We start from the raw sequence: 72,089 nt of genomic DNA on the forward strand, positions 1-72,089 counted from the left end.
CAGTTTCGCTTCTCACCCAAGAAGCTTGTTCAGAGCTGAAGAAGCTTCTTGGATGAGAAGTGAAACGTCTTCAAACAAAAACAAGAAAGTCCAGTTGCCTCTGGGAAAAAGCACCTTTGGGTTCCCCCTGAAATGGATCAAAAAGATAGAAGCAACCAAGGCTGGCAGCAGCTTGGAGGAAACCCTCAGTTCCATGTCCTCTGATTGGTGGGCGAGTTTATTTGGTGGCAGGAAGCAGGGTCATCTTTCCAGCTACAATCTGCTACTGGGTCTGCTAGGGCGCTCTGACAAAAGAACAATAAACATTATATTGTACAGAAAACTATTAACTATGAACATAACTATGCAATGGAAGGATTAAGCTAGTGTTAATATCAGTGAAAAAAGACAAGAAACATCTTTATGCTACTTTTGTTATTCTTATGTGGACACTAGACATGCAGACATATATTTCATTTGCATGAATAAGCAATGCCAAGTCTTTAAAAGTGCCCAATTCCAAGGAAATGAGATAGACTGACCAGTATATTTCTGACTGATCATAAAGTGCTTTCCTGTTCCTTGATGTGCTTTATAACCAAATAATCTACACATTTATTATAACTGAGGACCTGATAATTCATTGATTTATATTATCATATAATTATATAAATTATGTAACTTTATAATTCTGGGAAAGTGTGATATATCCTTTTGGGCATACAGCAGCTCTTATGAAATCTTGCTAGTAGGACCTTGAACTGTTTTTGGTATAGACACGGAACATAGTGACATACTTTTAAAAAATCAGTCTCCATATTAAATTTTATACAGCTCTTGTTCAATATTTATTGCCTTTTCTGCGTGTTGTACAATGCCATTTGAGAGAATTGTCTGGGGGGGGGACACCCAGAACACATTGAGAAAATGTAAATCTTAATTGTAGTATTCTGCAGTTGCATACTGCCCCTCCATTCTCCTCTTTTACATGATGAATAAAAGAGTGGTTTCTTCCAGAGATTACCAATCAATCATTTCCAGTCAAGTTTCCTTTTGATGTCAGTACAATATTGCTTGCGCCCCTTTTTAATTGCTTTCTTGTTCACATGCAGAGTAGCTTTTAAAACTTTATCAGTGTCAGTTGCCACATGGTTCCTTGATGGATATGAACCATAACGTTAACATTCATCTAGCTCCCTTCTTCCTCCTTCAATTTCTGCTTTAAAAGTTTGTTTGCTTGTTCAAAACAGCATTTTCCCAACTTTTGGCAGCAGCTTTGCGTTTCTATACATTTAAAGGACATTTGATCCTTCGTTCACTGATCAAACCTGCACCCCTTATGTGTACTCCTGGTGTAACTTGTGGTCTTGTGTTTAATCTGTCCCAGGGAAATTCCACTAATGATATGAACCTATAACATCTGGGCAGCTGTAGACCAAGTAGGCTAAAGGCTGATTTTCCATCTTGCTTTAGCTTTCCTTGTGAAAATCTGGCCCTCCTCGCAATATTCGAAGTGGTACCGGTCCAGGAGAAGAATTTCTATTACACTTAGAAATACACTACTCGAAAGCAACTTGAGAGACGTGTGTGTGTGTGTGTGTGTGTGTGTGTGTATGTGTGTGTGTGTGTGTGTGTGGTTCGTGTGTGTGTGTGTGTCGTTCACACGCTCTTTTCACAGCGCGGCGGGGTTTCGAAGAACGTCAGGCAGAAGTTTAAGACCGGGATCCGTTCCGGTCGCTGGGACTCACCCAGGTTTAAAGCCATTTCACATCCAAGGAACTGGATCCCAAACCGAACTGGATCCCAAAGGGGTCGACTGTGGCCGAGGCGGGAGTCCCTCCGAGCGCTGCTTCAAACTTCAGCCTTGCCCAGGGCAAGCCAGGCGCCCCGAATAACCCAGCAAACCTCTCCCTGCGCCTGGATGAGAGCGGACCGGCGGTTCCCGGAGCCTCGTCCCGGGGTTTCGCCGAGATCCGTGGGGCCTTCACGGCCAGCATCGCTCCGAGCCCTCGGCTCTGCGAAGGGCGAGCCGGCTGCGTCCGGGTCTGGGTCTCCAGCGTGGTTTCAAGGAGCCCCTGTCCCACTTGGTCGCCTGGAGAGGCGGCCGCGTGAGGCAACCTCGGCTCTTTTATGACTCATGGACTTCAACTCCCAGAATTCAACTCCCAGAATGCTGACTCAGGAATTCTGGGAGTTGAAGTCCATGAGTCATAAAAGAGCCGAGGTTGCCTACCCCTGAGCAAGATGGTCGGCGGTAAAAAAAAAAAAAAAAAGGCCAGGGGGCCTCCCCAGCCGGGCTACCGAAGCTCCGTCCCTTTTAAAAAAGCGGGAAGGGATTCGATGCACCCTCTTGGCCGCCATCTTGACTTTTTTTGATCCTCCTCCCCCAGCGGACATCCCGGGCAGGAAGGCCTTGCCGCTTTTTTGTTCGGTTTGGATCTGAAAAGCAGAGGGAGTCGTCCGGGAGACCGGCTCCTCTTGCCCGGCCTGGTCTGGACGGATGGAAGCCGCTGGGCGAGGCGTTTATAGTACACAAACGCCTGTTTTCCCTCGGGATAATCATTATTGAAAGTCAATCCGGGCCAGGGATCGCTGTCTTTTTTTTTTTTTTTACTGTGTTTGTTTTGTATTTATGGAACAACCCTCATTGTCGTCTATCGTCCGCTACGTCTGTCTTGCCGCTTCGTTTTGGGTTACACACAGATTTGCCCTCCGCCCCTCTGCCTCTCCTTCAATCATTTACAAAACGAGCGATGGAGGGAGGCGGGGGCTGGAGGAAGAGGCGGAAAGGATCGGGAAGGAGAGAGAGGGAGAGAAAGGGAGAGAGAGAGGGAGAGGGAGAGGGAGGGAGGGAGAGGGAGAGAGGGAGGAAGGGAGAGAGCGAGAGAGAGCGAGAGCGCCTGACCTTTTGCATCTTTCTCTACAGGTGCTTTAGCAACAGATAAGATAACCTTTATTGTCATTTTTTGTCTTTTTTTTTAACTGTGGGCACAACAGCATACATCCAAAATGAAATTTAGTTGCCCGCTCGCAGAGTGAAACACATACATGACACACACCTAAACATACTATATACAACGTATGTATAGACCCACACCCCGACATATACGTAACAAATAAAGATTAAATACTGTCCATCTTGAATATAGAACGGAAGGAGGAAGCTTGAGAGTTCACAAGCTTAATGCTGTATGGAATGAAACTATGGCTGAATCTGGATGTTCTGCAGAAGGGCAGACGCCAAGCAATGGGGGTGGGGGCGGGGTTGGCACCGATTTTAGTGGGTTGGTGCAACCTGAATCTGCGGAAGACACCGCCGGGACGCCCATTCTTGGATGGAAGCCCCGCTCAAATCGAAGATGCTGACCGTCGAAGCTCTTGATACCTAACGGAGGGTAAGGCTCCCTCCCTCTGGATTCCAGAGGCTGGAAGAATTTAACGGGAGAATTATGAGTTACAACAAGGAGGAGATAGTGATGGGGTTTTTCTCTGTGTCCAGGATTAGGCGCGCCCGGTCCAGCGAAAGTGATGCAAGGGCGAAAAGCTGGAGGCGACGATCTTTTTTCGAAGGAGAGGAGCGTTGTGACGTCATCGGCTTGCCTGCGCTGACGTCAGCGAAGGGTTACTGCGCGCTCTGGGTCTGTGGTTGGTGGAGACACCTGCCTCGATCCACAGCGGTCTTAGTTCCGCCTCTCTGTAGGAATTCCTCCAGGACCCTCCATACATAGTTGCTGTAACCATCCTGTGAACTTTCCCTTGCCAGCTTTTTTTCTAGGTAATTCTGGTTCGGTTCCTTTCAGCCTTCTCCGATCCTAGGCCCTCCACATGTTTTAATCCACAGTCCCAGTCATTGAGAATTGCAATCCAACATCTTGGAAGGTCCCAAATTGGGGGAAATTGATAAAGGAGGCAAGGAACCTCAGCACTATCAACTTTTTAATTAAACCGACCAGCGACCCGAAAGGAACGTTTGTGTGGTCCTTGCCCAGTTTTTTTTTTTTAAACGGGTTTTCACTAGCCCGAGTCTTGCAGTCGCCTAGGGCAGATTGTAGCTAAAACTATACACGCGTGGTTTATACCGGGAAAAACGAACCTCGCCTCCTGTTGACACTGTTAACAGAAAAAGGTATATTAAAAGATCTCAACGCACAAGCCTATCCAGCGGGTCAACTGCGCAGTTAACATACCGATCGGAAAATGTTTGTTCCATAAACTAGAAAGATTATATCGAGTAGCTGAGTTTAGGCGACGTTTTCCTGGCGTTTGTTTGCATGTATATATGACCCTAGAAAAATAGACATAAATGCATAAAGGAATATAAACAAATCATGTGTTGTGGGAATAAAACTGTCTGGAAAAAAAGACCATAATTTTGCTGATAGAAAACATAATTTTATTTTGTCGTAAGACTATTTTATGTATAATTTGTTCATACAACTCTTGGCAAGGTGGATTTCATCTAAATGACTCGATACCTCACCAAGCAGCCAGAATGAGGCGGTTTTCTTCCGAAGTCTCCTCTCTTCTATGAAGGCGAACTGATGGGCGGAAATTTAACACACTTGAAATCGGTCACTTGTTTGCTAAACGAAATATTAATTAAAAATCCTTAAAGTAACAAGAAAAGTGAAAAGGGACACAACAGGCCATTTTCTTTCATAAATTCTTACAGTCGTCACAGTAAATCTTGTGTGGCATTCAAAACGAGTGGATTCCCCTGGGGATTAAGTTTTGTTTAACATAGTCGTTTTTTCCGTGCCACTTGTATGAGCGAGTTTTAGCGGAAACACAATTTCTGTTATTTGCCCTTAAATTTCACCTAACTTGAAGGGTATTTCAGTTGCGGCTAATAATTTAAGGACGGTGGAAAGTAAGGATAATTTAATAAAGAATTAGGTTTAGTGAGATTTAAGTATATCTGAGAGCCTCTTTTTTTACCAAAGGAAAACAAATGGATTTGTTGCAATAAGATATTGAACGTAATCTTATTATTTCTGAATTTTATAATTGCAGAATAATCGGAAATGTTAAAGAATCCTCTTTAAGTCCTTCGGCGATATCAGAACCGATTTTCGGGGAATTTAGACCCGCTCTGGAGGATTTATGGTTAGGGAAGATGCATTTTTTTTGGGGGGGGGACTACCAAGGACCTGCACGCTTGCCTCCGCAACTGTATTTATACTCGCAGCTCTGCTTTCGTAGCTGTTGGCGACTTTCTTTTTCAGTCTTGGGTTACCAACAGAGACTTTTACGCATAATTCATTTTGCTGCTGAGGCTGGTAAATAAAAGGTGATCTCGCCAAGCGGAGGGGGAAAAAAAAGACCAAACAGCTGCCGAGAAGCTGGCAAGATCCTCCGAAGGGGCGGAGTGTCGAAGAGGCGGGGCAACTGGAATTCCCTCGCAGCCAATCAGCGCGCCTTGGGCCCGACCACTCACCAATTGTTGGGTCGAAAGGGCGGGTGTCCGCGTCCTGGGACCGATAATATAGGGAGGGACGTTCAGAGTCTAGAAACAGGCAGGCGGTGTGGCTGCTGTCGCAGGCGAGCTTTGCTTCGTTTACGCGCCTGCGGGGGTTAGAGCGCTTCGGTGGGTCCCCTCGAGAGGAATCGCCCCGATCCAGGGCTCAGGGGACGTGGCGGGAGACGTGGCGAGGCTTTGGGCGGGCTGAAGCGACTTCGCCTGTAGCCGTGTCTCGGCGCGCTCCGCCTTCGCCGGGACCGAATGCCATTATTGCGCGCCTCTGCAGCCCCCTCGGACGCTTGGTTGTGGTAAGTCTCCAGAGGTCGGGTAGGGCTGGGAGAGCCCGTGGGGGGGGGGGAGGTTGCGCGAAGCAGGGATGGAAAAGCAGGGCCCCCTTTCCCCCCCTCACTTGGGCTGTCTTGGGTGGCCACTTTGCAGGCGGGGGAGTCGTGGTGGTGGCCCTTAGCGGTCTCTTCTTCTGGGTCGCGCGTCTTAAGGTATCGCGAAGGCGGCGGAAGAAAGCCAGAGTCCGCTGAAAGAACGCCGATGAATTCCACTCGCTTTGGGACACCTTTGCATTTAGGGCCAGCATTAAAACGCCAAAGGAAAAGGTTGCCCAGAGTCGAACTTTTAACTTTACTTTTAGCATTGGGGCAGTACTTAATGCAGGGCGCTTACTCTCAGCTAAATGTAGCGGTTTTGCAAATGTGAAAGATCCTTACCGGCAGATTAGGCTGGGCAAGGATAAGCCATGCATTCAGCCAGCTTGACCGGTTGGATTATAACTCCTGTCAAGCCTGGTCCCAAACGGCAAGGCACAAAAGATGTTTTCTAGTTGCATGTGTCTATTTTCCATGCAAACAAGTTGTCTGTCAACATCCACAGAACTTCCCTAACACCCCCTGGTGCTGTATTCAGTGACCCAAGCAATCTCTTTTGAAGAGAGAAGCAGGGGGTGTGTATGTGTCAGTCGATCTTCAGGTTGGAAACATGGCACAAAAAAAACCTTTCAGTGGTTGAAAGAAAACAATGAAGGTCAGGCTCCTGACATAAACCTCTGGTTAAAGTAGTTTTGCTCTGAGGAAAGTATTGGGTATAGTTTACACTTATATGTAACCTAAGAAAGATGAATTATGTCTTTGGCTAAATCCATTCTCCTTTGTAATTCATGTTTCTATACTGATATACACTGGAATACATGAAGTTAGATGCCAAAGTTATTCACCAACCAACAAATCATAGATACGTTAGTTAGACTCAAATTTCCCAAAGCCATAATATAGCCTGTTTGCACCACTTTGTGTGTGGTGAGAACCAGTCATCAAACCAGAGTTATTGCGATATTTACTCATGTTCCTAATCAAATTTATTTTCATTTACTTCATTTGTACTTGTATGCAGGGAAACCTTCAACCATAAACAGCCATAAGGTTATACTTACAGAAAATTATATCTCTAGATAACCAAGATACATCTAGGATTGGAGCTATAAACAGACAATTTAGTATTTGCTATTTTTCTGAAGTGCATTTTTAGGGAAACGGAGACCTTCCTCTTGGTGTAGGGACTAAGAAAATTATATCCAAAGATGATTTTTTAATATGAGAGATATAATGGAAACAAGGAGGATATGTAATAGATGACCCTAGCATGTCAGAATGGTCTCTTTAAGTCGGAATAAAACAATGTTAAGTCTAGGTTCTAAATTTCTAGATGCAGATCATACACACACACACAAACACACATGCACACACACACAGCTTGCATGTTGGGTTTAGGACATTTCTTAATCTCTGGCAATTTATAGTATCATCCAATAAATATGCTAAAAAAACTGCAGTGAAGACCAGTTTTATATTGCTTTCATGTTGATATAGATTTCTCTCAATTGTTAAAAAGTGTTCTTCGATAGAGTAAGGAAACACCAATTCACATATCCTATTAAAGCGTTTTTTATTTGTTTGCTTTTACTTTCTGTTGAATGCCTTGCATGAAATTGGCCATTGTGTTTAATTCAATAATCCATGATTAAGTTATTTTATATGGCCTAGATTCCTGCATAACATTAAACCACAATAGATGCCTTCACATGTCAAGGAAAGCAAATACACACTGCAGAGGTGTATGGTGTGTGAATTAAGACCAATGCTGACCTTTTTCACAAGAGGGAGACAGTAAGGCTCTAAACTCTCCTGAATTCACAGAGAGACATGAATCTGACTGCAATCTTTTCTGGTTAATGGAGAGGGACTTTCTACTTTCCACTAAAGGCTGCTCTGATCTTATCTTAAAATTGTGCATCCTTTTCCTTCCATCTATTTGATAGCAGAGTAGAACATACCCTGGTGACCCACATTTTATGAAGCTTATTACCTCAGAGATGGAGAAAAAAATGCAATGAGGATGGTGGGTGGGTGCTGTGTATGGCATCTAAGCTATAATGAGGTTTCTAACTAGCTTTGTGGCCCCAGCGAGTTATGGTTGATTCACTAAACCCTATTTAATAAACATAATTCATTAATAAAACGAATTAGATGGCGGTAAAAATAAATAGGAACACCTTTTTTAAAAATGCCAGGTAAACCCAACTGTGACTCCCCCCCCACCTGCGTTTATCTGGCCTTACTCCTTGAAGGCGCACGAAACCTTCTTGGGCAATAAGGGTGGAGGTGAGCAGGACAGAAGCGTTGCGTTGGCGGGGAAGCCTTTCTAAAGACCTGCCAGCTTTACCCAATCCCGCTATATCTTCTGAACGTTATCTGTCTACAATTCCCATCGCTGCCCTAATTTGGGATGGTAGGTGTTGCAAATCCGAGGCACCACCCGCCTTTCTATCTGGGGCGAGAGCGAGTTGAGAAGGCGCGTCACATTTTTATTTGAAGCCTCCGAGGCATTCGGGCCTTGAGCGCTGCTGGGGCGCGGGGGGGGGGGACGACGGCCGGCGGCTGCGCGAAAAAAAATCGAAAACGCACCTTCGAGGTGTGGGGACAATTTGTGTACGCAGGGCAGGGAAGCCACGGAAGAACCTCCCGTCTCCCCCCTTCACGCCTTTCTCCCCCTCTCCCCGAAAGAGACCCTCCGGGTTAAGTCCCCGAGAACTGCCGTGGATTACCCCCAACTCTCCGCGGATACTTATTCAGCAGCGGCCCTTGCCGATTTCCACCCTCGACGGGTCTCGGAAAAGCAGCCTCGGCAATCTCTCGGTCGCCGAGGGTCTGGCGGGGGGAGAGGGGAAGGCAGGCAGCTGGAGATGGGCGGGAGGGGGGCAGCCAGGCCAGATCTCGGCTCTAATCCGAGGGCGCCGCGGCCCCTCTCTTCTCTCCCTCCACCCTTTCTCTCTCTCTCGTGCAGGAAGAAGCGAGCTGGAGGAGAAGGCGGGAGCCGCGCGGCGTGAGCCATGGCTGAGGGGCAGCAGGTGGGCCCCGTCGCCGCCGACGCCTGGGAGATCGACGTGGAGAGCCTGGAAGAGCCGGATCAGCTCGAGCGGCCGTCGCCGGCTGCGCCCCGCGCGCCCTCGCTACAGTCCGCCGGAGACGACGAGGAGGAAGACGACAACCAGGACGACGACGACGAGGAGGGCGAAGAAGACGAAGGCGACGCCGGGGCAGCGGGCGACCTTCTCCGGCTGCCTGGGCTGCCGCAGCCGCAGCTTGTCTCGCCGTCGCCGGCGGCGGAGGAGAGAGGCGTAGGCGGCGGGGAGCAGCCGGTCCGCAAGCTTAGCCGCACACCCAAGTGCGCGCGCTGCCGCAACCACGGCGTGGTGTCCTGCCTGAAAGGCCACAAGCGCTTCTGCCGCTGGCGGGACTGCCAGTGTGCCAACTGCCTGCTGGTGGTGGAGCGGCAGCGCGTCATGGCCGCCCAGGTGGCGCTTCGCAGGCAGCAGGCCACCGAGGTAAGTGCCCGCCTGGCCCGGCCTCCCGTCCCTGGGGGAGAGGCTCTTCTTGGGGGCCCCGGGCGGATTCCGCCCTCCGCCGTCCGGGTGAGGCTCCCCCGTCGTCCCCATCCTCTCCTGCTCTTGTTTTCCCTCCGCACAAAGGACCCGGCCCGGGAGGCGGAGCTTTTCCTTAAAGGGGAGCGCGCATGCTACGCTGGCCCTAAGGGCAGCAGCCTTTAAGGCTCGGAGGTTTTGCGCGTCGCTTGGTCCCGGGGATCCTCGGCCGCCCGGAGACGTTGGCCGGCCTTGAGGCCGGTGGAGCTGATCTTCCGAGGAAAAGGCGTCGGTGGGCCCTGTGGGGGCGGCGACCGCGGAGCAGGAGTCCCCCAATGACCCCCCTGGGGCGCCCCCCCCCGGAGGGTGCGGGGAGCTGCAGTCGGGACGGGGAATCCTCTGGGACCAGAGCGCTTTCAGTAACCGCTTTATGGAACTGGGACGCCTTTTTGCTTCCCAAAGGAAAAAATAATAATAGCTATTTATTTGGATGGACCCTTATCCTTTGCAGGCCTTGACAGACTGCTACAAGGTGCCGATGCTGTTAGCTGGCCTCCTCTTAACACTGATTTAGCTTCGACCCAAGTGCTTTAACTTGGATTTTTGTGGAAGTGTGGGTGGAAAAATGGAATTTGTTCTTAGCTTTAGTTGCAACCTCTCTTCCGATTTACCTGTTTTCAGAGCTTCCTGAAAGCATTTAATATAAGGTCTTCAATTCGCTATGGGAACAAATTGAATCCAGACTGTAACAAATATATCCCAATTGACGTTTCCCCAGTCTTTTCTTTCTATTATTTCCTCAGGATTAAGACTCCTAGGATATCAGAAGCTAAGTTTTAAAAAAGAAAACACATATAGATTTCAAGCGGATATAAAGTCAATTTTAATTTTAATCAAGAGTTTTTGTTAAAAGAATTCTTTTAAACAAGTAGTAGCAAATAAGTTAGAAAATGCATTTTTCTTTTTCAACAGCATGGTATGGCATGTATTTTGACAATTTCTTCTGTGATCATTCCTAATTAAAATGCATTTTGCATATTCTAGCTAAAGCTAAAGATATTTAATATATTTGATTTAATTGAAAGAATTAAGCATTTGCTTCCTGTTGGTATTGGCTACTGCCTACATTGGATAAAACTATACAACACATTTTGAGCCAATTGTTTAGAAGTAAAATTCCTAATGTATTTAGAGTCATAGGAAGATATCTGATGTAGAAGGAATTCCATTAAAATTAGAAGATGTTTAACCTAGTTAATTAACCCATTTTCTGAGTTTGCATAATACATTGAACTGTAGTCAAATGGACAAATACAAGGCACTAACTTATGAAGAGGTATAAATTAGTTTAAAAATGTTGTGAAAACCCAGTCTCTTTCTAATCTCTTAATACAGGGAATATGAAGAGTACTGCCTTTTTTTCCCCAAACTGCAATCTCAGAAATTGGTGCTGCTGGGAATAATTAGAATATACATAATTTATGATTTTTTCTCATTTCTTCCCCTCCCCCCCATTTCTCTAATAGGATAAGAAGGGACATACAGGGAAACAGGCTAATTTTGAGCGCAGAACAATGTACCAGAGACATGTTCGGACACCTAGTTTGCTGGCTAAAAGCATTTTAGAAGGTAACAATTTTTAGCACTTTGAAGTTGCCTGTCTTTATATATCTTAGGAATTATTTTTGTTTTGTTTGTTAATATATGAACATTTTACCCCTTTCAGTTTGTAATAAAAAACCTAAGAAAATTAGTCAAACAATTGTAAACATTCATGGACCCTGATCCACCACAAATCTCAGTGGCCTTTGAACAAAAACTTCTTAATTAGACTGTGATTTGTACACTTTAATTCTGTCAGAAAAAAAATAGAAGAGGCTTTCATAGAAACAAATTGATGACAGTGTTATAGCCAGTAACTGAATTACTGGCAACTATGATAAGGGCTAGCTTAGATTATGCAAAGAAGAAATACAAAGTCTACAAACTTGTTATTTGAAGATTTTAAAAAATAGCTAATATCATATGGAAATACCTTTCCATCTCTTAAAAGGAATAGTCAGATTAAATTAGGAAAATAAAGTATAGAGTCGTTGCAGTGAACAACTTCTCCTTAATTCCAAACAGATTTCGATAAAATAATTTCCTGCAAATTGAACTTTCTCTTCATTTTGCCTCAACTTGTATTCAAATAATTGTTGATGAAAAATGTGATATTTTGAGGAGTTAAATTAATATTTCTGTGACAAAAGCATATGTAAGCTTGTGTCTTAGGAAAATTATAGATTAAAATAGTTAATTTTTAATTGAATAGTATTACCTTTTTGAAAGCATTAATAGTGGAGTTCTTTTACTTCCTAAGTACAATAATCCTATTAGTTATTATCGTTAGCATTTGATATTATTTTAATAAATCTAAAGTCTCTGATTCAAGTCCTGTAGTGTTGACAATTAGTAATTTAGTAATTACTAATAGAAAATCCATTTCTATTCAAGTTAGTGACATCTTGCACTGTAGCTTTATACCATATAAAAATGTTTTATTTGGGTGAAAATCCCATTAAATTATTCATGTTTTTGAGCAATTATTCTTAATGGGCCTGTGGAAATCTGTGTATAACATGAAATTTTCCCCTGCAATGATCCTAAGTAATCTTATTTGGGATTATGTCTTACTGAACTCAATAAGGCATATACTATATCTGAGAAGTAATGTCCATTATAGAACTGTTCTGTTGTAGTAAACTGAACCTTACAAATTCCTTTATTAACATTTCCCATGAGTTGACTTTGATTCCTGGTGAGTTCATTTATCTGTCCTTATTTTTCTCAACAATAATATGGAACTTGTTTGCCCTTGCCTTCTTCCAAAATAGATATCTGATCTAGTCAAAATCTTTGAGATTTTATAGATTTGCTGTTGTGAAAATTTTTCATTCTTTGTAAGATGACAAGCAGTACTTATTTCTAAGCAAATAAATACTTGAGTTGCACATCTCATGATTAGTGGATATTAATCAAGAGTTGTAGGGTATACTATAGAAATATTCCCAGTTTTTCTTCACACTTTCCCCCCATTATTGGTAACATAGTACCACATAGGTATGAAATGATTTTTTTAAAAAAATTCTTTGCTTTTTTCTAATCACCAGAAAATACTAAAATGCAAACAGATTTGAAGGACAATTCAATTTTTAGGTTTATGAGTTGACACTGAAGATATCTTAAAGAGAATGATCATTAGTGATGTTATGGAAGAGCATTAGTGCTGTATTGACCACAAGCATATTGACCTCAAGGAATAAAATTCAGAATATGTAAGGAATGAGCTTCTTAAAGTCTTCAGACTAGATGCTTTTTTGAGTTTTCAAGATATCTTTGAAATTCAAAATATTGTTTTTAACTCGGCACCATTTACTCAAAATGATTTGAAAAACTGATCCCAACCTCTATTTTTATACTGTATGCCGTAAGAATCCTATGTTTTTTTTTAATTTGTGGCTGTGGTTGATACATTTATTTGGAATATGTGAAATATAAGTCAGAGCTGTAAATATCATAATTTTGGGGAGTAAGATCCTTTGCTTTTACTTATGCTTTTTTTTCCAGCTAAAAGAAATAGGACTGTCATCTAACTATACAGAGTGATTTCTTTATATTTCTTCTTTTTATTTTGGTTCAGTTTTTACATTCTTGAGAGGATACTTTCCTTGTAGGAGTAGAAACATTCTTATGCTTCATGCTGCCTTTTCTGATTTGTCTTAACTTTCTTTCTCTTTTCTTCTAGTACTCCTTGGATTTTTTTCTTTACCTCTGTCTACCTTTAGAGAATAGGAATGCACCAGTTGTAGGTATAGAGATCTTTCAAAATTATATTATAAGTGTCATAATAAAGAAATGTTAATGTAGTAAAATGGGGTGTGAACACTGATTTATGAGGTAATTATTACTATGGTGTTCAGTGTGACTTTGGATATAGTGAAAGTAATTAGTAGTTGGAGGTAAAAAGCACTATGTTTCTTGCACTTTTTCTGCATCTTCTCAAAAGGACAACTTGTACATCTATAAATAGATACCTAAACGTTTGATGCAAAGATTGATCATAAATCTTGGCAGGTGATTACAGGTTTTGCTTTAGGTGTCAACTGGGAGGTAGGAGAAAGAGAGAAAATCAATCAGACTCTTGTTTCTCACATTTACACAATCTCTGAAGTTAACCTGTTGAGGATAAGAAAGCAGAGTGTATGCACCAAAGTGCTATAGTATAAAACATTATCTTCAAGGTCATCGGTGATCATGCAGGGAGAGGCCATGTTATTTACAGTACATTTGCACTCTTTATCATTTTGCACTTTTTACACTTTTTAATTGTTAAAACAATTATTTTCTCCCCTCCAAGGTTATCGTCCCATTCCAGCAGAACCTTATCTTGGAGGGAATTCGTCCTTGCCACCTCCCGTTAGTGACAGAATGAGAAAAAGACGGGCTTTTGCTGACAAAGAACTTGAGAACATAATGCTTGAGCGGGAATACAAGGAACGAGAAATGATGGAAGCCACCCAGGCTGCTGCCTTCTTCCTACCAAACCGCATGGTCCATGGGCCCGAGTATAATTCATACAAGAGTTTTAACCCTCATCAACTTGAAGCTTCCAGTAAGGAGTTTTGCGGTTTTCTGCCTACTTGCTTAGATCTGACTATGCAATATTCAGGCTCGGGGAACATGGAACTGATCTCATCAAATCTGAGTGTGGCCACCACCTATAGGCAGTATCCTTTACCCTCCAGATTCTTGGTGTGGCCGAAGTGTGGCCCTCTCAGTGATGCCCTTCTCTATCAGCAATGCCTTCTAAACGCTACCACAGTCCAGTCTCTCAAACCTGGAGTAGTTTGGGACAATAAGGCTTCACATGGCCAGGATTTTCCCACCTCTGAACACGAGATCACAGTGTCAAAAAATGAGAACACGTTCCACCATCCTCATGTTCAAGAACGCGAGACACCTCAAAGTGAACTCCAAAACATCTCTCGGGAGGCTCCTGAGAGATCAGCGTTTTCATCTCCCAAGAGGACCTTTCCACAGATCCCTGGCAAGGATCCTATAGTTCATTGGGACCCGTCTCTCAGCAAGATGGGCAAAGGAAGCAACAAGCAGCATCTGCTACTGCCACCTTCATCTAAACATAGTCCTTTCCATTCATTATTCCAGCAGACGCTTCAGAGCAAAGCGGGATCAGAGTTAAAAACCACTTTTGATGAGACATCCAAGAAATACAGAGAAAACCCAAAATACAAATTCAGCATTGACAGATATGCAAAAGACATTCTGGAGACTAAACAAGTTGTAACAAAATTATCCACAAATGAACCGTTACCTTTTTCTGTTGAATCAATTCTTAAATGACCATCTTCAGTGGTCACCAGTCTTTCTCAATAGGCCGACAATGGGATCTTCAAAACAAATATATTGGCACTTAGAATTGAATTTAACCGTATGGGCCAAGAAGCAAGTCCCTATGAATTTATTGGAGATTTCTTCTAGGCGCTTTATCCAAAATACACTTGAAATAAGTTCTTCAGATTTTATTGAAACTGATTTCCAATAAACAGGTTTTGAACTACAACACAGCACTAGTATGAGTCGATTTCAGAGCAGCTGAGTTGGCCTTTTTTTGGGAATTGACTATTCCAAAACTTTAACAATTATTGATATGCTGTCTGACAAGCGCATGGCCACTGCCTTTTGCCATCGTATTTTTGGAAAAAAGAATTTCAGATGTAAAGGGGGATAATAAATGTACATAATATGCATGTTTTTATATAAAAATAAAATATTTAAATGTTTTGCAAATTAAAATAGTGCATTCTGTGAGGATTAATTTTCTTTTTTTCTTTACATGGCATAAATTTATGCCTTCTGATTCACTCTGGAAAGCATCTAAGTTGTTGGTCATATTCAGATACAATGGTATGCCTATGTATATTAATAAGATTAAGCTTTAATAATATTATTTTATATTCCATAAAAATATATCTCTTTTGCATGAATTCTGCCTGTGAACAACTTCCTCAAATTGACACTAAATCATGTGAATTGTAACTATTGTACACAGTTCATTAGTATTTAGTATTCTTAATTACAAGTAATTCTTACAGAGTTAAACATTGCTTAAACATATAATTATATATTCCACATGAATTAGTGTTAATGGTAGAACAGAACAGTTTTCTTTGCTGTGTGTTTGGATTTGTGCTGTACAGAATACAGATTTTGATCTAAAAATGAAATATTGCTATTAGATAAACGACAATGGGAAAATCCAGTGTGAAGATCACACTGAAGAAACACTTTGATTGTAATAATCTGTACTAGCTACAAAATGGATTTTGCAGGATTTCAATTCACGTCCCAAGAACAGAGAGCCAATAAGATACAGCTGAAAAAGCTTGGCCAGCTTTTATAAATAATGTGTATGCTGTATCTTCAGGATGCACTGGAAAAGACATTTTAAAAATGGAGTTTAGCCATTTCATAACGTGGTTGTGCTCACAGTATCAAGGTGAACACTGAGCCCATAGAAAAATACTTCTGAGATTTTAAAAGCTATGAATGCATATAAGCATATGCAAAAATCTGTTTCAGTTTGTTGGATCTCTTCATTTCATCTCTGTTGCAATGACATGAATGCAGAATAATACTTTTGATTCATAATCAGCAAATCGATTCCAGGAAAGAAATGGACTTAGGGTCATTCAGATTAATAGTGCAAGGCCCCAGATGATTCAAGACTTGGCTATTTGACTTGCTGGATTGATTGCTCCAGATTGCATGCATATTTCTTCCTGAAATGTGGTTTCCCATGAGTTTCTAATATTTATATGCAAAATGCGGTGCATACAAATGATACTTTCCTGGAATACTCAGCAATGCCTATGATGAGGAGAAATGTTGGAATTTGTCTGATGTATATAGCATTTCACCAAAACCCTCCATTTAACACGTGCCAAGGAGACCTGCCACAAAATTGTATACCTCTTTCTGCAGGTTCCCTCTGTTTCAAAATCTCTTTAAGAATATAGGGAACTGCTTAATCTGATATATACAAAGTAATATTTTCTTCATCGCTGATGTGATTCTGGCTGGCATAAGCCACACTAGGTTGGTTAGCTAGACTAGAGCATGCATCCTGATCAGAAATGGTCCTCCTTTTGGTTTGGGCTATCAACTTTCACTAGGCCAAGGACTGCATTAAGTCTCAGTTACACTCTGGAGTGGTACGTTCAAAAATTATGGAGTGGGTCCATGGTGGAGGCTGTGGGATTCTGGATTGGGTGCATCAGGCTTTAGTTCAGATCCAAGCCAGCCTGAGTGGCTTTGAATTTTGGATCTCCTGGTTCTTGGGACTTTCCTTCTATCTTTTGTTCTGGATGAGGAAATACTGCCCCAAACTGTTCGGATCTGAAATCTGGAGGTCACCCCAGACTCATGGCTCCTGCTGGAGGAAGATGGCATCCATGCTTACGATGACTTTTGCACACTTTTTGGTTGTGCATCAGCTGTGCCTGTTGCTGGATTGGGGACTTGTGACTCCAGACTGGAGTATTGCAGTGTGTATTGCATGAGGCTGCCCTTGAAGAGCATTTGGAAGCTTCAGCTGGTGCAGAATACAGCAATACAAGCAGTTAACGGCATTGGTGTGTGTGTGGCATTGCTGCTGCCCTAAGCTGCATTGGCTTCCTGTGTGCATCTGGGTGCAATTCGTTACTTTTAAAGCCCTTCATGGCTTAGGACAGGGTTATTTACAGGATTGTCTCTCCCCAGTTGCGTCTACTCATTCTCTCTGGCCCTAGCAAGAGGGGCATAAGTAGGACCTATCAGCTAAGGCAGGCGTGTCCAACCTTGACAACTTTAAGAGTTGTCAACTTCAACTCCCAGCATGGTTGGCTGGGGAATTCTGGGAGTTGAAGTCCACAAGTCTTAATATTGCTAGGGTTGAACATCCCTGGGCTAAAGACTATAAGCTGATGGGATCCAGAAGGAAATCCTTTTCTGCCATATGTCCCAGGCTTTGGAACATCATTCCCTCCCAAGATCGGACTATCCCTGACTGCTGGCCTTTTACAGGACCTTGAAAACTTGGGTTTGTGCTTGTTCTGGGCCCTGGGTATATGAAGGAGCTTTGGTTTTGCTGATAGTTGTTTATATGATGCATGCATGCAATTTCTTTTGGTATTATATTTTTATGTCTTATCTATTTTATTGTAAGCTGCCTAGAGCAGACATGTCAAACACAAGGCCCGGGGGCCAGATGCGGCCCGCGAAGTGGTTTCATGTGGCCCGAGAAGCCATCCTGGAAACAGTGAGGGAACGGCCTCCCCCAGGCTGGCCGGGAGCCAATGTACAATTTTGTGGTGGCCAACTATGCTGAAACGCATTCAGTCTTAGCTCCACAAAGCCGTCTAGGTGCATGCTGGGGAGGTGTCACCCTTTGTGAGGAATGAAGAAATGGACCATGCCTTGGTGCTTGCCCCGGTCCCACCCCTTCTGCCAGAGACCCTCAGATCTGTCCCACTCCTGCCCAGGCCCCCACAGGCACCCTTGACGCGAACGATGTAGAGCTGGCCATGCCCACCCAGTAGGCCACACCTACTCCATCCACTCCCACCCAGTAGGCCGTACCCACCCTGGCCACACCCATATGGCACCCCGAGGGCAACTGCAATGCTGAAGTGGCCCTCAATGAAATTGAGTTTGATACCCCTGGCTTAGAGCCTCTCTCACGCACACACTTAGTTAACATTTCCCAATTGTGTATTTAATAATTTCTTCTTTCTCTTCCAATCAAAAGAAGAGTTTGGTCACAGGTCACTTAGAATATCTCTGTCTCTGGTTTTGATGTGTGAATATAGCAAAGGACATCGGGAAAGGGGGAACAGTCACAGAGAGCATGTTCCATAGTGCTGGACTGCCATTGTCACCTACTTTTAGTTTTGTTTGTACAGTCACACAAATTAGCTTGGAATGATCAGCTTTAATGATAAAAGTTGCTTGGTTCAGTATATGCAAAGCACAAAAATCACATTTGAAGGCATTTTGTATATGGTTAGAAGCACTCTTTCCTTTTTGGTCTTGCTCATACCCTACCAAGATATCACATGGAAAAGAGAAGCAGAAGCTGAAGCAGCAGGCTCTGCAACAGATGCCACATCATTCATTTGAAATAGTTTGGGTTAGCTTCTGGGTAGAGTTCAATGCAGCACTTTAATCTGGAAGTTAGCAGAGCATGGATGACAAATTCCTCCTATCCCAAAGAGGCACTTGGAGCTTCCCCGTCTGAATTTCATTTCTTCACCAGGAAGTTACAGCATCTTTTAAAGTTATCCAATTAATATTGTGCCAAAAGACAGCAATATGGACATGTTTTATAGCAATTCAATGGTGGCATTGTAATGGCATGAAGGCACTGAAAATTATTATAAGTCACTGGTGGAGACAAGACCTTGACTACAATTGCTATTCAGGAATAGATCCAAGGTATAAATTCCATTTTCAGAGATTGCAGCTCCACTCCAAGCCATCACTGCTATCAGCTTATTTCTACAATATTTTTTTTCTGCTTCTCAGCTTTTTTTTCTGTTCCATTTCCATTGAGTTTGATACTTCCTCATTTCTACTGCATTTCTCAATATCCTCAGCTAAAATACAATAACTGTTAATGGGAACAAAATAATGGTGGAACAAACATTTGATCATTGGATTTATAATTTGCCCAAATTGACCTAGGTTGTATTCTCCTTCACTTATTGTGAAGCATCAAAGCAGATAAGAGATTTAATAGAAGGAGATAAATATATTTTATTCTTATAGGAACAACCCTAAATTAGTGCAGAAAAGAAGGCATGGCCAACTTTGGTTGCCATCTTGACTTTTTTTGACCCCCCAGTGGACATCCTTGCTTCAAGTAAAGCTCATGCTGAGATACAATACCTGGTCTTCCACCCAGCAAATCAGCATTTGTAGCTGAAATAACCCTAGGCTTTTGAAATTGCCATTGTTGTTGCAACGGTGATGTTTTTCTCACATACTGAAAGGGGATAAAGCGAAACCCCAGGACAAGGCAATCACACTGCCTGCCAAGATGACTTTCTGCTGACTCAAGGATGGGTGGATAACCCTTTAAGACAAGACCAGGGAACGGCCCAGGGATAGAAAGCTATTTGATTGGGAGGGGAAAGCATTTCCTTTTGTTCCTCGCAGGCTATTGCTGAATCATTGTAATTGCTTTTTTAGAAAATAGAAATTATAACTGAGTCATTGATGGCTTGTTTTGAAATTATGATATAAACAGGCTTAGTGTCAATGCTACCAAAGGGGTAAGCTTCCTCCAGGAGAAAAATCTTCAGGATCGGTTCGCTAAATATATTGTCTTTCAGAGAAATGTGTGCTAAAATGTGTGGTGAGTGATAGGACCCCAGTGTTTCATTGGTATTTAGTGGATGTATTGTTTTTATGTGTATGTTTTAAATTTTTGACATGGATATTGTATAGCAGTGGTGGCAAACCTATGGCATGGGTGCCAGAGGCATCACTCGGAGCCCTCTCTGTGGGCACACGTGACATTGCCCCAGCCTTACCTTCCCTCGTGACTCCCTCCTCTCCAGCAGCCCTCCTGAAAGAGAGTCAACCTCGAGCACGGCCCACACGGCGCAACACAGCCAAGGACATGGCAGCCAGGCAGCATAGACAAGACTCTGCCCTCACACCCCATCATGCAGTTGATGCTGCAGGGCGCGGGCAGAGGGTGTGGCCACCATAGCACTGCTGGGCTGCCTGGGCGATCTGCCGTCCTGTGGGCAGGCGGGGTGGGCTTGGGGGGGCAGAGCGGGGGCAGGGCAGGGGGGTGGAGCGAGGGCAGGGCCAGTTTTTGGGCACTCGATCTCTAAAAGGTTCACTATCACTGTTGTATAGGATGGCTTTTAGCTTCTGTTCTTAGCCACTGTAAGTATTCAAAAGTCTATGGTAGGTATAAATTTGAGAAATAAGTAATTAAATTCTACCCCACAAATTGTTTTGCCCTTTCAGAATGGTTTTATGTGTGTTTCCGCTGGGCATGGTTTTTACATTCTCCTATTAGCAGTCTTCCAATATCTATGGGGCTGCCACAAAGAAGAGGGCATCAACCTAGTCTCCAAAGCCCCTGAAAGCAGAACAAAAAGCAATGGGTGGAAACTAATTAAGGAGAGAACCAACCTAGAACTGAGGAGAAATTTCCTGACAGCTAGAACAATTAATCAGTGGAACAGCTTGCCACCAGAAGATGTGGATGCTCCAACGCTGGAGGTCTTAAAGAAGAGATTGGACCTTCATTTGTCTGAAAGGGTATAGGGCAGGGGTAGGCAACCTTGGCTCTTTTATGACTCGTGGACTTCAACTCCCAGAATTCCTGAGCCAGCCATGCTGGCTCAGGAATTCTGGAAGTTGAAGTCCACGAGTCATAAAAGAGCCAAGGTTGCCTACCCCTGGTATAGGGTCTCCGGCTTGAGCTAGGGTTGAGCTAGAAGACCTCCAACATTCCTTCCAACTCTATTATCCTGTTGTCTATTAAAATATCATGAAGAGAGAAGAGATTGTCAACCAAATAACTTTTGCTAGGCTCTCCGTGTCAGTAATTATGGATCAATTTTTGCAGCTTAGTGTGAATTAGATGTAGTCTTTTCTACCGCTTGACTTTGATTATCTTGGAGAGCAGAAGACTCTTTCTTTGTAAAAGAAAATGAAACAAACTGGCTTTTCAACTCTTTCTGGAGCATGGCTGTCAACTTTGGCCAATTTCTTTCAGAAGGTGCCACAGGTGAAAGAATCAGAAGCAAGAACAAGCAAGAGTCAGAGGCAGTCCAGTGCAAGGGAATCTTGCCTTTTTCTTTTAGCGACGGCATTATACCCAAACCTGACAGGTACAGCTGCAATCCAGATATTTGAAGATACCTCCCTGCACTTATTTTTTTTTCCCTTCCAATTTTACTCTCCATTTCTTTCACCAGTTTTATGCCTTCCTCTCTCAGGGAAAGGAATGAGGAGAAATTCCCTCATTCACTCTATTGGATATGTTCCAAGGTTTCATTCATGTCTACTTTCATCGCTTCTTTCTTTCAGCTCAAAAAACTTGTATCCTTTTAAGCTGCTTTGTAACCAGCCGCTCATGTCTTTTCCAGAGAGAGTGTCATGGTTCCGATAGATGAAACCCATCAAAAGAACTTCAAGGCAAAAATTCTTCCTTAAAGAACATTTTATTCAGGAAACAAAGTATCGGCACTACATAGTTGAACCCAAAAACCAAATTCCCTTCCCCTGGATACAAAGTAACAAAGTGCAATTCCCACCCCCAATAAGCTGTCATAAATCACATTCTCCAATTAGCCTAAAGCACGAGCTTTCTCCCCAGTTCCTCAGCCCGCCAAAACGTTATCAGTTCGTCCTTGGGTTCCCACAAAGCAGCGTTATTATTATGGCTAGCTGAGCTCGAGCATTTATCTCAACCCCTCCCTTCTGCACCTGTTAAAAGCAAAGAGAAAATGGCTGCAATTTTCATCAGTTGTCAGAGCAGGAACATCCAATGTTTACAACGTTGACAGAGAGTCCCTGAGCCATCATATTTTAAGTTCTGCTTGTAATTTCTCGTAAATACTATAAATGCGGCTCATCCAGAAAATATAGTTTTCGATGGATGTGATGCTTCTCCAGATTAGATGTATCCAGGGTGTAAATACTAGGTTCTGAATAGAGGAAGAGATCCATCTGTAGGCAAAACAATAAACAAACAAAAATCACAGGTATTAGTGCTGAATTCATATCAGTATAATTAATCTGAGTGCTTATTCCTTCTCTCCCTCTCTTCCTATTTTCTCCAAACAATTTATCATTAAAAGCATGTCATATTCACTGAGAAGGTGACAACTGATGAGGATACACACAGATGCATGACAGCATGTGATGCGCATGTGTGCGTGCACACGCGTGCGCACACACACACAGACTTGTCTAGATTCTCAGTCATCTGTCATGGTTGTGCCAAAGGTGCTTTTTCAAAAGGCATCCTTGAAAATGTTTCACTTTTCATCCAAAAAGTTTGGATGAACTGAAAAACAGAACTAAAGAAGCTTCTTGGATGAGAAGTGAAACATCTTCAAGGAAAAACAAAGTCCAGTTGCCTGTCAAGAAAGCACCTTTGGGACAGACACACAGAGAGAGTTTTAAAAATAAATTAATGTTTACTGAACTTTATCTTTTTACAGTTTCAGTTCAGTTCCATTCTGAGCTGCAGAAAACTGAAACTGTGGAATTTACTTCTCGAAGTGTGATTTCTCTCTGAAACATGCTGAAATTCATATGAAATAAGTAGCAGTTACACAGCTTAATGTAATGATTTCTGCCCCCAAATACTCATAAGTGCCAATCATAAGAGAGCTTTGCAGTTTACTGGGGAGGGGAAAATGCAGGCCTGCCTGCGTTTTTTTTCTACATCATAACACCACGGTGTGAAAATAATCTTCGCCCACTGAGTTCTGGAAACGGAGTTCTCTCCTTTATTTTTACATTACCGCCCGTGGCACTTGGCTCTAGCTCAGATCTAATCTATGGCTGATTGGATGGCATCCAGTTTTTAAAACAGTTTCCACTATTTTAAAGAGAAAGGGACTGTAGACTGAGCCTTGACACTTGTTTATTTCAATATACAAAACTGATCAGGAGAGAAATCTTTGCTGTTGAATTATACTACATGTTGCTTATACCAGCTTCTCTAAAGACAGGCAATTCCGGTGATCAGGGTGCATGTTTGGGCTTGACAGAAGCAGATCCTGGACTAGCTGCATGGTACATCTGTCCCGCCTGACTTTTTAACCAAGGAGTGTTAGTTTATTGCTAAGCTTGAGGATAAAAGAAGCAGAGATGGAAAGCTGGCGCTTGGCGGATACTGCTGTCCTTCTAAGTACATTCAGATGTCTGTTGATGAAGTCCCATGCTTTGTTTTCAGCTCATTTCATCTTCCTAATATGATGCAGGTTTTTATTATGTAAAACAATATCAGTGGTAGAATACTGTAACAGCAACAGCAACCAAATCCAAAGCGTTTACATGATAATTCACAGAACATCCCTCAGATGGATAGTTAGCATCATCTATACATGCTGTCAGAAGTAAGTCTTCATTCTGGTTCATCCAAGCCGGGAATAAATAAGCAACATGGTGACTGCTTTGGGAAGAAGGTTACAGTTTATTGAAGAAGCAGGAAGATGGTCCTTGCAAGAAAGAGCAGAGGAGAGGAAAGAGAAGTTGAGCACATAGGTAGTAGGTTTTTATATCCCCTCTAGCCTTGTTTGGAATAGTTTCCTGTGTCATGAACCTTGGGGCTGTTTCTGAGTGTTTGTCTAGGCCTTGATATCTGTGGTTTAATCCTATTATCATATCCTGCTTCCCAGGTGATGGGGCTAATGACTCCTAGAGTTTGGGTGGGGCATGCAGATTTTCTCTTTGTCTTCTTGAGTGCTCTGGCTTCAATTTTCTGATAGTTTTACATCTGCATTTGTATGGGGCTAGCTCTTGCTTGGGGCAGAGAGATAGATTTGGGGCCAGGTTTGGTTTCTGCTTTTCAAAAAATACTTTTAAAAATCCTTTTGGTGAAAAATATATTTTCCTTCCCTTTTAATATTTCCTTCTCTGGGCTAACTTCCCTCAATGCTTCTTATCTAACAATTGTTGCCTTGGATAATAATTGCTTTACAGAAGTTTTTGTCAGGTTCTTCAAATCCTTTGCTGATATCCTCAGCTGTCATGCTCATATTGCTGCCTGCAAGATGTTAGTCCAGTAAGATGCATCGCTTTTCCACTGATGATTGTCTGCCTCTTGTAGAAGAATTAGACCGAAGCAGCTGCATTTGAGTCCCAGTTTGGTAGAGTGGCTTCTCAAGACTGATGCTTCCAGGAGGTCTTTATGGAATGTCTCTGGACTGCCAGGCAGCTGTGGGCCTGGCTTCCATTCTCAAACACACTTTATTTATTGCAAGGGGGGGAGTGTTGTGCACATCTGGGGGTACAAACTCTCAATGAGCAGTGGGTTCCATAGACATCATCTGAGTTCCTGGCAGCCACTACTAGGGGGCGGCTGGGATTTTAAGCCCAGAGTTTATCATAGTTTATATATTGTGATGATTTTATGCATTAATTCATCAGGTTTCTATGCAACAGAGATTTTTTTTTCCTGGTCAGGGGACTGTAATGTGCATAAGCTGAGGTTGCTTTGTGTAATAGATACAATGTTGCTGAACAGAGGCCTATTGTATTTGGTAACAGAGACTAGAACATAGCTAGAACATAAATTTTATTTTTTGTTTTTGAAGACAAACCAATCGTTCCATTGTATTCCCTACAATTCATAGGATATTAAAGTATGAAACCACACAGATGCCAACAGGGATGTCCACAGTAGAGCTAAAAGAAGTCAAGATGGAAGGTATGTGCTTGATGTTCTGCTCATTCTTCATTGAGTTGTGTGACACATATTTTTTTTTTTAAAAGTAAGGCTAGAATTGCACGGTTGAAGCCCCCATCTTGACTTTTCTGATCTCATCTTGTACTAACTCCGGAAGGCAACAGGTGGAAGAATGCCCTTGATGCTTTTGAGAATAACACCATCCACGTAGCAATTCTGCTTTCAAATGGTCTTAATTCAAAAAAGCAGTTGTTTGCAGAAGGATATTAGAGCATTGAGAAAGATGTCAGGCACAGGTAGTCCTTGACTTATGATCACAATTGAGCCCAAAATTTCTGTTGCTAAGTGAGATAGTTGTTAAGTGAGTTTTGCTGCATTTCTTGCCACATTTGTTAAGTGAATCGCTGCAATTATTAAGTTAGTAACACGGTTGGTAATCTGGCTTCCCCATTGACTTTGCTTGTCAGGCGATCACATGACCTTAGGTCACTGCCACTGTCATAAATATGAGTCAGTTACCAAGCATCTGAATTTTTATGACGTGACCATGGGGATGCTACAATGGTCGTAAGTGTGAAAAACGGTCATAAGTCACTTTTCACAGTACCATATTGTAACTTTGAACAGTCACTAAACAAACAGTTATAACCAAGGACCACCTGCAATATCTTTTCAGTCTAAAACATGATATTCAAAGCTGTAAGTGAATTACAACTCACTTGATCGGATGTTGTTGTCAAAAAAATATACATTATTTATGACTCTGAATAAAATTAAATGGCAGCCCAAGGTCTGAAGGCTGCTTATCGTCTCCTAAAACTGTTGGGAGACATAATTCTTAATTGTAATTCAGAAACTGAAGCAGGCATTACAGTAAGGAAGCTTAGCATGGATTGTACCATGTTAATAACCTGTCTATAGGAAAGGTTTACTTATTTATTGTCACCTCAATCCTATCTTACTGCTTTCCATCCTGGCAAAAAGCCACAATTTCACTTACCTACATTTTTGGAATACTGAATTGATGCACACAAAGAAGTTATCCCCAGGTTTAAATAAACACAAGTAAAATGCTTGACAGGTCTCGATATTCTCCAGGTTGATGGTCGGACACAGAGGAAGTAGCTGTTGAATGCTACTCATCTTGAGTATATAAACCAACCAGTTATTGAGCAAAAATCCCTATGTCATTCGCAGGATAAAGAGCCGTAACAACTGTTGAACAGTAGAGCTGTGTGGGAAGTTTAATGTAACAAAGTAATAGAATACAAAACAAAAGAAAAAGCAACCTCCCCACCCTAGATATATTAAACAAAATTGTAGTTAGGGATTTGTATAATAAACATGAGCTGAAAATAGTTGTGCATGAGGGTATGATTGTGTACGAGTGTGTTCAACCCAGAGTGCTGCCTTTTAATAAATTGGTCCGTTTATTCATCTGCACTAGTTTTGCTCAATCTTAGAAACTTTAAGGTGTATGAACTTCAAGCTGGCTGAGGAATTCTGAGAGTGGAGGTCCACACATCAAAGTTGCCAAGGCTGAAAAATCACTGCTCTAGGTCAATACTGTTAAATTGGACCAATAACAATTCTTCAAATTTCAGAAGAGAACTCTGCATTGAGGTTTCAGGGATTGAACATGGCTTTGCTACAGTAGAGAAGATCTCAGATCCAATCTATGATATCTCCAGCTGGAAAGACTCTCTTTCATTCTGGGGGCTCCCCATCCGTGGATGTCCCATTTTGTAACCATTCTTCTTACACAATTTCATTTTGAAATACTAAGGATAATAGTCAAAATGTTCTACGACATGTCATCAGGTCACCATAAAATGGTAGAACCTCTCCCGCAAGCAGTCCAGATTTGTTTCACGCTAGAATTATATCATTTTATATTTTTTTATTGTTGATGTCACTGAATGTCAACTGTAGAAATTCAGCCTTAAGCCAGGCATGGTCCTGTATACTATATTATTGAATGATAGGATGGTTCTGAATAGTAAGCAATTTGCCTGATTTTTTTTTCTAGGAGAAAAGTTCAAAATGTTAATAATAATATTTTTGTTCTTTAAGCCTTGCAACAGATTTTCCCCCACATATTTACAACATTCAAAAATGTCTGTATGTTATATTTTCTATGTTTTATTCACCAGCATCTATTTCTTGCATTTCAAGATACATTTCAGTTGTGGAGTACTGGAAACAAAACAGGAAGTGCCTTTTAACTATCTTTTTCCCCCTGAAATCCAGGCTCACCTTTTCAATAACTACTGTATAATAAAGGTTAATTTGGATGTGTAAGGCCTTTTACTGGCAGCTTAATCACATTTTGGAGGAAAAAATGGCATGACTGGCTGGAGAATTCTGGGATTTGAAGTCCACATGTCTTAAAGTTGCCAAGGTTGGACACCCCTGATTCAGAGGATTTATGAATCCAGTTTATTTTGATAACATCTTAAGAGTCACACTGGTTCTCATTTTTTCCTCTATTTCATGGGTGTCAAACTCGCCATGTCACGTGACGTGTTGCGACGTATTGCGACTCTTTTTGCATTGCTGGCAATGGGGTGGGCTCGGCTTCGGTATGATGAAACCGGCCCATGGGCCAGCAGTTTGATACCCCTGCTCTATTTATTTAATTTATTTTTGTATCTCTTCTTACATCCAAGCCATTTTGAAACAGAATGCAGTCTAAAGGAATCACTGGAATATAAAACATTAGATAAAATTAAATATTCAAAGATTCTTGACTTCACCCTTTTGGCAGTTGCTCTTGTCTCTGAAGTTCTCTTTTCTAATTGAAATATAGTGGCCCTACCCAAAATTTTATAAGTTTAGATCGATTGTGTCATTAAAATAGTCTACCATTAGGAAGGTTTTTACCTCAAAAAAAAAAAAAAAAACAACCTCCCTCCAAAACCCTACCCCATTTCAAAATATTGTAAATTATGGTAAATATTTATAGTTCTTGTTTGATTCTTTTTCACAGAATTCATAGGTAGTGTGAATGGTCGAGTTTTAAAGCTATATATTCAAAATTCTCCTTTTGCTCTGATTTCTTTCTTTGAAAGAAAGTTGCTTTCAGATCATGTTGCGATCAGAACAGAAAACACTTGGAACAACTGTTTTGCATTATTTTTCTATTATTTTTGCAGCTGGTATGTTATTTCTCTCCTTAACGACACAGTAGGAGTAAGTAAATTTGACAACATCTTGCTCTAGCCGTTCTTATTGCCAAGTATTACAGTTTTCTACTATTGTTCTTTCAAGTTGTATGAGAAAAATTGGACAATATTTTTTGTCATGTCAGCATTGTCCTTCCACAAAACTCCACAAAAATAACATAAGGAGGGAGACTTAGTGCACACCTCTTCTTTCAAAAGCTCTCATTTAACAGAAAAATGTAGCAGAATACAGCCCAGATTCTATTCTTGCATTTGTATAAAATGCAACAGAAAACTACTTCTGCACATACTTACAGACCTTGATGACAAGCTCTGACAGCTATCTTTTCAAACCCCCCCTTTTTTGAAAAAAAACCCAACAAATCACTTTGAAAGAGAATCTCAATAAGCCTAAAAGTAAAATATGTATCATAAAGCCAGGTGATGGATTAATATAGTCCATGTAGGATTTAAATTGTCATCCATGCTAATAAACCATCAGTCAAGAAAGATTAGCCGAGCATTGTGAAAATTCTCATCCAAAAAAAGCATTGAGAAGCAGAAAAGTGTGCTGTCTAATTTCATATCAACACGCTGGCCCATAAAGTCAAGCCAACAGAGAGAAAAGTCCACATAGAAGCTGCTTAATTGTTGAGTTACAAGTTGAGAGGCAACAAAAGCAGGCTTTTAAGACGTCAATGCATTCAGCTAAAATCAACTTGTCTTTTGTCAACCGGCATTAAAAAAAGGAATGAAAAAAAGCTTGCAGTATAGTTACCCCCCCAAAATATTCACCTTCCCTGGCTAGGAGAAGAAATTTCACCTTTTCACCATCTTAATCCATATATGTTTAGAGATATTTGATACTTTTGCTCATGGGTTACATGCCGAGCCCTTCACAAATGTTTTGTCAGTTAAGTGGTCGGACCGCTAAAGGGACCAGCCTTTGGCAGCTTGTGAACTTCTTGACAGGAGCTGATTTCATTTAAATGAGCCTAGGCTGGGAAATGAGTGTGCGTTTTCCCCAAGTTTCAATTTGCACAACAGTCAGTCATTGTGGAAACATTGCATTGATCGATCGATCAATCAATCAATCAATCAATCAATCAATCTATCCATCAATCACACCCTTTCCCAAACTACTGATCTACAGGTAGTCCTTGACTTACAACTGTTTGCTTAATGATGGCTCCAATTAAAGGCAGCCTCAAGAAAAGGTGCCCCTTGATCATGTGATCGCCATTTGCACTCTTTCCCCAGAATGTTAATGCTTTCTGCTTGGATTTTGATAGGGAGAAGTCAGAAAATTGGAACAGACAATGGAGGCAGAATAGGAATCAGCAATTGGGTCGGCAAATTTAACAAATTTCTGTACCAAATTTCTCGCCCTAAGTGACCCCTGGGCAGTTTACAAATAAAATCCATAAAAAGAGACATAGTTAAAAAAATATTAAAAGCAGAGTTAAAAACTTAAGAATTATAAAGGATAAAAATGGGGAAGGGGCACACCTGAAGCTATCAACCAACTCTAGGGTTTCATGCCACTCTTCGATTCCCCATGCCAGTTGGCAGAGTTAGATCTTGACACATTTCCAGGAGACCAGAAGAAGCAGAGTCTGCCTCACCTCTAAAGGTAAGATGTTTCATTGGGTGGGGGCAGCAGCAGAGAGAGCTCCCTTCCCAGATCTCGCAAGCCAACATTCTTGGATGGGATCTGCAATATATTCTCCCTGCTTGACCAAATTGGACCAAGATAGGGACAAGATAATAAGGCCTTGCCATGAAGGGCTTTAAAGATAATAACAAACACCTTGAATTGGACCCAGAAGCAGACCTGCATCCAGTGCATCTCAGGTAGCAGAGATGTTACACGTACACTCTGGGGGCATCCCAAACTGCTCATACTGCCACATTCTACACTAGCTGGGGCTTCTGGATACTCTTCAAGGGTAGCTCCTTGTCGAGTGCATAGCAATAGGTCACATGGGTGATGACGGAAAGAATTGGAATTTTTGTTTTCTGCTGACTTAAGGATGGGTACTTCAACAATGGAGAAAGGCCCTTTGTGGGCTCCTTGGACCTAAGACTATTTTTTTCAGTTGGAGGAAGGAGAAGGGGAATCCTATAGAGAAAAAGCATATAAGTGAAGGTTGTTCTACTTACACAGAGAATGGGAAAGCAAAGAGAGAAGACTTTTCTGTTTCATAATACTTTAGTACAGAGTGTCCAACCTTGGCAATGTTAAGACTTGTGGACTTCAACTCCCAGGATTCTTCAGCCAGCCCGGGGTCTTAAAGTTGCCAAGGCTGGACACTGCTGCTTTTTGAAGCTACCCAGAAAGGGTGCTATTGTACTCATGCCTTGTCTATCAAGATAGAAGCAAGCTGGCTGGTGGAACAGAAAGTCCTGATTTATCAAGCACTTCTGTGCAATTCTAAATTAACCCTTTTATGCAAAAAAAGGAGAGGGAAAAATGCCTGGATGTAGGGGCCATCTAACATAGCCTGCCTCAATGGAGAGGCAGGGTTCCTGTCAACTTATGGTAGCTGACCCTGTGGAGTCCTGACCTTCTCTGAGCTTAGTTGTTTTCTTGCAGGCATTTCATTACGTGACTAGGTAACATGTTCAGTGCTAGTTACAAGGCTGATAGTGCTAATTATGACGTTAAGATGACCCTGGAAGGTGAGCATTGCACCATGCTGGAGAGGGCTGGCAAGGTGAGTATTTTAGGTGCATAAGCACCCATTCCTCTCTGTGTGAAGAACATCAACCTTGGAGGTTGTCATCCAGGTACATTGTTCACCTTTCACCAGCGCAGCATTCATCTTCCCCCCCCCAATGTGTATATTAAATAGAATAATGTCAAAAGCAGACCTGTTGTCACAATTCACATCTCTTATTTTTTCTTCTGCACAGCTGCTGACATTCTTTTCAAATCCCCTCCTCAACTCACCTGTGTAAACATCAAGGTACCTTTTTTCTTTGTTCGGTGTGTGTATGTGTGCATTAGGAAAGCAGAAACGGGCCACCCCTTAGGTCAGAATACTGTAAAGATTTTCCAGAAAGCAACAACGACAGAATTACAGGTTTCTCCCAGGATGCCCCTCCAATTTCAGAAGAATGCCTTGGGAAGACACAATGGGATCTAATTTACTCCACAAGCCAAGCCATAGTTTTCTTAAATTAACCTCAAACAAATCCCATTAGATCGTGGGCCAGCCTACTTGGACAACTGGAAAGCTTTGGTAGTGTGAGAGAGCTCATTCACGCAACCATCAAAAGATTACAAGTAATTATAACTAATAAGTAATACACCAATATGTTAATGTTATTATGATTAATTAGCAATATATTAGTAATATATTAAGTATGGTTATTTTATATTAATTATTATGATTGAATATGTATATCCGGACAGGTTTACTTGCTAAAGCGTTGACTTGTTGTGGGGATAACCCCACTATTATACCTATCCCTTCCCCTGGTCTAACCCTTTTTGTTTGTCACTCCTTGTTACACCACCATTGACCCCACTTCCCCTTTATCCTTATAAAATCTAATAAAATCTCTCTCTCTCTCTCTCTCTCTCTCTCTCTCTCTCTCTCTCTCTCTCTCTCTCTCTCTCTCTCTCTCTCTCTCTAAAAGATCACAGAGATCACAGAAGGAAGGAATAGTGATAGTGAAGCTTCCTGCTCACATTTCAATTGGTTTGTGTGACGCCGAGAAATTATCTGGGATGGAGAGAGAAAAGAGTGGATCTTACCACAATGGCAAAAATGCCTTTGGGAAGCCCACCATAAAAATCTTGTGTACTCTCTGAGCGTGGCCCCCACAACCTGGAAAGTACAATGCAACAATTTGTTGGCTTTGCCTGAAGCTCTCCTCTCCTCTCCTGAAGCCGTACAGATTTACATCTGAGCGGCATTTACATTAATGCCCCTATGACACACTGTTCCCGAGACACACAAAAAAAGAAGTAGAGTGGGCAGGTGGTGTCAGAGGAGATTCATTCATGTGGACAAAAATGCCAGCAAGAAGCAAACATTAAAAAAAAAAGAAACCAAGAGGGGCTGTCACAATGAAGAGGGCATCAAGCTATTCTCCAAAGCACCTGAAGACAGGAAAAAAAGAAGCAATGAATGGAAAGTTGTCAAGGAGAGATCCAATCTAGAACTAAGGAGAAATTTCCCGACAGAAAGGTGAAAGGTAATGCCAAAATGATTTGCAGAAGAGGGACGAAGAAGCTCTTTGTTGGAAACCCAGAAAAACTGATAGCTTTTCCTTGCTTGGGTGAAGAAGTTGCACAATCATGAAGTTAGCATATTTGAACCTTGTTTGTAACGCATAAAAATTAAAAAGAAAATCACCTGACTTCGCCTCTGACATAATGTGCAGTGAAGCGTAACAAGGTTTACACACACCTTGTAGCTGACACTGGAGGCTGTTGGCTTAAGAAAAGAACACTGTTCTAACACTGAAATGGCCAAGGAAGTCTTAAAGCTGCCTCATTCCTGGGATGGGGTCAAGAGGAAGGCAATGACGTAGGGACAAAGCCAAAAAATAGATACTGCCAGGGTATTGTTATGTTCATGTGGGGAAAGGTCCTACAGTTATAGAGCGAGTCAACTTCATTGGGACCTTCTCTCAATCATCTTCTTTCATGTTCTTTTTTAACAGTAAAACATATTTTAAAATGATGACTAGGTGCATCTTCATCTTCACCCATTTAAGAGGGGTTCAAAAGCATTTTGATGTGTTGTTTTTATGAAACACTTCCTTGAGTTGAGTAGGACTTCTAGTAACTTCATGGACGTGTATGTTTGCCATGGGCTTCTTTCAGGATCTTTCTTCTAACTTTCATGTCTAGGTAACAGATAGAAAAATGAAAAAAATCTGGTCTAGGTGATCTCTTATCCCTGAAAGGTATAATAGCATGTGCATGGAGACCCCTGCCAGTTAAAGAATATGAAAGGAAGACATCCTATAGATCAGGAGTCCCCAACCTGTGGGCTGTGGCCTGGTACCAGGCCGCGGCCTGTTGGCCACCGGGCCACAGGAATGGCTGGTGAGTGCGTACTCGTGTGCACGCATCCCGCCTCACGCTAGCGCTGCCACGTGGGCGCTAGCGGCCAGTTTGTGCATGTGTGTGTGCTCTAGTGGCCCATTTGTGCATGCGTGCGGGGACCAGTGCCACTGCCAGCCCTGCCACAGGTGTGTGCAGCCCACTTGCTTATGCGCACTGATCCTAGCGCTGTTGTTGTGTATGCACCCCTTGCGCATGTGCATGTGTGCACATGAGTGCACATATTTCCCTGTTTCTCCCTTTCCCTCTATGCTGCCAATGCGGGAAAAGTTGAGGAGCTCTGCTATAGGTAGGCCATGACTTGCCTTAAACTATTATTTTAAATTCCATTCTGGATTGTTGTCCTGCAACATAAGGGAGTGCCATCAACAAGTTCCCGGATCAACAGTGAAAAGCTGGCTGATTAACTATTATAATGTAAAAAAATCAAAGTTTCTAAAATTGTGCCCTAAACCTGCCTGAGAACATCCTAATCAGAGCACTTCAAAAATTTTAACTGAATCATGTTGTTGTTGTTTTTTAAAAAAAGCATAGTGCTACATGATTTTAGCTTGCCATGTAGTTCTATAAAAGAGAGTATGGCCTACAGGTTTTTGTTGAGAGATGAGTGCCAGTTTGGTATAGTGGTTAAGGCATCAGGCCAAAAACTCAGAGGCCTAGTAATGCCTTAGGCACGGAATCAGCTGGGTGATCTTGGGTCCATCACCTTCTCTCAGCCCTAGGAAGCAGGCAATGGTAAACCACTCCCAAAATCTTGTCAAAAAAAACTGCAGGAACTTGCCCAAGTAGTTGCCAAGAGTCAAGAATGACTTGGAGAGAGAGAGAGAAAGGGAGGGAGGGAGGGAGGGAGAGAGGGAGAATCTGAGTAGCAAACAATTTATTATATGTTATATGCCTTGGGTTTTGTTTTTTTTTAAAACAGTGTTCGTAAAAAGAAGAAAAGCATCCCTGGAAAATTGTAATTAGATGAATTATAGGGAAGGATTTGAATCCTTTTCCTTCTAAATTACTCTAAGGTGTTTTCATTATGCAGGATGATTACCCTTCTGAAGATATATATGTCAAATAAGAATGGCTGGTTAAAAAAAACCCCAACTCTCTACCATCTTTTTCACATTAAATTCATTCTAAATTCTTTGCTTCTGAAGTGTTTTATTAAAAATAAATGCATGGGAATCACTCTCATTGATCGAACTCTTGGATTAAGCTAATAATCCATATCTTTAAACAGTTTATAGACATGTAGCGGTAAAGAAAAAAAAATCAAGCTATGTCCACTAATCTCTTTTTAGAGTGCTGTAAACTGAAAATATAGGAAAAGAAAAGTCTTCAGTTGTATTTGAGATGCATTGTACTTGGTGTGTGTGTAAAGTACATCGTATTCCTCTGTCACTATCCATTTCTGGTTTATGATCAAATTGCTGTTTTGTTGAAAGTGTAAGAGTTATAAAAGCCGTGAGCAGAATTTGAGGTACGGGCTACAGTCACTGATTTACAGCTGAGGGTGAACACCACATGTAGGCCCAGATGAGGATAAATGTGAACAACTGCACCTGAATTTCTCCAAGCAGACAGTCACAAAACCTCCACTCAGCACAATCCTGCTCTGTTTGTAGCTGAAAAGAATAAATCATGTACTTATTTCAAGGAAGGAATTTTTATTGTTGGGAGAAATCCTTGTTTTGCTTATACTTTCCATCATTTAGAGATAAAATGGATTTAGCTCAATCTGTTTCAACTGGTGCCATGTCCTGAAAATATTCTTTTTAACCATTTGCCCACAGCTGGGTGGAAAAATTGGTTTATTTTTCTTTTTCCAGGTGAAGAATATAAAGGAGAAGTACAAGTTTCTAATTTTTACTGTAATCCCAATGGTGGTGGTCATTTCTCCTCTTCCTGCAATCTTTCTCTTTTCCATCCCAATTTTTAGGGCATTATGAGGAAGTACTAAAAACTCATGGAGTTTTCAAATCAGGAATGCTGACGACCAAACAGTTTTTGGAGTGATGGACATACAAGTAGTCCTCAATTTACAAACACAATTGGGACCAGAATTTCTGTTACTGATCAAGAAAGTTGTTAAGCAAATCATGACCATTTTATGATCTTTTTTTTGCCATGGTTAACTGAATCACTGCAGTTGTTAACTGAATCACACAGTTGTCAAGCATTTTTTTCAATGCTGTCATAACTTTGAATGGTCACTAAACGAATGGCTGTAAGTAGGAGAGTGACTCAAAGGGTTGGTTTTGGACAAAAGAGGTTTGAAATCAGGTCCATATTTGACTGTAGAGGTCCTTTCTCAGCCCAATCTACTATACTATGTTAACATGGTCTAGTGTTAGTTTGGTCTAGTGCAGAGGTCTCCAACCTTTCTGGACTCAAAAACCGGAGGGAAGGAGAGCAGCTTCAAAATTGATATGTGCGTGCACAGGGCCATTCACACTAGCACAGCACTAGCAGCTCCATTCCTGCATGTGGCATATGCTGGCACCATGCACATGTGCAAATGGCTGCACACCCATATGGCGGCTAGCGGCCCATTCACACATACACAAACAGGCCATGCAAACTGCCCAGGCTAGTGGTGCATGTGCAAACAGGTTGTGGACACCCATCCCGCGCTAGCATTCCCATTCGCGCAAACAGGGCCACGGATGCTAGCGTGAGTGGGGGGAAATGCATGCCCACACATGCACACACTGGCCAGCTGTTTCTGCAGCCTGCTGGCTAAGAGCCCACAGCCCGATCCTGGGTCGTGGACCATCGTTTGGGGACCCTGATCTAGTGATTAAGGGACCCGGCAAGAAAACTGGAGAGAGCAAGTTCAAGTTCCAGCTCAGCCATTAAAACCAGCTGGGTGACTTTGGGTCAGTTCCTTTCTCTCAGCCCAGCCCACCTCACAGGGTTGTTGTTGTGGAGAAAACAGGAAGAGGAAGTTGTATAGGATATTTTCTCTTGGGTTGTTTATAAAAATAATAAAAGTGGGATACAAATAAATAAATAAAAATGTTATGGGAATAACACTGGAAGCGACACCTTCAGTAAACTTGCCTTGAGTTCTCAGAGAAAAGAGATTAGTGTGGCACATTTGAAGGATGGTTAAGTACAAATGGGGAAAGACCCCATTACTGAAAAAGAGTAGATTGGGCAAATATCACTTTTTAACTTTTTGTCTCCCCTCACCCCAAATCTCAACAACCTCTGTGGAAAAGAAAACAACTTGAGAGATTTAATATTAGAACAACGGCATGGTGTGTAGTTTGTGAGGTTTATTTTTCCACCATTTTGTTTCCAACTTTGTAAGAGCGTCTTTCAAAAACCTCATACAGTCTTGCTTCCCCCCCCCCCAACTTTTTCTTAGATTTCAGTTTTTCTTCTCTGGACCTGAGTGGTTTAATGTTTGTTTTGATTGTTTTGTTTGATTGTCTTTTGCATATGGGCTATGTAAATGCCCCTCTCTGTGGACAGGCAGATTATAAATGGTTTTAAACAAATAACCAATAAACAAATAAAATTTCAATAAGCTCAGGGACCGTGCAGGACTGCTGATAGCATAATCCTTAGGCAAAGTCAGTTAATTTGTAGGGCAAATTATTCTGGCTGTGTTAGGGTCAGATTAAATGTATTGATTCGCTTTGCACTAGTTATGTACTAGCAAGATGCTGCCTTTTTTTTACTCAAGTGCTTAATATTAAAAATATATAAATTGTATTATAATTACATTATAAAGTATCATTAATATAGTATAATAAAGAAATTAAAATATACAATACACTTCAGTAGAAAGCCAAATCAACATGTATGCTTCTTTTTAAGCTTTGTACTATATCAGTCAGAGTATTTGTGTGACATTGCATGTTTTGTCAGTTGCCTCCCTCTTGTGACGGTTAAAAGGCATGAACAAGCAAAGCCAAGCAAGTGATCTCTCTCCTTAGAAAAAAAAATGTCCCTGCAGGAACTATACTTTATAGAATTCAGTCCCAGGGTGTGGAGTCTTCTACTCTGAAGAAGCCATTGTTTATTCTGGTCCTTTATTCTGGTCACAGTTCTGCACCATAATGGTAGATCCTCAGATTGGCATGCTTCCATTCACTAGAACCCAGAGTCATATATCATCTGTATGAATGTGTTAAGTGCATCCCAAAAACCTGATCTGCACACTATGAGACAGTCTGCAATTTCTCTTTAAGCCAAACCCTCCAGGGTCATTGCTTCTCACAAACTCTCTGTGAACTTTGTAAAATATTGGCTGTTTTACATGCACCAGTGGTTGGATGGGCCTCTATTTATCTTTGCTATGATAAATAATTCCAGTGACTTAAAGCACACGTTACTTCCTTTTGCTGTCATAGAAATGAAGGGCGGTAATTTTCAGTGGTGTTTTGCCAAACTGCGGTAACTATGCAGGGAAATCTCATTGTGTAAAATAAATCAAGGACTCTAATTTGAACGTCCCTTAAGAAGCCCTCTGCCTCAAGGTTTAATTGGTAGGGATTCAAGAAGAACAGTCTTGCAAATCTCCAATTCATTTTTAATTTGTCTGGATGTATGTTTGCATTCTTGCGTTCTATTGCTATGCTTGTATTTTTTGGAACAAATAATATTTTAGGATAAAATAATTCTGCTCTGTACTGTAATCCTTTGATTACAAAGAAATAGAACTTTGTGAGAAGAATGAAGCAAAAGCTGGTGAATGAAATGGGGTAGACTAAGAAAAGAAATGGTGTAATTTACACCTCAGGTTAATCATTTTCTGCTCTCTAGCCTCATCAGTTTGGTTTACTAAATTTAAAATAAGGTAAAGATATTCTCAAGTCTAGCTAAACTCCTGGTGATTTTATAGCGTTTTCTTGGCAGCAGTACAAAAGTGATTTATACTGTAATCACTTTTTCCTTGGAATTTTTTTTTAACTTAATCAGTTTAGCCAACAAAGTTCTGGGGTTCCTTGTAGTCTCCCATCTAAATATTAACCAGAACTAACCCAATGTATTTTTTTTAAGGTTAGTTAAAGTCAGCTGGGGTAGTATATAAAAATAAACACCTAATTTTGCAGCCATGACTTCTACCTATCTAGCCCTGCATTGACGCCTCCTGTATTTCTAGGCCCAGTGATTAAATGTTAGGCAGTGTATCACCATCATCATTTTAGTCATTGTCTATCCACTGCAAAATGAAGGCCTCTTCCACATGTTTCCAACTTATACGGTCCTGAGCTTTCTTTTGCCAATTGGGCCCGCTGATGTCATTGATCCAGCTTGTTTTAGGTCTCTTTCCTGGAGGCTTTTTATCAAGTGGGATCCATTCTATGTCCACCTGCCATCCATTTTTAATGTGTTACGTTCACATTCCTATTCAAAAAGCAGGAGTCCTTGTCGACGGGCTTTTTTGAAAGCAATAGCTGTTTGGGTGCCATGGGGTGCTCACAGGTACCAATGTACCTAGTGGATGTTATCCTTGATGTATGTCAGGCGTAGAAATCCTTGGGACTATTGGTGGGTACAAGTGATATCATACGTGTCATGACATCATAGAAGATGGCAGGAGTTACTTAATTTGCATTATGTATATGATGGCATGATGCGTATGGCTTGTTCTGGAGACTTATCAGTCTCCAACAACTCTCTCTCCCCTCCCCCTTTCTCTCTCTATATGTATATGTATATAAAATCTGTCTAACATCTATATCTGTCTGTCTATCCATCTATCCGTCTATCCGTCTATCCATCTATCCATCTATCCATCTATCTATCTATCTCTAGAATATACATACACAAATATACATTGTCTGTGTATATTCCTACTCATGAAGATTGCATCCTACCAAGCAAAACATCAAACCAAATACTCTGAAGAGGCTTTTCTACTCTGTCTATATCTTAGAGGCAATTTTAGAAAGTGTAATTGATCCAAGGTTGCAGTTCAGTGTTCCTTTGGAAAATCTTTCCAGGGAAATAATCAGCGATGTAGCCAAGAGGAGGTATTAAAGAGCACTTTGGATGTAATGGAGGCTGAAAGGGGGCAACCTGACTGAGTTTTTCCCTTGATCCATGGGTGGTTTGATTGGCCTCATGTCCCAATAATAATTTTTGAGAGTATCCAGAAGAGACTAAATCCCAAATGTATCCACTTGCTTCCAGAGTTCCAGCTTAGTTTTTATAGTTATTTGTAGCAACATACCACGAATATTAGAACATTTATGTTAGTTGTTTACTTTGACTGGCTTAAAGTAAATGACCCCTGTTTCAGGCTATACCTGCTACCCAGGACTCCAAGAACACAAGTTACTTAATGGGTTTGGAAGCATTATATTGATCTGTGCTGCTGTTGCATGAACTACAATAGCAGTTCATTTTGAATGCCACACGAGGAAGTGTAAATATTGATGGACTTTGAAAAGAACTTCCCTAATTTACAGTACACAGACCTTGTTTTCATAGAAATGCTTCCTGGTCACTATTGTAATGGGCACATTTCATTCCTGATATGTTATAAAAAGAAACATGCCAAAAAATACACGTATCTTTCATATATATATATATGAAATTAAGTGAAGATTATCATCAAAATATAAGAGGAGTAAGAGTTCTATATGCCTTTATATAAATAACAATGCATTCCATACACACGTAGTCCAATTCTTTGCCTACTAAGGGTTTCTTTGAGTGACTTCTTATTACTCCTAAGTAAATGAATCTAGGCAGCATTCTGGGCCTTCTCTTCTCAAAGAGTAACAGGGTAGAAAAGAAAGGAAAAGTGAAGTGTGGCCACACTTCACTTTACTCCAGCTCAGAAGGCAAAGATATTCCCAGCAGAATACACCTTTTAGCTTCCTTGTTGGAGAAATTATCTTCATCCTTGAGTTTTTTTCAGTGAGAATAAGTAGATATTAAATTAATTGATAATGATGGTGTTACCCTTTGGAACTACTTCAAAGGTAAAGCCCAACTCTAATGCTAGACTGTTGAAAGGAACAGTGACTTAATCACAATTACTGTCAAGATACATTCTGTTCATTTAAACCAGGGGTAGTCAACCTTGGCTCTTTTATGACTCATGGACTTCAATTCCCAGCTGGCTCAGGAATTCTGGGAATTGAAGTCCACGAGTCATAAAAGAGCCAAGGTTGACTACCCCTGATTTCAACATTTATCAAACATTCAACTAAATATGAGCAAAGGACGGACTTGAATCAGGAGAATGACTGCTGGGGCTGCCTGCCTAACAATTTGTAGGAGGTTCAAAAGAGCCAAACCTCATACATAGATTTTGCATGAATACAGCAGTCCTTGACTTATGACCACAATGGGGAGTAGAATTTCCATCACAAGCCATTGCAGTTGTAAGTTGAGTCAGACCCACTTTTTTGGCATTTGTTAGGGAAATTATTAAGCAAATCATGTGGCCCTTAAGCAAACCTAGCTTCCCCAATGGGAATTTGCAAAGCTTGCAAATCCTGATTACATGACTGCTGGATGCTGCAACCTGTTGAAATGTGAGTGCTTGAATTGTGATCAGGTGATTAAAGTCCATCTGGGAAGAAATGCACATGTGGAGATGAAGAAAACTGATCTCATCCCAAGCATCAACCATCTCCCTCTCTCTAAAATACATAGAAGTAAACATATCCAGTGGCATGTATTTTTCATAGAGAACATGTTTGTGCCTGATGTGCGTATAAAAGTTATTAAGAACACTTCATCTTTATGTACATAATACTCCAATGTTGCTATGGAAACCTTTGGATTTCCTCTAGCAAACGAGTGTCAAACTTGATCATGTCACATGACGTATTGTGACATATCGTGACTTTTTTGCCTTTGCAGAGCCGGGATGGGCGTGACCTGCATGCAATGCATCCACCAGTTGACACCCCTGCTCTAGCAGAAGTTCTCATTTTGCAATGTAAGAATCAAGCTGCAGTTAAACTGTCTTGATTTTAGCTGAGGAGACTGCTGTTCTGTTTCACTGTACTCATTAGTAAGTCCCATTGAATTAAATGAAACATACTTATGCAAAGGTTTCACTGTTAAACATTTGTTTGGATGTACCCTTTTACCTTAAGCTGAGGCAGAAAAAGATTCTGAAATGCAAAAGGAAGTCTGTACTGTATAGCATAATTAGGACTCTCAGATTCTTTTTTTTTTCCTTCTCCAGGGTTTCCCACAAGTCCATGGTCTACTTTTTTTCCTGGGTCAACTCAATATTGATCCAATGTTTGCAACAGGAATTAACCAACTGTCATGCTGCTCGGGCATGTAATTGTGGTTGAGAGAAAATGATTGGCCCAGAATCACTCAGTTGGCTTTTATGATTAAGGTGGGACTAGAACTCACAGTCTCCTGATTTCTATCTTGGGTGCCTTTACCACCAGACCAAATGGCTCTCATAATTAGGGCTCTCAGAGATAGATTGCAAAAATTCAAATGACCATTCAGTGGCAGCAAAGATGGGATTCTGGGTTTCTTTGTTGCCATCTAGTGGTCTCCTGGATTTTTTCAGACCAGTTATGGTAGCCCTAATCTTGACGGTGATCACCTTTCACTCCCTATCTGTGAGTTTCTTAAAGGCTGACTATTGTGTCCTATACACAGAATACTGAAACACGTGGCTCTTGGCCTGATCTAAGATATGTTGTGTGGTAATTCCCATCCTCCTACTCAGCATTACAGTCCAAATATAATTGCGACAAAAAGCAAATATAATCATGAAGGAATGCCATCCATTCATCCATCACTGAGCAACAGAACATTAATAAAGAGAAGTTTTATGGCATCTCAGCAAAGCCTTAAGATGCTATAAGTAAATAGTGAAGGAACAGTCTCAGCTAAATTGACCAATGATTAGACTTTACCTTACCCATATTTCTAGTTATTCCTCCTATTTTAATAAATAGCACATGATCAATAATTGGCAAGAATGGCTCCAACAGCAAATGCTGGGAGGCTGCATAAAGCTGTTGGAGAAGAAGGCTGCCTATCCTGACCTCTGATTTTCAGGCTAGCTGCCTTCAGGAGCATCAGAGAGATGTTCTTCTCTCATGACTTTTGAAGGAAGCTCCAACTCAGGCAACTTAGCTTAGAGCAGTGTTTCTCAACCTTGACCATTTTAAGGCATGTGGACTTCAATTCCCAGAATTCCACAGCCAGCAACGCTGGCTGTGGAATTCTGGGAGTTGAAGTCCACATGTCTTAAAATGGCCAAGGTTGAGAAACACTGGCTTAGAGTTAGATTTTCCTGTATGTTTTTGCTGTCAGCTTGTGGCCGTCTAGAATTTTGCATCCCGGACACAATAGCCCCCATTCAACTCTCAATCTAGTTGACTTTTGTGCAGGTACAATCATGGGTGGGACCAGAATTTTCATTGCTAAACAAGATAGTTGCTATGCCCAATTTGATGACCTGGCTACAGTTGGTAAGTGAATCATGTGGTTGTTAAGCAAATCTGGCTCACCCCGTTGACTTTGCTTGTCAAAAGAGAACTAGGAAGGTCGCCAGTGGCGAACACAGGACCCTGGGATGGTGCAACAATTGTAAATACAGGCTGGCTGTCAAGTGCCCAAATTCTGATCATGTGACTTTAGGGATGCTGCGACAGACCTAAGTGTGAGGACCAGTGGTAAGTTACTTTTTTTCAGTGGTGTTGTAACTTTGAATGGTGGCTAAATGAATGGTTGTAAATTGAGGACTACCTGTATTTGAAACTGAAGGAGGAGGACATTTTGTTCTTTTCCTCAAGCAGGAAATGACTTGAGCAAACTAACAAATTCAGTTTAGATACGAATAAAATGCTAATTCTTGGGCCTGTTTATACTTGTGACTTATCTTTGAGCAAACAGCACCAGAAGGTAGGCGCAAACGCAGCTGCTTTAAGACAATTGATCAAACATTGTTTACTCTTGATCAGTTTTGATGGCAACCACCATCCATCACAGGAATGACCATCAGCCAAAGGAGATCTTAGACTATTTTATCAGCTGACAATACGATAACATTGCTAGCGAGGCTGCCATATGTAGCAATGAATTCTGCAATTCGTGACAGAATTGATTCATATTATCTAACCAAAACTATCCATTCTGCATTAACAATGTTGATAGCAAGATTGCCTTTAGAAGTGCTAAGCAGCTGGTGATATCCACCGATGCAAAGTCTTTCTTTTCTCCTTCCAGCATTCTTAAGGAAAGCCAATGGATTTTATGTTGGGAAAAGAAATAAGCAAAGGACATGCAATAAGCAGAAATCAAGTGGATACCTCCAGAGAAACTTGCATTAGTGAACACGTTTTCATTCATAGACAGAATAATCTTATTGAAACTAATGGTAACATATAATAAGATGGCGCAAGTCTTTCTTCTTTTCAGGAAGAAAAAGGGTAGGAGAGGACATAACAATCAGCCAGTGAGCTTGGTTGAGATAGAAATACAGGGTAAGAGAGAGAGAGATAAGGGAAGGGAATATTCCAGAATAGAGCAATGACATTTATCTGAAATCTTGCATAGGTGCTCTCCACACTTATACATGCTGATGCAGTTTTTAATTGTGCAATCGAGGTCATATGCATCTTGAATAAACTGCTAGAATATTGGTGTAAGATTTCCTAGAGTTGTTAATGGTATCTAAAAAAAAAAGACACTAGACAACGTTTTAAGGCTCTTCCAGATAACCAATTTACTGGTATTGATAGTTATAGAACTGGAAACTTTTCAAAGAAAGGACACTGGCTAGTTGGTAAGATGTCTTTGATGCTAATACCACTAATTTAGAGCCATTAACATTATTTTTCTACTCTGTTTTAAATATTATTGTGATTGTTCCCAGCTGGATTGAAAAATGAGTACCTCTGGTATAGTATAAGCACAAGGGATTAAGAGGCAGCTTTACTATTCACGTGTTAGTGGCAGGACTAAGCTGCCTGTGTTACATTCTGGAGCTTTAAAGGACATTCGCTGTTCGGAGGTTATACTTACACTACTGACATATTGATATAATAACTTGCTGTGGCATATGCACGTAGAAAGAGAAGCAGAGGCAACAAGACCAAACAGAGTGATATGTAATGATTTACTACCTCCTGGAATACCAATATAATTAAACCTTAAGTGTGCCAAATTATCTGTGTACCTTTGTGTGTATGTCAGCATCCATGCAAGCCATTTAATAAGTGCCTGATATCTTCTTTGTATTGCCTATGAACAAAGCATTGGTTACTATCGTGGCAACTTACAGGATAACGAAAAAGGTAAAAATGATATTACCTTTAAATGTATTGTTAGGTTAATACATATATCTTTCAAAAATGCAAATAGTAGCACTGGAAAGAAGCTGATCATTATCAGGATCATAAAGGGCTGGTGGGGTGAATATGTAACTTTTTCCTTCCATCTTTCAGTTGCAGTGAAAATATCTTCGGAGCTGCTATTTATACTGGAAGAATTCCTTCACTGAGATTTCCATCAGAAAACTCCTTCTCTGCCTTCCGCTTCAATAGGTTTGCTAGCCCTTTTTTTTTTTTAAAAAAAATGCACATTTAAGTTCAAAGGGCCTTTGACTTCAAATCTCCTACTTTGGTCCAGGAGAGGGAGGTAAACCATCAAGTAAGGTGGAATAGAAAGGCAAAGTTTGGCTGGTTTCTTGGTTTCACCAATTCCATTCCTGTTGTCAAGAGGTTTTGTGACAGAACTAAAGTCATGGTTAACATGAGGTTCCAAAAGGTTTCATGTGAACGTTGAACACTCTGGAGCCATTAGACTTTGCCTGATTTCAAAAAAAGTCTTTCTAAAAGTTTTTCTTCTGAAAGGAAATGCAACTCTCAGGCTTAAGATCGAACCACTTGAAGATAGGGAATGGGAAAAGAAAATATAGCTATGGTTATTTTTGTCTATGTCAGGGATATCCAGCCTTGGCAACTTTAAGTCTTGTGGACTTCACCTCCCAGGATACCTCAGCCAAAATGGGTTAGCTGGGGAATTCTGGGAATTTAAATCCACAGATCTTAAAGTTTGCCAAGGTTTGACACCCCTGATCTATGTCTCCTCTTCATTTTCACGTTCCTGCCATTCTTCGTGCTAGTCTCTTTTTGTCAATTGTTTTATTGTTATGCTATTTAAAGGCCTTCTCGTTGTCCAGTGCTATGAGAACATGTAATGTCATTTTTAGTCATGAAGAGTTTTCATCCTTAAATTTTGTGTTCACATTTTCAACACTCCCACTTCACATGTAAGTGGTGATTTTAAATGGCATGTATGCCCACATTTTGGAGGAGGCAGAGAAGATGGAGGCATGAGTATGGGGAGGTCAAAGGAAAGTGACTGAGGGAAGAGAAAGCTGTGGGAGCGATACCTCAACTGACTTATATTCTTCCTTACTTTCTTGTCTTTGTTAGTTCTTGAGATCAGGGGAAACACCTGCCTGAGCAAGTCCAGATGTGGTAGCTAGTCATGCAGATAAACTAAATTACAAAGATTGTGCATGTACTGCTTGCAGTTATGACTTAGTTGTTTCATATAATAGGTATAGTTACCAGCAATATTGGAATACTGATAACTAAAAAACAGTGTATAGTGGTACCTTGATACTCAGCTGCTTTCAGACTCATCAAATTTGGTACTCAACACATTTTGATGTGAAAATTTTGTCCCAGTACTCATCGTTTGTTTGGTACTCAATGCACAAACTAGAACTTGCTGATGTTGGCTGCCTTGTGACTCACTATATTTTTCCATAGGGGAAAAATTTGTTCGGTACTCATCATTTTTGATAGTCATTGCGTCTCCTGGAACCAATTAACAGTGCGTATTGGGGTGCCACTGTTTCTGGAAAAGCAGAGTGGACAATTGAGCAAACTCATAGAAGGACAGAATGCTTCCTGGTGGGATTAATGTGCACTTTCACCACAAGAGAGGGTGTTGAGGCAGGTCAGAGATCACCTTTATGAGCCCAGGTTCTGTTTTATATTTGCATCCAACTTTTAATCTCTATAGATTTTTCTTCACTTTATTAAAAAGGAAACCAAATCCTAATGCTCAATTGTAGACTTTGAATGCCAGCTGATTCTCAACCAGAAAAGTATAGAGGTTGTGTGCATAGTAGTTAACATGGCTTTTTTTTTCCTACCATGACTTGGCTTCCATTGTTTAACAAGACACTGTTGCCATCTGTAAGAGATAAGTAGCTCTCTTAAAAACAACTTTCATTTCAATCCCCCCTTTTTTTGGCACCAACATCCCTCTTGATACTTTATGCGGAAGCACCATCATCATTACTGAGAAGATAAACAGCCTGATAGTTTTTAAGTGAAGACAGACAAATTTACTTCCCCCAAATGCTTTACTGCCTCTGGACAAGCCTACCTTCCTAAGCAGATCTTAAAACATAAGCTGTGGGCTCATGTTACAACTGAAAGGAAAAATAAACGTGAAGAAATTTAAGAGAACACACTTGTTGCTAATGAAATCTGTTTCATCACAGTCAAGACAGTTCAAACAGGTTAACAAAAATGTTTTGTTTAACTTAAACTTCTGACGATGGCTAGAAGAAACTGAATAAGCAGACTTGTCTTGTCCTCTTGTCTTCTCATGAAGACCACACCCTGGATGGACACATTAGCTGTTGGGGAGGAATAAAAGGAGTTTTCTTTTTCCTGGGACTCACAACTTAGCCAATAAGGATGGGATCCTCAGAACAAGCAGGGTCTTCAGTATTTACTTCCATAGAGTGTTCAGGGAGCTGCTGCATTTTACAGATAGGCTAAAAAAAAAAAGGGTATTTGCCCCATCCCAAACAGGAACCATTATAGTTCCTGTTTGAATGGAGAATTCTATCTATTTTTAGATGTTAATGATCTGGCTGGGATTGAGACAAGTCTTATTTGGGGATGAAATCCCTCAACAGGAGCAGTAAATATCTGCATAAGAATACAAGTAATGGGCAGATATGCATGTAATTCACAGCATGCATTACCGTCTAGGTTTAAAACATGGACACAAGGCAGACTTCAATTCAGATGAAACATAGCTATGGCATATCTGTACATTTTCAACCAGCATTGCAATTGTAGGCTATAATTGCTACTGTGTGTTATCTATCTATCTATCTATCTATCTATCTATCTATCTATCTATCTATCTATCTATCTATCTATCTATCGTGACTTTGGACCAAAAGTTTCAAAAGCCGCATTAACTGTGACTAGGTAGGTCTTCACAGGCCAAGTATGACAATTAATTCTTTGGTTATTCGCCGTCTCATATCCCTCCCCGAGCATGGAATAAATTGCTTAATAAAACTGATCTCTTACCTTCAAATTCCTTGTCATCAGAAGAGGGTGTCATGTACAAATCACCTCTAATATTGAGTGAAGTGGCATAGATTTGGCTTTCCTAATTCATTCTCCCCATTCTTAATACTTAAGGTTGCCCCATTGCCATCCCCAGGCAGACAATCATGCCAGTTTCACCACTAAGAGTTAGAAGCCATAATTACGTCAGTCAACCAGCATAGAAGTTGAGGGAATGGGAAGATCAAGTAAAGAAAAACAATTGAAGAAGGATCAATTGAGAAATATGTCATGAACTTCACCAGATGACTAAGGAAATGTTTGGATAGATGGGATCTTGTCTTTTGATTAAGGAAACGGAGTGCAAGATGTTTGTTTTTGAATTTTTCCATGCATTTTGTTTTTATAAATAAAAATTACATATAGACACACTAAATGAGGATTCCTTGGGGTTTTGTGGCAGAGGAATTCTGGCATAAGCAACCGTTTGAGATGTATCTAAATTATCTCTTATTTCCATCTGACACATCTCACTAGATTCTTTGTTAAATGGAGGGATTAAATTTCATGTGGATTCGCAGCCTACCATGACCGTTTTAAACAGAGCAGAATAAAAAGCACTGACAAATCTGATACCATAAAGCAACTTATGTGGGGCCAGCAGGTGACCTTACTTGATGATGGCCTTGACCAAGAATCTACCTTTGTTCTGAAATGAAACAGCATTACCACAGTTTGGCGGTCTGGCATGAGTTTAGCACCACAGAATAAAGATAAATGGGCATGCTTGCTTATCCATCTATCTATCTATCTATCTATCTATCTATCTATCTATCTATCTATCTATCTATCTATGTATAATACGTACATACATACATACATACAGACAAACAGACAGACAGAGAGACGTACAATTTATACAGCTGCCTATCTCAAACCTATGACTCTAGGCAACTCAGAAGACAAAAACATAAAGCATGATACAGCTAGTCTTCAACGTACAACTATTTGTTTAGTGACCGTTTGAAGTTACAGTGGCACTGAAAAAAGTGACTTCTGACCATTTTTCTTACTTATAACTGTTGCATGTGGTCAAAATTCAAATGCTTGGCAACTGGTTCCTATTTATGACAGTTGCCATGTCCTGGGAATCATTTGATCCCCCTTTGAGATCTTCCAACTAGCCAAGTCGACGGGGAAACCAGATTAATTTAAAAACCATGTTACTAAATTAACAACTGCAGCGATTCACTTAACAATTGTGGCAAGTAAGGTCATAAAATGGGGCAAAACTCACTTGGGGCAACTGTCTCACTTAGGAAAAGAAATTTTGGGCTCAGTTGTGGTTATAAGTCAAGAACTATCTCTATTTCAATAATAACATCCACAGGATGTAGGCAACCTCGGCTCTTTTATGACTCATGGACTTCAACTCCCAGAATTCAGCTATGCTGTTTCAGGAATTCTGGGAGTTGAAGTCCATGAGTCATAAAAGAGCCAAGGTTGCCTACACCTGTTAACTAGAACTTCCTTTCACCCAATAGGCAAATGGTGGATCTGTATACCTTATTGCATAGTTTGGTCCATTACAATGCTTGTGATTGTAGAATTTGTGGTGTGTGGAATTTGTGTTCTTTGGTCTCTGCCTTATGTGTGCAAAGTATGTGCTCTCATCATATCACAATAGCTGTCAGTCTCTTTCCTAATCAAATCACATAACCCAATGATAAGACTTAAGAGGCTGTGTGGAGCCTGACTTAAGATTCTACTTAAAAAAAGATAGCTTTTGAATTCTCAATGTATTTTTATCATAACTGCATTTCCCCTCAATCTTCTCTCTGATAAGTCCAGTTCTGCCTGCTTCTAGTTTGAAAGCTGTCTTGTGAGAGAAGACCAAGCTCTACTCACTGCTATATGATACCACATTCATCACTGTGATCTACATTTGAAATATAGCAATATGTATCTTGAAAAAACAATGTGTGTCGTCCATCATCCTCTGTGGATGATCCATTGCATTGGCATGTTGTTTCATAGGCAACTTGAATTTCCTGACACAAGGACAAAGTGAAATCAAATGCTCTGAAAAACCCACAATGGACTCACAGTGGACCCCAATGTGATATTCCAGTTCAAAGAAGATTGACTGAACTAAAGACTACAGTTACCGACAAACACATTATTAACGGTTGGACATCAAATGCTTTTGATTAAGGAGGCAATTTCTCTCCCACCTTCCCAGCTGTTATGCTGGATGTTCTTTAGGAAAATTGAAGGCTGTTTTAAAAAAGATGAATTGCATTTGTACTATATTTTATCCTTTCTAGGCATCCAGTTAAAAGAAGTGGGGAAAGAACTATTAATATAAGAGAAATCATTCTTGATTAACTTTGCCTTCTGACCGTAAAATGCTATAGCTCTTCACACTTCACTTAAAGGCTCCCTCTAATTCCTATCACCTGGATAGAATTGTTCCGAACATTGGTATAAATAACATGCATTCACATTTACACTCATAAAACTAAGATAATCTGGCTTCATAGTTACAGAGGTCTTCTATAAATCTTTCATGATAAAAGTGGAGACTTTATTTTTTTCCCATTATAAGAAATGAGATACTGCTTGATATTGCAGATAGACATGGTAATGTTTCAATCCAGTTAAAACCAATATGATTAATCTCAATGTTATCGTGACTACTTTTAAAAAATATCCAGGCCAATTTACTCAGATAAATTTGTGCATTTTATAGACTGAGATAATTTGTTCAATCAAAATGGTATTTCATGAATCTGTACCGGCACAGAGTTCCATTCATGATTACTCTGCCTTTGGACCAGAATCAGTATATACCAATGATAGAGATGAGGGTAAATTTTGTTTTAATCCACTTTTTTAATATGGGACAATCTTTTTTTGTATTTCCCCAACAAATAGAAATACAAATAGAAAGGTTAGATCCCATCTTGGACTGCATTGAATTTCTCTGAATTTTGCAATGCCATTTTTTTTAAAAGTCAAGAATGCTATATAAAATATTTATTTTAGAAAATATGACTTAAGGTTTATGTTAAGAAAATAATACAGTATACCAACTGTATTTATTGCAAGAAAACTCTGTAAGAAAATATATGCAATTGAGGGTTGTTGTTGTTTTTAAAAAAGGCAGTTTTTGTAGAAATGAGATAAACAGGAAATAAGATTGAACTGAATATTTGCAATAATGGCATACAGCAGCACTGCCTGATTTAGTTTTTCCTAGGACTAGAATTCCAATGTCCAAGGAGTAACAGTAGGAGGTCTATGGCTCTCAAACTCTGCTTTTAGATTCCTTGAAGAAATTCCTTTGCTGGGAAACAAAATCAAATATATCTGGGCCCTTGATAGTGTTGAAAGAAAAATCTTCATCAGGTCCAATCCAAGCTGGGAATAAGAAAATGGAGACTTCTTTAGAAAAGAAGGTCCAGTTTACTGAGTTGCAGAACCACAACAGCATATGCTTCTGGGGCAGCTGACAAAAAGTAGCTGGGAGTGGTGGGTTTTTATACCTTCTTAGGCTTTTGTGTTTGGAGTTGTTCCTGTGGCTTTGTATTTGAGGTTCCTCCTGGTCCTGTGCAATGAACTTTGACCTGAGCTTTTGGTATACTAATGGTGGTAGGTTAATCCTATTACGTCCTAAAGGTCATGTTCTGTCCTTGGGAGTCTTTGTTTTTCTAATTCCATCAGCTCAAACCTTCTCTGGAGCTATATCTGAAGGCATTTTTCTTACGAATAGGTGGCCCAGTCTTTCTGAATAGGATTATCAAATCTGCATTTCTAAAAGCTGGTTTCTGCTTGGGACAGAGGAACTTCGGGTTGGTGATTCTACCTAAGATTTTCTATTATTCCTTTGGGGAAATATAATATTCTGCCTTTTTTAATATCCCCAAATATTTTCTTCTCTAGGAGGGGAGTGCTGACTTCCTACAGTATGATTCAGAAGAGCTGCCATTCGGGCTAATATTCATTAGGCAAAATGGAACACATTATGGGTGGAGAAAAATGGCAATGAGGTATTGCAAAGCAGAGAACTGGTTCACCTTCCTGTTTTATTCCAGCCCAGGGAAGGTTAACTAACATTTTAAGAGCATAGGAACACATGATGTCATCTTCACTTTAACCCTAAGCTTCTGGAAAGGTGACCTCCACCCATGTTTTCTTACTCTGCATTAAAAGTAGGGTTTTTCTCCTCCTCTGTTGCTGCTGGGGGCTGCTGGTTCTCCTGCTGCACACTTCATTCAATCTTACACAAATGTCATTTCAACTGGCTGAGGAGTACTATGGTGTGAGTCCCCTTCATCCTGCCTTTGATGGCCATTTTGTCCTCAGTTGCCTGCCTTGAAAGTCTAGATCAGTGGTTCTTAACCTTTTTGAATGAATTGCCCCCTTGAGCCAATGAGAAAGTTGTCATCGCCCCCCTCCTCCAACATAACCTCTCAATCACAACATAGGAAATAATTCTTCAATTTACTGATATTGTTGATATTATGTTACTAATTTCTGGCCCCATCCTTTGAAAATCTCCTTTAATGTTTCAAATATTACAAAGTTTTATGTCATTTTGTAAATCCTGATCTGAATCAAAATAAAAGACAGTTTTTTCTCTTTAGTTTCCTCTAGTGTCCAATTTAAATAATAAGATCTTTAATCTCTATAATGACTCAAAGTAGATAAAATAATTCTGACTTCTGTGAAAAGCTATATTTTATATAGTTAGTCCCAAAATCTTATTTAAAAAGTTTAAATATTCCAAATTTGTCTGGAGCCTTAATTTGTTTATGACTTTCTTAGTTCAAAACCTTATTTAGCTTTTTGTCATTTATTTCAAATTTCTTAAATTCTTAAATCACAGAGTTATTTTTTCTTTTGTTCAGAAATGATAGACTCACCAAGTGGCTTTTCAAAGTTGTTGTTCTGAAGGTCTCTAATAGCCTTAAGATAGTTAAATAGATTATTACCTAAAGTGATTACAAGTGAGGTTAGCAAACTTATTTAGTCCCTGGAAAGGCTCCACTGCAATTGCAAGGCTGATGATTGATCTCTTTGTTTTCTTGCACTAGAAGACTACTGTCCCATGGTTTTCTCATGAGGAACACCCATCTGAAGCACACGTGAATGATCTCCTGTCTTCTGATCTAGAGAACTTCCAAAGAACTGGATTCTTCACTGATTCTTCAGTCTTTGCCATGGTCCTTGTCCCTGCTCTCCATGGAGTTGTGCTTAACTCACCATTTTTCCATGAGAAATTTTCTCCAAGAAAATGATTTTTAAAAGCATAAAATGAAAGATAACTAATAGATCACCAAAGATCATATCAAACATGCGATCTGCATCTATTGCTTTTGAAGTAATTGCAGAAGCATCACATCTCTGAGTAAAATTAGCTAATTTTATTCATGGTGCATTTGCAAATGCCACACATTTGTCAGAGAACCCAAATATCTTGGAAGATAGAAGCGAAGTTCAAAATAAGATAAGCCAGGGAAATGAAAATTAATGGAGACAAATAAAAAAAATCAGTTCAGGAACAAATATCAAATGTGCAGGTATGGTACCTCAGGAATAGAATTTGTGAAAAGGAAAGTTGAATAGGAGTCGATTGCAAACTGAATATGAATCACCATATCTGAGGTGGCTGAAAAGGCAAATCCAGCTTTAGGCTGCATTAATAGAAGCATAATTTCCAGTCACACAAAGTAATCATTCTACATTATTTTGCTTTGTTCAGACTTATATACCATGCCAATTTCTGAACACCTTATCTGAAGAAGAGACCAGAGGAATGGGAATAGGTTCAAAGAATAGCAACAAGGGATCACAGGGCTAAAAACTGTCTTATGAAGACCTACTAAAAGACCATGTTAAGTGACCTGAAGGGATATTTTGACGGGTAGGAAATTCTAAAGTAACGTTAGAAAGTATTACTTCACAGAAAGAGTTGTGGAAACTTGGAACCAACTTCCAGTGGCGGTAGTGGATCAATCATCAGTAACTTTTAATATGCTTGAGATAAACATGTTCGTCACCCAACAAAAATTATTAATAATAAAAATATGGAAATAATAATTAAAACAATAAATTAAAAATAAAAACAAAAAAACAAATGAACTCAAGGGGCAGACTTCATGGATTACTAGGTCTTTTACTGCTGTCAGTTTTTTATGTTTCTGTCTCTGTATGTCTCACAGACATAGAAGAAGGTCAAGATAAATTGTATTGTTTTTTGTCCCAGAATGCTGACTATGAAATAATAGATCTGAGTTGCAGAAAGACAGCTTCTGTTTGAATGTTAGAGGGGAAAAAAACTTTCTAACACTAGACCAGTTTGATAGGGAAATCAATTATCCATAGAAATGACGGCCTCTCCCTTCCTCTGAATGTGCTCAGGGAAAGGCTGTTTAACATCTGCTTGGGATGTTTAAACTTGGATCTCTTGGGTGAGCATGGATTTTATGATCTAAATCAGGGGTCCCCAACCCCCGGTCCGTGGACCAGTATTGGTCTGTGGCATGCCAGCAACTGGTCCACACAAAAAAGCAAAGCCCCATCCATGGGATGCAGGTAGCACACTAAACCACACAATATCTGGTCCGCGGAAAAACCTTTCTTCATGGAACCGGTCGCTGGTGCCCAAAATGTTGGGGACTTCTGATCTAAATGGCTCATTCCAGCTCTAGGATTCAATGAAGCAAAGAAAAGCAATTGTCAGGAAGACCCCATAATATGGAGTAGAGTGAACAGTTATCTAATTCATGATAAGGTAGGCTCCATAGGTTCCTGTTTGGCCCACTAGAAAAAGTGTTTGGTTATATGTCAGTTTCTACTATTGGAATAAGCAGAGGCTTTAAGCTGTATGGATTTTCCCTGGGAAAAGGAACAGCATGATGCAATTTTTCAATCTCAATCAACTTTCATGAATCCCGGCTGGAGAATTCTTAGAGCTGAAGTCCACACATCTTAAAGTTGTTGAGGTTGAGAAACACTGGTACGATGATAAAGGAATGAATGATTTGGGGCAGGGGTAGGCAACCTTGGCTCTTTTATGACTCGTGGACTTCAACGAGTCATAAAAGAGCCAAGATTGCCTATCCCTGATTTGGGGTATTGATTTGAAGCCTTTTCTGATTCATGTGTGATGTTGATTCTACTGCAGATCTTGTTACTTGAAAGATGTAACTTGCTTAATTCTATGGCTTGTTCTAATGCATCATTGTCAGCGCAATCCTAGATTGATGGATTATAGCTAAGTACCACTTTTATGTGTTTGCTGTTTTGGAATTATATATTTTTACCTTCTCTTTCTGGGATGAATATATACAGCAGCTCTGTCACTAAGGTACAAATACCACACCTCCAACCACTTAGCATTATTTGAAAAAAAAAAAGACTTTCTCTCTCAACATTTTGGAAAGTAAGCTCTACTGAATTCCATGCCATTTATATTTGCATAGACATAAAACACTGATTACACATTTCTACATATTGATGTGGCTTACTATATCCTGTGAAGATAAGTAGATGCAATTTTATGCCCATAGAATGGTTCATCCCTAGTTTATGAAAAAGCTGTTTTCAATCTAATTCTTCTGCTTGTACAATTCTTCAGACAAGGCAGTACTTTCAGAGATCCTGATATTTTCATAAATCTCAAGTCTTATTTAAACAAAACTAAAAGCTATTGTGCTATGCTTTGAACTTCTCGATACTCGGCCAGACAGGGGACGGCACTACAGAGTTACTCATTGTTTTGAATTTTTAGATGTCCATTAAATTTGCCAGGGAATTGTTATTATGTAAATGTGAATAGCGCTTTTTATTTAAAAAAATCAGGCATGCCTTTCGTACACAAACACACATATACACACTTTATAGTAGTTGTTCACAGCAACCAACCTACTTGAGTTGATTTTTTTTTATTAAACTCCATGAATGCTTTAAAAATCACTCCATTTCACCCATGGATTTCCTCCCCCCCTACAGTCCAACCAAGTGAGAGCAATGGGTTAAGTGGGGACCTCAAGGGGCCACTTGACTTTTGCTTATCTGGATAACTTTTTGATCTTGTTTGTTTTACCTACCTGAAGAAGCCAGCCGACTACAGAATAGGCCATGTGGGTATTACCCTGAGATAATCGTGGCTAGAAGAGAAGAGGGGGAAGGGGGTAAACATATCCTTGATGACAGATCAAGTGAAGGTAAAAGGGAGAAGGGAATTACATGCTCTGCAAGGATGATAATGGAAATGGAAAGAAAAACACAGCATGGCTCATGTGTGAAAAAGAATGCCAGGCCCAAGATGTCTTGATGCAGGCAGCAGCCTTTCCCAACTTGGCACCCGCTAGATATTGAGACTGAAACGCCTAGCCAGGATGTGGAAAGTTGATGTCAGGCAAGATTACACATAAGTCTCAGTGAGAACACAATCTCTATGTTCGAGTCCAGCTTTTCCCAACTTAGTAGCATACTGGAAAATGGTGTTTGAAGACTAATACATTTCATAGGCAAGAGATAAGGTTTCCCCAATGTTTAATATTTCAACTGATGTCATTGATAGATTATACAAGAGCCAGTTTGGTCTAGTGATGAAGGCATTAGGCTAGAAACCTGGAAACCGGGAGTTCTAGTCCTGCCTCAGCCATGAAAGATCGCTAGCTGACCTCAGGCCAGTTACTCTTTCTCAGCCCCACTCAGCTTATAGGGTTGTTGTTATAGGAAAATAAGAGGAGGAAGGAAGGTATGTTGGACATGTTCGTTGCCATGAGTTTTTTTGGAAAAAATAATAAAGGCAGTGTTATGTCCCGAGCCTTGCAAACGGCTCGGGCGTTTGCAGGCAGTCCCGGGCAGGTGCAAAGCTGCCCGGGACCAGACAGGCTGTCGCCAGCGCCGTGCGCATGCACGGGTGCTGGCACGGGAAAAGTAACCCATTTACCCGGGAGTTGCCTATATAAGAGGCTGCGAGGCGTTTGGGCAAGGCTGAAGCCATCTTCCTGTAAGCTGAACGCTGAATAAAAGAAACTGAGAACTCCAGCTGCTTCTCGTGTCTGTTTCCCGCCACGGACTCAACACTGGCGACGAGGATGGGATGCCTTGCACTACCTGGAAAGGAAGAAGTGTAAGCTTACCCAAGGAGTCCTGAGCGGCGGAAGAGGAACGGCGTCGACTCGGCAGCTGCCCGCCAATCCGGTGCGCATTCGGGGGTAGGCTGGCTGATAGACCCGTCTCCTGAAGATCCGAAGATGGCAAAAATCGGAAGGCTTTCGGAATTCGACGTCTCACATCCAGAGCGGTGGGAGTCCTACGTATCCAGAATGGAGAACTACTTCAAGGCAAACCAAGTGAGGGAAGATAGCTTGAAGGCTGCCACCCTGCTTTGCGTTTGCGGCCAAGACGCCTTCGAAATCGCAGAAAACCTTGCAGCACCTGATCCAGTAGAGTCTGTAAGCTACGCAGACCTGAAGAAGCTGCTGAAGGAGCACTTCCACCCCAAGGTGTCCGTTATCTCATGGCGCCACACCTTCGAACAGAGGGATCAACGGTCCGGTGAGTCAGCCAAGGAATACATCGCCGCGTTACGGAAGGCCGCCAAGCCCTGCGAGTTCAAGGACCTCGAGGAACGACTGAGGGACCGATTCGTGTGCGGGTTAAGGCATCGAGAGCTACAACAGAGACTTTTCGCTAAGGAAGAATTATCCTTCCAAGACGCCTTAAGGGAAGTCACCGCAGAAGAAGCAGCAGGCGGCGCCGTCAAGAACATGCGGCCGATCAGAAGCAGTGCAGAGGGTGCGTCCGTGCACCAGGAAGACGTCCGACGAAACTCCGAGGAGGATCCGGACGAAGAAGTCGACCGTCTACACCCCGCGAAGGAAAAATCAGAAGGGAAGCTCTTCAGCTCCGCTCAAGTGCATCGGCTGTGGAGGTCGCCACAGGAGAACCGACTGCAAGTTCCGCTCCGCTACCTGCCGGGCATGCGGCAAACAAGGGCACATTGCAGCTATGTGTCTGGGCCGACGAAAGGCACAACCCCAAGAAGAACGCCTGAAGGGTACCAGATCCCCAGCCAGAATAGGGTAGGTTTTTGCGCTTCGCGAAGAAGCATCTGTAGGACAGGCACACACAAGCCCATGAAGAAAAAGCTGTCACTCAACGTGAAGCTACAAGGGGTTCCATTATCTATGGAACTAGACACAGGGTCTGCCCTTTCCATCATTTCATTGCATACATTTAGGAAGATTTGTTCCAGTAGTGGGACTAAGGCCAAGTTAAGGCCTTCTGATATTGTATTAACAGATTTTCAGAACTCAAGAGTGTGTGTTAAGGGGGAGGCCACCCTTAACGTGCAATACAAGAGTTTTGAAGGTCCACTAGACTTATTAGTAGTAGGGGGTGAACGAACGAGTCTCATAGGACTCGATTGGTTTGAGGCCCTGGGGATACACGTCACAGGACTCAACAGCTTACAAACACTCGACCTACAGGAAGTCTGCAAAGAATTTGCAGATGTTTTCAGCCCCCAGCTGGGCACATTCAAAGGACCACCTGTGTCCTTAAAGCTAGACCCCACTGTCACTCCCATTAGGATTAAAGCAAGAAGGGTCCCTTTTGCTTTAAAAAGTAAGATTGACACTGAATTAGACAAACAAGCTGTGTGGCTGTGGTCACAAGCACATGAGGCTTGCTTTAAAGAAGTCAAGGCCTTGCTCACTTCTAACAGTGTTCTTGCACATTTCAACGAGTCTCTTCCTGTGTGCATCGCTTGTGATGCGTCCCCCTACGGGGTTGGAGCTGTCCTGAGTCACCTCAGGTCTGATGGAACTCAGGTTCCTATTGCATACTACTCCAGAACACTGTCTTCTGCCGAGCGCAACTACGCTCAGATAGACAGGGAGGCTCTGGCTGTTGTTGCTGGAATTAAAAAATTCCACGATTTTCTATATGGCAGGCATTTCACGGTCTTCACTGACCATAAGCCTCTGCTGGGACTGTTTACCACACGTAAGCAGACTCCCCACATCATTTCCCCTAGAATGCTTAGGTGGTCTATTTTTTTGTCTGCATATGATTTTTCATTACTCCACAAGCCTGGGAAAGAAATGGGCCATGCTGATGGCCTCAGTAGGTTGCCTCTGCCAGTAGTAGAAGCTGACCCCGCGCCAGCTGTCAACATTCTATCAATCCAAGCCTTGCCCGAGCTCCCTCTTAGTGCCAGGGATGTTACCGCTGAAACAGGTACAGATCACACACTTTCACGTGTCCGCTCCTGGGTCCTGTCCGGGTGGCCTGAGCACTGCCCTAGTCCTGAGTTTCAGAGTTTCTGGTCCAAAAGGAACGAACTGTCCCTTTCTCAGGGTTGTCTGCTTTGGGGAAACAGAGTTGTCATTCCCACCTCAATGAGGACTAGGGTCTTAGAATCCCTCCACGAGGGTCATCCTGGCATTGTTCGTATGAAGGCTCTTGCACGAAGCCACTTGTGGTGGCCTGGTTTAGATAAAGGTATTGAGGCTAAGGTACACGCATGCCACCTGTGCCAACGATCTCGCCCAGAGATGCCCCAAGCTCCTGTGCATAGATGGGAGGAAACACAGTCCCCATGGTCTAGGGTGCACATTGACTACGCTGGGCCCTTTCAGGGCCAGTTCTTCTTGGTCCTTGTTGACAGCCATTCAAAATGGCTTGAGGTTGTGCCTGTCTCATCCACCACCACTGCAAAGACTATTCAGGTACTGAGGGGGATTTTTGCTGCACACGGGCTGCCAGATGTCATTGTGTCCGACAACGGCCCTCAATTCACCTCCTCCGAATTCCAAGCTTTCTTACAGGCAAACCTGATTCGTCATGCCACGTCTGCGCCTTTTCACCCGTCCACCAACGGTATGGCTGAACGCATGGTGCGCATCGCAAAGGACGCCTTGAAGAGACTCACCTACGGGGACTGGCATCACAGGTTGGCTGACTTTCTCCTTTCTTATCGCACCACACCGTCCACTTCTACAGGGAGAAGTCCAGCTGAACTTCGTTGGGGGCGCCAACTTACTACTAGACTTGACCGGTTGCATCCGGACAGACTGCCTTCATCTACCTCACATCCTAGGGCACCTAGACAACTACTTGTGGGTACCCCGGTTTGGGCTCGCAATTACGGGCCTGGTCATACATGGGTCCCCGCTTCTGTTTCCAGGGTCACAGGTCCTCTCTCCTACGAGGTAGCCCTGGACAACGGTCGTGTCCTGCGTCGGCACATCGACCAACTCCGCTCTAGGCGGGACTTTTCTGATGAGACTCCTGGGTCTTTTCCAGGGGGGGAGGGGGACCCTTTGGAGCAAAGGGAAGGGCAAGAGCTACTGCCCATCTCCACTGAGGGAGCCACAAACGGCCCATCCCAAGATTCCGCAATTGCTCCGAAAAGGAAGTCATGGAGCTTACCCACACAACAGGCACTCACGCCTACTCCAGCCAGGGAGTCACCCCGGGGGCATACTCACTTTCCACACACATCACACAGCACTCCAGTAACGGAGGATACCCGGGGGCATCCCAACAAATCATTCCCCGCAAGAGAGCTGGCACAAAATTCCCAAGGTTGGCCTGACCTTACCCCAAATCCTACAGGGGGTCAAACATACACAGAGCTAGTCGAGGAGCCAAGTCCCGACTACAACACCCTAGCACAAATCAGGGAACACCTGAGTTTTGGGAAAGTACAGAAACCCACACGAGCCCGAGCACAGAATGGGGTTCAGGGAATGGACAGCCTCCTGACAGGTCTTGGACTGACCTAGGAGGTTCTACAGAGACGCCCAGCAGTGGCTATCACTTCAAGGGGCCTGAGGGTCTACAGCTAGGTAGGACAACCAGGTCACAAAGCAACAGAAGCCCTGGCCTGACGAGCCCGGTGGGCAAGCAAGCAGGCCAGGCATCGGGGCACAGTCCTTGGAAGACACCAGGGCACAATAGAGAGAACAGGCTCACGCCTCCCTCCAGTCAGGGGACTTATGCCAGTAACCCAGAGCTAAGAAGGTCACAGAGAGCAAAGAAATCTCCTAAGTACCTAGAAGATTACATAACATTGCTGGCAAGGCAAAAGCCAGTAAACAGTGGGAGCACTGGGGAGCAAATTGTCGTATAAAATAAATGTTGTATGTTGGTAGTAGTTTTAGCCCGGGGGAAAGGGGTGTTATGTCCCGAGCCTTTGCAAACGGCTCGGGCATTTGCAGGCAGTCCCGGGCAGGTGCAAAGCTGCCCGGGACCAGACAGGCTGTCGCCAGCGCCGTGCGCATGCGCGGGTGCTGGCGCGGGAAAAGTAACCCATTTACCCGGGAGTTGCCTATATAAGAGGCTGCGAGGCGTTTGGGCGAGGCTGAAGCCATCTTCCTGTAAGCTGAACGCTGAATAAAAGAAACTGAGAACTCCAGCTGCTTCTCGTGTCTGTTTCCCGTCACGGACTCAACAGGCAGGATACAAATAAAATAAATAAAGCAGATGATACTAAAGTGCCAAACAGACCCAGGCAGAAGGAGGTGTCACAACGAAAGCGACATGGAAGTGATATGGAAAAATAGCATTCTAAAGTTAGCTTTAATCAAAGCCTGGTGGCCAGCCTGCTTCCAAGACCAACACATTGGCTATTGGGTCATTCTATTTCTCATATGGCCAATCCAGCCTCATTATTTCTTATGTATCATTACCTTCGCATTCACTTCCATTTCCATGGGAATTTGAACCACACTGGAAATGATCAAGCCCTTGTGAGTTACAAACTGGCTTTGCAAGATCCTGATCTTTTAGAGCACGGGTCCTGTGATGTATTGTGACATATTATGACGTTTTTTGCTTTTGCGGAGCCGGAGTGGGGCATGGCCTGCACGTGGTGCATCTGGCCCACGTGCCACCAGTTTAACACCCCTGCTTTAGATAGAAATCAAACTACTGTGATGGGGCATTTGTAAGGTTGTTGGACTGTATTTGCAACATTGAAGGAGAGATATTTTGAATTATGGTAGTAATTTCTAATGCCTGAATGGTGGGCTTTAGCTGAAGTGGGCATTAGCTTCTAGTAAAAAATGGATCCAAAATAAATAATTAGTGCAGCCGTTCATATGTTACAAAATATGCCTTTTTCAACAACTGTGGATGCATGTGGATACAATTTAAATTGCAATTTGGGAAATAGTTCTAATGGACATCTCTCCAGAGACATCTCTTTCTTTGCTTAAAAGCACTGTGTGATCAGTTCTTCAAGAGGTTACAAATCAGGCATTTTCCCAAATAAAAGCAAAGAAATTACACCAAGGCATTATAACTGGAAATCATTCTGCTTTTGTGTGCCATGATTTTTGCAAAACTGGGCTTCTCTAGTGACACCTTAAAAATATCCCCCATATTTTATGAGCCAAAATCCATTTACAAACAGAGTGACTCCCCTGTGGCCAGCCGTTTAAATAAGCACCTTCTGTATGTAATTCCTACAGTGGAAACCGAGTTCCATAGGTATGATGTAAACAGGACTTGAGGAAGAATTTCACCGACATGCTGATCAGAAATCATTTACAATAAAAAGCGTAGATGACAGCCATATGCATTGGACACTTTATTTTATATGGGATGGCTGGCCTTGCAGACCTCAAGTGGGGGTATCTTCTGATCCAAAGATACAATTGGAAACAGGTGTCTACCACACCACATGGAAATATATACATATATATTCTCCTCTCAAGAGATCTTTTCAACAGACCAGATTGGGAGACAACTTCTCTACTGCCTTCCTCTATTCTTAGAAAACATGAAAAAGGCAGGATTCATCAGACCATTAAGCAGTTTTTCAATGCTTGGGTAGGGAAAAAAAAAACACTTTTCATATAGTTCTGCATTACGAAACATGGAGTGACCTTCATCAATACAAGTGTGGCTATAGCTGTGATTTCCATTACCTATTTCCTATTTTGCAAATAAACTAAATGTACTATTCATGTTTGGAATAAATACCTGATTAGGTATTTAATCAAAAAAGATGACAGCTGGGCAACATGAGGCAGGGTTTGGTTTCTTTATTATTTGTTGTCACCAAGGACTTCCCAATTGTTTCTGACTCAAAGATTTGTTAAGTGGCTGCTTTCAGGTGGTGTGACAGGCACTGCAGCTGTATTTCATTTGGAGAGAACTTAAGCAAGAGGTGTAATAGTATCCAGGCTGGATGTATTAACTCCTGGGTGTAGATGTTACAGTATGTTTGTGTGCAACAGGGAATGTTTCCATCACACAGATCTGTTGCAGATAAATGCACCCCAACCCCTTCTTCACCAGGAAGAGGAAAAGAACTCTAGCTAGACATAAAAATTCTGCCAAGTTGCAATATGTAACATTGACTGGAAATGTTTGGAGACTAATGGAATAAAATGACCCAAAGGATACCTTTGTTCTAGAGGTCACTGGAAGAAGAAAAAAGATGTTGCGACTCTGGAAAGAGTGCACAAAAGAGCAACAAAAAAGATTAGCTAAAACATATGAAGAATGGTTACAGAGAGGGGTATGTCTAGTTTAATGAAAAGGACTAGGGGAGAGATGATAGCAGTCTTCCAATATCTCAGGGGTTGCCACAAAGAAGAGGGGAACAAACTATTTTCCAAAGCACCAAAAAGTAAGACAAGAAACAATGGTTGGAAGCTAATCGAGGAGAGAAGCAACCTAGAACTAAGGAAAAATTTTCTAATGGTGAGAGCAATTAAACAATAGAATAGCTTGCCTTCAGGTACTCCATCACTGAAAGCTTTTAAAAACAGACTGGACAACTATTTCTCTGAAATGATACAGGATCTCCTGCTTGAGCAGGGCTTTTCAACCTTTTCACAGATTGTAACACTTTTAAGACATGGCAATATTCGAGTACCACCAGTGCTTATCAAGGTGTCAAGAAAATAAAAAGAAAAGAAAAGGGGGGGGGATTTGGGGTTTTACTGATTAGATTGATTTGTTGTTATAGAAATGGCTAGTTTATACTATTATGGAAAAATAAAAAGTTGAGATTCAATGTTAATACTTCATTCTACTGCAACAGAGGAAGTCAGAAGTCAATGACTTTTTCTTTTTTCCTTCTCCCTCTCACTCCCCCCTTCCTCCTCCCCACTGTGTCCTACTATTTGCTTTTGTATTTGTGTATTTTATTCTATAATCTAATAAAATGTTACAAACCGTAAAAAAAAAAGGAAAAAAGTTCCGGTTTTAATTTCTTTGGTGGTGGTTCCTTTGCTGAGTCACTTTTCCTTTGCACTAACAAATGTATGATGAATTTATCCATATTTATTAATATGCACCACAAACTTGGTTGACTCTTCTTCCTCTCTCCCTCTCCTCTTTTTCCTCCCTGCCTCCTGGGCTCTCCTTCCACAACTACTTCTTCCCTCTCTCTTTTTCCTCTCTGCCTGTTGGACTCTCCTCCCACAGCTTCTCTGTCTCCTTCTCTTCCCCTGTTGTCTTTTCCCCCCTCTCCAGCCAAACCCACCTCCTTTTATAGCCTCTCCTCTCTTCCCCCCTCCTTTTCTCTTTGGTGCACCTCTAGCTGATTCCTCTCCTCAAGGCTGCACGTCTCTATCTTTCTCCATTCCCTTCTCTCCCCCCACCCAGTTGTCTTTTTTCCCCTCTCCCTTTCCTGCCAAAATCTTCTTTTATATAATCTCCTCTCTCCCACCCTCCTCCTTTTCTGTTCGGTGCACCTCCAGTTATGCGTTGCTTCTGGAAGGGCCAATCAACTGGAGCCTGGCATTGATCCTGAGGTTTCTGCTAAGCCCCGACAGCCCTGCAGAAGCGCCAGTCAGCTTGTAGCTGTGCACGTTGATCCTGGGGCTTCTGCTGAGCCCTGACAGCCTTGCAGCTCCAGCTGTCTCTCCCTCGGGCTTGTGTGGTGCTGCCACCCCTTCAGGTCATTTTCCTCCCCCACTACGCTTGTCTACGGCGGTTGTGTGCCACCTTCCAGGTGCCAAAGTATCACAGGTGGTACGCGTACCACTGGTTGAAAAGTCCTGGACTAGAAGACCTCTGAGTTGCCTTCACACTCCATTGTTCTATGTTCTATGAGAAGCAGATGGGGCCTAGACTGTACCTAGTCCCTGGGGTTCTTTTTAGCCTTTGAACTACAAGGGCCCAAAATTGGGAGCATGGCAGTTATTGCCTCAACCCAGTCTTGAGGTTATTATTTTTTAAAAAAAAAAATTAAGAAATTCTTCCAGAAACACTTTCCTGCCCAGCTTGTGCAGTGTCCCTCTCACTGCAGCAGCCAATACCTTGCCTAATCTGAAGAGAAGTATGTCCTCCTTACATTAAAGAAAGATGAGGCTGAAGAGAAAAGAAAGCGGTTAATGCAACAAGCAGAGGGGAGCAGTCAGGATCTCTGCCTATTTCAGTCCATTCAACCTGCTTGGCTTTCTCCTTGCTTCATATTGTGCTGTCACTGGTCCTGAGGCTTTATCGCCATGATCCAACTGTGGAGGCTTTCTCACTTAGATTTGGACATGTCAAAAGCAGAGATGAAACACAGCGGGGCACTTTTAAAAAATTTCAAAGCTCAGAGTGGGTTAAACAAGAACTGTTCTTTCTGTATTCACATACAGATCATCCTCAGCTTACAATTGTAATTGATCCTGCAATTATAATTGTAAGCCATGATGGTCATCAAGCAGGTCATCATGTGACTGGGCATGATTTTACAATCTTTTTTATGGCAGTCGTTAACCTATTGTTAATGCTATTGTTCACTATGGGCTGTTTTTTGCTGGAAGCTGGAAGTAAATGCCGGAAGCATAGCTTACTGGGGAATTCTGGGAGTTGAAGTCTACATATCTTAAAGTTGTCAAGGTTGAGAAACATTGCTCTAGATAAAAGATTGTGTGGTTGAGCTAGTCCATTGATTGGTTGTTAGTTACGGCCTTAGTGACCTAAGTGGAAAGATTTGTTTTTTCTTTTGACTCTGAACAAGTGGCATATTATGTTTCCCCCCCCCCCTGTATATTCTTGAAATTGTGTATTGTTCTTTTGGTTTTAATTTTTTTTTAAACTGCTTAGAGCCATAGTTGCAAAATGGACAGCTCTCTACATTGTTAAAATAAATAAATAACCAGTAAATTGGATTAACTCCCATAATCCTCCATTATGGGAGTTCAAACTCCAACACATCTGGAGGGTATCAGGTTAGACAAACTTTTACCATCCAAATTTTTCCTTTTATTTCAACATGAATTCATGCCTGGTACTGTTGAACATCATGCTGACAGGTCTGGACTTATCATTTACATTTCTGATCAAGATGTTTGGCTCAATCACTAGCCTTTCGCTGAAGCCAAGGAAGCATATTCTCTTCTAGTGTTTAGATGAGTGTGGTCAGCAACAGGATCTGACTTTCATATTGTCATTTCATTTGGGTGTCTGTTGATCAGGCAATCAGGCCATAAACCCTTTACAACTGTAACTGCTCTTGAGCAGCTGTTTATGGGTAGACACAAAGCTGTTTCGTAAATTGATTCACAAAGTGTGCTGTTTATACAGCAAACAGCAAAAAACGTGTGCTTTCCCTTTTGCAACACTGAGGAGGACTAATATGAAGGCAGGATGTAGAGTAATGGTGACTGTAGAACACTGAACTTTCGCAAAATAAACTTGCAACCAAATCTGTACCCAACAGTCAGATTCCTTCGGTGACCTTGGACCAACAACAAACATTTTCTGAATTAAAAGTCACGTGCAACCTTCACACTCATGGAGCTAAACTTCTGTTTCCATTTTTGTTTAAGTGTGTGTGTGTGGGGGGGAATCTATTGATTTGTATCAGTAGCCATTTAATGTGTTGAATCCGGAAACTGGGATGAGATAGAGAAGATCATGAAAAAATAAATTGGTACTGGCTGCCAATTAAGTACCAAGCCAAGTTTAGTGTTTTGCTTTTGACATAATGTAGATTTGAATAACTTGGGACCAAGATAACTTGTCAGACTGTCTTTCTAATTAGAGCCCTGCTTGATAGCTAAGAATTTCAGGAGAAATCCTCCTGTATATGCTGAGAGTTGCAGAATGGGACTTTTGAAACATTCTTCCTCTGAGATTCATGGAATGCCTTTTCTACAGCAACTGTTAAAGATTTAGCCTTTCACTTAGGACAGACCTGGGCATTTTATGGCCTGTGGGCCACATCTGGCCTTTCAGCTGTCCCTGTCTGACTCATGTCAGCATGTCTGGTGGTGTTGGCAGGGGATGAAGCAGTAGCACGGGTTGGGAGCAGGAGGAGGGGGGACAGCAGCCCTTCACAATAGTCCTGATTTTTCATGTGGCCCCTTGGGAAAATTAATTGACCACCCCTGATTTTGTACATATATATCTGAATGTGGATTTTTTAAATTTGTTTTTCCTTTCCATACCCCACCTTTTAAAGAAATACCTTATTTCAATTTGGCTTTTAAATTTTCTATTACAACCATATTGAGATTGATAGGCAGTAGAAAAGTAGTTTATAAATATTAATAATAGCACAAAATGCTAACATGGTCTCACATTTGCTTTATATGGATGATCTAAGGCAGAGGTCCCCAACCTGTTGGACACCGGGGAACGGTTACGTGGAGAGAGGTTTTTCCGCAGTCTGGAGGGGGTGTGGTTTTGTGTGCTGCCTGCATCCCTACTTAAACAAGGGGTTTTCCTTGTTTATGCAGACCAGTTACTGGCATGTCATGGCCTGATACTGGTCCACAGACCAGGGGTTGGGGACCCCTGATCTAAGGCTTTGTGGAAAATCATAAATAGCACATTAGTGATTGACAAATGTTGTAAGAATTCTTAGCACCCATATAGCAGTGGAATTTGGCCTGAAGATATGTGCCACAGTAGCTATAAATTGGGACAAAATCATATAGAAATGGAACATAAATGCTGAAAGACTGAACTATTAGGAACCATCAGAATGAAGCCTAGAAGTATCTGGGCATTTTACAGTTGGGTATCATCAAGCATGGACAAGTTAAAAATGTGACTAATAAAAAATACATCCAAAGAGTGAAAAAAGAACTAGCACATTAAAGCCATCAATATCTGAGCCATACTTGTGATATACAATGCACTGCTAGAATTATTAACTGGACAGAAGCTGTTTGGATCGAAAAACAAGAAAGCTAATTACTATTCACATAGTAATATTGATAGATTGTAGTTGCCTTGAAGAAATGGAGACAATGCTTTACTTCAGATCAAACAAACTGTTGAGGAAGAAAAGGATGATAAAAGACAGCCAAGAACAAGCATTGATGCAAGTTAAAAATTGGAAGCTACTGAATATGTAGGAAACAAACCTGAATATTGAAATGATGTAATAAAAACATGAACAAAATGCTGGCAAGGAAAAGCATTACATTCTACAAAAGATTGAAGAGAAAGTGAATAAAGATAAAACCTGGCAATGCCTTACATCTAGAACATTAAACAAACAAAAAGGAACGGAAAGCTTGATTTTAGCTGCTCAAGAGCAAGCTTCTCAAACTAATACAAACAAGGTCAGAATTAAAAAAATCATCAAATGAATCAAAGTGCAGATTGTGCAAAGAGGCAGAAGAGCCAGTAAGTTATATACTCAGCTCATGCAAAAAAGATCGCACAAACTGATTATAAACAATGACACAACACTGTTAAGGGAAAAATAATAATAAAACAGAGATAGAAAGGTTTATAAGCATTGTAAAATTAACCAGAACATTTCAAAATGTTAATATAAATCTTGTGTCTATTTAAAGTTTTTAGTCAACATTAAAGTTAGTTCATATGAAATTTGTTAATTTGCAATAATTAAAACGATAGTCCAAAAATGGTTTCCACGTTTAATTAAATTTTATGTAAAGTTGTTTTTCAAATATGAAGTTAGTTTTGTCATTAGCATATATTCCCATTATTTAATTTGTTGTTCTTCTACTGTATATAAGGGAATTTCCAGTGAAAATTCTAGAGAATTGTAGCAGCTATTATCATCTTCCAAATCAGTTCTGTATACTTGGTGGAAATATAGGTTTTAGTAATTTTAATACAAAAATAGCAGGCTGAAAAAAAACCCACCTTTAAAATATGTCATCTTCTATTATAAATAATTTCCTAGAACTGTTGGGCTTTGCAACTTTGTCACCAAGTATGAAAAAAAATACTGCATTTCCAACAGTTTTTAGAGAATGAATTGTTTATTTTGGCAATCAGTCCTGGAATAATATACCATTTCCTACCAGTTTTTTCTAAGTGTATTATTGACTGTAAATTTGATACTGTTCTTCCTCTGATATTCACATTGTTGCATGACAAATGTTTTATTTAAATTCTGCATCCATTTTTTCATGGGCACTACTTGGTTAAGACTCCATGTGTAATTTGAAACATCAATCCAAAGCCTGAAAAAAATGGACAATCCCCTTAATTTTGAAGTTTTCTCACACACCCCGATATTGTGGCACTTCAAAAACTCCAATCCAATGGACTTTTCATAGCACCAAGTGAACATATTTAATAATAATAATAAAGTTGGAAGGGACCTTGGAGGTTATCTAGTCCAACCAGGCAGGAAACCCTATACCATTTCAGACTAATGGTTGTTCAGTATCTTCTTAAAAACTTCCAGTGTTGGAACATTCACCACTTCTGAAGGCAGGTTGTTCCACTGGTTAATTGTTCTAACTGTCAGGAAGTTTCTCCTTAGTTCTAGGTTGCTTTTCTCCTTGATTAGTTTCCATCCATTGCTTCTTGTCCTGCCTTCAGGCACTTTGTAAAATAACTTGACTCCCTCTTCTTTGTGGCAGCCCCTGAGATATTGGAACACTGCTATCATGTCCCCCCTTGTCCTTCTCTTCATTAAACTAGATATATCCAATTCCAGCAGCCGTTCCTTATATGTTTTAGTCTCCAGTCCCCTAATCATCTTTGTTGCTCTTCTCTGTACTCTTTCTAGAGTCTCAACATCTTTTTTACATTGTGGTGACCAAAACTGGATGCAGTATTCCAAGTGTGGCCTTACCAAGGCATTGTAAAGTGGTCTTAACATTTCACGTGATCTTGATTCTATCCCTCTGTTAATGCAGCCCAGCACTGCGTTGGCCTTTAAAGAAGCCGAAGAAGGCTAAGCGGAGCCTCATGAAGAATCTGGAGTGAGCTATGAGTTTGGATTTGGTGTCTTGGAATTTCTACAGTAGTGGCAAACTGTCACTAAAGAGGTACATGAACAGTCCCTCCCATTGCTGGGCTGGGGTGAGGGGAGATGTAGCAGCCTTGTAGAAGAGGAAAAAGAATTTGGTATCACTATAGGGTTGGTGGGACATAGCAGTGCGCCAGGGTGGCGTATTGTTTGGAATAAGTTATCCGTTTGATATGAGTCACCCAGAATTTGTTGAAGGGTGAAATACACGAACAAATGAATAATAAAATAGTAACTACATGTGGATTGGAAGAGAGCGTTGGGAAAGGTGGATAATTCTCCTCTTGACCTTCATGCTGACTATGTAATGCAACATAAAATAAAAAAGATCAGGGGGCTTTTAATTCGTGTGGGCTATCCCCACTTCTTCTAACTTGGGTCTTGCAGAGATGTTTGGTTCATAGATTCTACTATTCCTGGTGTCATGACTAATAGAAGATTTTGGAAGCTGTAATCCCAACATATATCTAGAGGGCATCAGGTTGAAGGGGCGTGGACTTGAAATATTTGCAGCGATTTGAATATTTGGAAGATACAGCATAGTGAATGGAAGATTGGGTGAAGAGATGAACAAGTCAATTGTTCCATGTTACAAACAACTGGAAATCTTCCTGAAATATTTTGTAATGAGTATTTTTGTTATCCACTGTGGGTTTTGTGGGCTTCTTTGCTCATGTCTTGATGTCTTTTGGAACCTACCCACCGAAAATAATCTCTGAAAGAGACAATCTGAGATAAAGAAGCTAGAGTTCAGGCCCAGAAGGTGGGGGAATTAAGATATCACCGGACACATGAGCGAATGTAAATCTTCTGTGGTTTCTGTTATTAAGATGCTTCTTCTAACAAGAAAATAATATGGCTGTCCTCCCAGCAGACCTATGAAATCCTCTGCCTCTTCATTGTTCTGTGTTGCAAGGTGTTTAATTCAGTGCCACGAACACCCATGATTTGTGAAGCAAAACTAATTGGTCTCTGGAAGTTTTCAGCATGGACAAAGACTCAGTGGGGAAGCTTGGCAGCTTCCAACTATGATTTAGCAGGGGCCATAATGTCTGCAAGTGCAAAAATAACTAAGTGTTGCTAACTTAATCCATATGAACGCTTCCCCTGGAACGTATGTGAGGGTGCACAGGGAAGCGTGAAATAGACATTAGTCATTGTCTACAGGTGAGATTCACCCCAGAGATTTACCCAAAAAGCATTGTCGTGCTGCGTCGGGACATTTGTGCAATGCATTCGTGCACAGAAAACTCTTGAAGGAATGAAAAATAAAGTTGTAGTCATGTTAGGATAATCCATAATAAATTGTGGCCCCATCTAATATGGCTATATCAAGGGAATTTAGGTTGGAAGGCTTTGGCGAGTCTTCCTAGATGATTCCTCCAGGTGGAGATTAGATTTGAAAGGGATTTGTTCCACATCTCTTCCTTGTCATAGAGATGATACATGCCAAAGTGGCATAGGAAAGGATATAGAGGGGAGTTTAAAATAAACAAGAGATACACAGTTTTTACCTGTTATGTTATTAGCCGGAGGATCACATCTGATAGTTTACTCACACCCACAAAGTGAATTAGAACCTTTTTAGTATTTCCTTTTAGTTTTAAGACATATACTCAAAATTGCATAAGGTTATGTATTTCTTTGCGGTTCTTTGAAATGGAAACCATCTTTCTTATCCTAAGGCAGCCTATTGAAAGCAGTACCTGTAAAGTAATAATAATTTCAAATATCTTGAACCCATAATGCTAGGCACTATGGAACATGTTGTATGATATAATTACTATTTTCAGAATAGTTCATGACATGTGTAAATAATCAGGCAAGCTATGAAGTACCAGTTAAAAAAAAGTAAAGCTGCAATCCTACCTGCTTTTAGAGGTAATCCCCGGCTTACAGCCACAATTGAGCCAAAACATATGTTGCGAAGTGGGAGATTTGTTAATTGGGTTTTGTCTTGTTTTTTTAACAACTTTTCTTGCCACACTGCAGTTATTAAGTTGGTAACACGGTTGTTAAGCGAATCTGGCTTCCCCATTGACTTTGCTTGTTAGATGGTCACAAAAGATGATCACATGACCCCCGGGACTCTGCAACCGTCATAAATACATGCCAGTTGCCAAGCATCTGAATTCTGATCACGTGACCACGGGGATGCTGCAAGGCTTGCTGAGTGTGAAAAGCGGTCCTAAGTCAGGTTTTTCAGTGCCATTGTAACTTTGAATGACCCACTCAATGAACTGTCGTACAGATAGTATACAGGAGGAAACCCCACTGAGCTCAGTGTCATTTACCTTTGAGTAGATATGTAGGAAGGTATAGATCAGGGCTAGGCAACCTTGGCTCTTTTATGACTCGTGGACTTCAACTCCCAGAATTCCTGAGCCAGCTGGCTCAGGAATTCTGGGAGTTGAAGTCCACGAGTCATAAAAGAGCCAAGGTTGCCTAGCCCTGGATAGTGAATTCAATGAAAGTAC

The 72,089-nt window shown here is 41.3% G+C and overlaps 1 protein-coding gene across 2 annotated transcripts; it reads left to right on the forward strand.

Annotated features, from left to right (window-relative positions):
* The first annotated feature begins 5,849 nt into the window (after nt 1–5,849).
* DMRT2 (doublesex and mab-3 related transcription factor 2) lies at nt 5,850–15,218 on the forward strand. 2 transcript variants are annotated; one of them, XM_039362315.1, is made up of 3 exons: nt 5,850–9,332; nt 10,895–10,997; nt 13,768–15,218. In XM_039362315.1, exons 1-3 carry the CDS (start codon nt 8,838–8,840, stop codon nt 14,769–14,771), a joined length of 1,602 nt encoding a protein of 533 aa, XP_039218249.1. In that variant the 5' UTR covers nt 5,850–8,837; the 3' UTR covers nt 14,772–15,218. The 2 variants fall into 2 exon arrangements, with proteins under 2 accessions (XP_039218249.1, XP_039218250.1); XM_039362316.1 differs by lacking the exon at nt 5,850–9,332 and adding an exon at nt 9,566–9,900.
* The last annotated feature ends 56,871 nt before the right edge of the window (nt 15,219–72,089 follow it).

This window comes from Crotalus tigris, unplaced genomic scaffold (genome assembly GCF_016545835.1).
Source record: "Crotalus tigris isolate CLP2741 ecotype Arizona unplaced genomic scaffold, ASM1654583v1 scf7180000019422.807890, whole genome shotgun sequence".
Taxonomy (NCBI): domain Eukaryota; kingdom Metazoa; phylum Chordata; class Lepidosauria; order Squamata; family Viperidae; genus Crotalus; species Crotalus tigris.

Excerpts from the sequence above, each read along its gene's own strand:
- DMRT2 (XM_039362315.1), top strand. The coding sequence starts at position 8,838 with ATGGCTGAGGGGCAGCAGGTGGGCCCCGTCGCCGCCGACGCCTGGGAG. Across the intron at positions 9,333-10,894 it reads GCAGGCAGCAGGCCACCGAG|GATAAGAAGGGACATACAGG; the intron begins GTAAGTGCCCGC and ends TTTCTCTAATAG. Across the intron at positions 10,998-13,767 it reads GGCTAAAAGCATTTTAGAAG|GTTATCGTCCCATTCCAGCA; the intron begins GTAACAATTTTT and ends CTCCCCTCCAAG.